Raw genomic sequence first — 72,089 nt, forward strand, 5'->3', positions numbered from 1 at the left:
AAGTGCAAAAGTGGTTTCCTGCACCAACACAAGTGCGAAAAGTGGTTTTTCAACACTAACACAAGTGCGAAAAGTGGTTTTTCAACACTAACACAAGTGCGAAAAGTGGTTTTTCAACACTAATACAAGTGCAAAAGTGGTTTCCTGCACCAACACAAGTGCAAAAAGTGGTTTTTCAACACTAACACAAGTGCGAAAAGTGGTTTTTCCACACTAATACAAGTGCAAAAGTGGTTTCCTGCACCAACACAAGTGCGAAAAGTGGTTTTTCAACACTAACACAAGTGCGAAAAGTGGTTTTTCAACACTAACACAAGTGCGAAAAGTGGTTTTTCAACACTAACACAAGTGCGAAAAGTGGTTTTTCCACACTAATACAAGTGCAAAAGTGGTTTCCTGCACCAACACAAGTGCGAAAAGTGGTTTTTCAACACTAACACAAGTGCGAAAAGTGGTTTTTCAACACTAATACAAGTGCAAAAGTGGTTTCCTGCACCAACACAAGTGCAAAAAGTGGTTTTTCAACACTAACACAAGTGCGAAAAGTGGTTTTTCAACACTATCACAAGTGCAAAAAGTGTTTTTTCCACACTAACACAAGTGCGAAAAGTGGTTTTTCAACACTAACACAAGGGCGAAAAGTGGTTTTTCAACACTATCACAAGTGCAAAAAGTATTTTTTCCACACTAATACAATTGCAAAAGTGGTTTACTGCACCAACACAAGTGCGAAAAGTGGTTTTTCAACACTAACTCAAGTGCGAAAAGTGGTTTTTCAACACTAACATAAGTGCGAAAAGTGGTTTTTCAACACTAACACAAGTGCGAAAAGTGGTTTTTCAACACTAACACAAGTGCGAAAAGTGGTTTTTCAACACTAATACAAGTGCAAAAGTGGTTTCCTGCACCAACACAAGTGCGATAAGTGGTTTTTCAACACTAACACAAGTGCGAAAAGTGGTTTTTCAACACTAACACAAGTGCGAAAAGTGGTTTTTCAACACTAACTCAAGTGCGAAAAGTGGTTTTTCAACACTAACACAAGTGCGAAAAGTGGTTTTTCAACACTATCACAAGTGCAAAAAGTGGTTTTTCAACACTAACACAAGTGCGAAAAGTGGTTTTTCAACACTATCACAAGTGCAAAAAGTGTTTTTTCCACACTAATACAAGTGCAAAAGTGGTTTCCTGCACCAACACAAGTGCGATAAGTGGTTTTTCAACACTAACACAAGTGCGAAAAGTGGTTTTTCAACACTAACACAAGGGCGAAAAGTGGTTTTTCAACACTATCACAAGTGCAAAAAGTGTTTTTTCCACACTAATACAAGTGCAAAAGTGGTTTCCTGCACCAACATAAGTGCGAAAAGTGGTTTTTCAACACTAACATAAGTGCGAAAAGTGGTTTTTCAACACTAACACAAGTGCGAAAAGTAGTTTTTCAACACTAACACAAGGGCGAAAAGTGGTTTTTCAACACTATCACAAGTGCAAAAAGTGTTTTTTCCACACTAATACAAGTGCAAAAGTGGTTTCCTGCACCAACATAAGTGCGAAAAGTGGTTTTTCAACACTAACATAAGTGCGAAAAGTGGTTTCCTGCACCAACACAAGTGCGAAAAGTGGTTTTTCAACACTAACACAAGTGCAAAAAGTGGTTTTTCAACACTAACACAAGTGCGAAAAGTGGTTTTTCAACACTAACACAAGTGCGAAAAGTGGTTTTTCAACACTATCACAAGTGCAAAAAGTGTTTTTTTCCCACTAATACAAAGGCAAAAGTGGTTTCCTGCACCAACACAAGTGCGAAAAGTGGTTTTTCAACACTAACACAAGTGCGAAAAGTTGTTTTTCAACACTAACACAAGTGCGAAAAGTGGTTTTTCAACACTAACACAAGTGCGAAAAGTGGTTTTTCAACACTATCACAAGTGCAAAAAGTGGTTTTTCAACACTAACACAAGTGCGAAAAGTGGTTTTTGAACACTAACACAAGTGCGAAAAGTGGTTTTTCCACACTAACGCAAGTGCGAAAAGTGGTTTTTCAACACTAACACAAGTGCGAAAAGTGTTTTTTCCACACTAATACAAGTGCAAAAGTGGTTTCCTGCACCAACACAAGTGCGAAAAGTGGTTTTTCAACACTAACACAAGTGCGAAAGTGGTTTTTCAACACCAACACAAGTGCGAAAAGTGGTTGTTCAACACTATCACAAGTGCAAAAAGTGTTTTTTCCACACAATTCACAAGTTTTTTTTACAAATTCCACAAGTTTTCACCTGTTTGTTTGTTTGTTACCTGCAAAATTGAAGATTTTTCAAGTATGTTGGTTGGTCTTGTGCATTATTCTGTCTGTTTGTCTGTCTGTCAATTGCCTACAGGTCACAATTTTAAACCGATCTTCACGAAACTTCCCCAGATGGTAGAGTTGGTCATACGGAAGAAGCCTATTGATTTTGAGGTCAAAGGTCATCTTGGTCAAATTTCTAAAATTGTCATTTTTCATCCAATTGACCTGAAAATTAAACAGCAATTGTTTTGCTGTTTAAGTACCTCACTGAATTGGGAAACCAACTATTTTAAGGTCAAAGGTCAAATCAAAGTCAAACTTCTAAAATCAATTTTCATTTGAAAATCATCTATTTTTATCCTATCAAATTGAAAATTAAACAGAAATTACATAGTGCATCACTGAATTGCAAAAGCAACTATTTTAAGGTAAAAAGGTCAAAGGTCAACGCAAGGTCAAACTTCTAAAATCAATTTTCATTTGAAAATCATCAATTTTTATCCTATCAAATTGAAAATTAAACAGAAATTACATAGTGCATCACTGAATTGTAAAAGCAACTATTTTAAGGTAAAAAGGTCAAAGGTCAACGCAAGGTCAAACTTCTAAAATCAATTTTCATTTGAAAATCATCAATTTTTATTCTATTAACTTGAAATTAAACAGCAATTACATAGTTCGTAATTGAATTGGGAACCCAACTATTTTTGAGGTCAAATGTCAAAGTACAACTCAAGGTCAAACTTCTAATATCAATTTTCATCTGAAAAATCATCAATTTTAATCTGATTGAACAGATCTATGATCAAGATGGTCAATTTTAATCTTAATGAAATGGACAATTTGATGTAACTATGGCAACTTTTTTTGGGGGGTGGAGGTGGATTTTGCAAGTAGTGCTCTGCATGGCATCTTCCTGTTTGTTTGTTTGTGAGCATGATATTTCTGGTTATCTCCCTTTGTAAATTGCTATTTAAACATGCGACTAGCTGTGCTCGTACAATGATGTTTTTTCAGCGTTTAAGGGTTACGTGTGTGTGAGCAAGACTTTCCCTAAACGCCTTTCATATATTTGGCCCTTAGTGTTTGTCTAAAACCGAGTACAAAACGTCCCTCAGACCTTTCATTGTGTAATAGGTCATCTTGTTTAAGTCATTTAAATTTTGTTTATTATTTTCACGTCATTTTGTTTCTTTTTTTGAAAGAAGAACATCAAATATGACCAGACTTTCTTCTCGATATTCAATAGAAATCGTGAGCAAGCTTTAATACCACACCTTACTACTGGCATCAGAGATTAAGTTGGGATTCTGTACCAGCAATGTTATAACTGATTGTCATTTGTGTCATGCGTATTGATTATGCAAAATGTTAGATATTTCATGTCATGGCAAGAAGGAAATCACAAAACAATATTTATCCATGCCAAACAAACAACTTTCCATCTTTGACAACAAGCAGATATGAAAAGAATCCATCCTAAATTGATTTTCTCGACTATGTATACAAAAACTAGAGGTTCCAGGGAACCTGAACAAAACTGGTCTATGGTTAGAATATGCATAATAGAACCACAAACTATATAGTTTATATGTGCTAAAAATATATGACAAAAATTGATTTTTCAATATGGCCGTCCTGCCGCGCCCATTTTTGGGCGTGTAACGCCCAAATGCAATCCCAAATTAGTTTATGTCTTAAAGATGCTGCATAACAAGTTTCATCAAATTTCATCAATATTTGTGTCTTTCAGAGCGTAGACGTCAAATTGTTTACAGACGACAGACAGACAGACAGACAGACGGACGACGGACACTGGGTGTCGACAAAAACTCAGCTGGACATAGTCCAGTTGAGTTTTTTAAAAGTACAACTACAAAACCACACCACCACAACCACCACCCTGAAAAATTTGGTTGGTATGCGGCAAATGTCAATTATATTGTCTCACCGACAGCACAAATACGTTTAATTACAGCTAGAACAGCGCTCGGTAGAACACATAGCTCGGATCTGGATCTGGACCTGAACAAAAATCGAATCGGCTTGTTCTGGACACCTACCCAACTCATTGACCTAGTTTTGTCACAACTCGTCAATAACTTTATGGTATATCGTGCTATTTATCGTTTTACACTCAATGGTGTCGATTAATTTACAAAATTTAAAACATCTCTTATGCAGAGCAGGTTTGGATCTTCATGAAAATCAAATCGATTCCTCTCTGTCACACATCCTGTTCGTCCGAATCGTCCATAACTTTTTGAGATATTATGCTACATATTATTATTGGCCCGAACTCAAAATGGTGAAGAATCACTTGTAAATTCTAGTATCCAGATCTGGATCTTCACCAAAATCTAATGAATTTGTCCTCACATACCAAACCTTTCGACCAAATTTCGTACGAATCCGTCCACAACTCTTTGAGATATCCTGCTCACAGACAGACAGGGGTGAAAACATAACCTCCGTCCATCCACCTTAGGTGGTGGAGGTAATAACAATATGGTCATAATGATACAATTTTATACTGAAATTCAATCAAAAATCAAGTTGATATTAAACCCTAAGATTTGAGTGAGTGAAATCCTCATTAACCTACTTCCTATACAAGTACATACACCACACTTCAAACAGGCAAACGTGTTCTCACCCTGATAACATTCACTTTGGGTAGGAGAGTGCAGTCTGCCAGTGTGAGATGGTTTCCATCTAGAAACGAACGTTTTGATGGACTTTCACCAGGTCTCCGGGCAGTGGACTCGTCAGGTACAAATCAAGGATCTCCAAGGTATGCATGAGTGCCCGCTGCTGTGCTATAGCCATAGAACCGGAAAGAAAACACAAAACCAAAATGGACAATGTGAAAATGAATGTTTGACTGAAATTATCATCTCTGAAAAAATTCTCTGAAAACAGATGTGTTTCTGGGTCACTGGTCATCATCAGTGTAGAGTTTATTTACCAGAAATTGAGCTACTAACCTGTCCCTCTTAAGATTATATCTATAGATGACACATTAAATGTTGAGAGCATTGACTCTGTGCCACACCAACACTTGACTCCAAACATCATGACCAGTGGGACATCTGCCACCCGTCCATCCTGTTTGCGCATCAATTATATAGTTAAGCGGCTTTCTGAATTTCAAGCGGGAAAGCAGATATTAAAGATGAAAAATCGGTCAGAGACCGAGGACTTGCCGGGATGTACTTTTTTATCGACCATTTAGGACAAATATGGCGGCCGAACTACGTGATACATGACGTCATCATTAACATATTCAATGTTAATTTTTGTTAATGTTAATGTCAATGTTAATTCAATTTTTTCCATTCTGCACTTTTGGAAATATAGTGGTGCAAAGTTTTTGCCGTTTTTCCAAGATGGCGGCCGAACCACGTGACCAATGGCATCATCATTAACATATTTTATTCCCCATTGAGAGTTCTTTACAATGAGCCATGTCTCAATTTTTTCTATTCAGAGATATGGAGGTGCAAAATGTTTCGGTTTTTCCAAGATGGCGGCCGACCACGTGACATATGACATCATCATTAACATATTTTATTCCCCATGGAGAGTTCTTTACAATGAGCCATTTCTCAATTTTTTCTGTTCAGCACTTTTGGAGATTTTGTGGTGCAAAGTTTTGCCGTTTTTCCAAGATGGCGGCCGACCACGTGACTGCTGACGTCATCATTAACATATTTTATTCCCCATGGAGAGTTCTTTACAATGAGCCATGTCTCAATTTTTTCTGTTCAGCACTTTTGGAGATAAAGTGGTGCAAAGTTTTGCCGTTTTTCCAAGATGGCGGGCGACCACGTGACATATGACGTCATCATTAACATATTTTATTCCCCATGGAGAGTTCTTTACAATGAGCCATGTCTCAATTTTTTCTGTTCAGCACTTTTGGAGATAAAGTGGCGCAACGTTTTGCCGTTTTTCCAAGATGGCGACCGAACCACGTGACCGATGACGTCATCATTAACATATTTTATTCCACATGGAGAGTTCTTGACAATGAGCCATGTCTCAATTTTTTCTGTTCAGTACTTTTGGAGATATGGAGGTGCAAATTTTTTCGGTTTTTCTAAGATGGCGGCCGAACCACGTGACCGATGACGTCATCATTTGGGCACAGTATATTAGAGGGCAAGACCAATATGTGTGCCAAGTTTGGCGATTCTACGTGCAACGGTGTAGACGCAGTGCTGCAAACAGACAAACAGACAGACAAACAGACAAACAGACAAACAAATGAAAAATCGGTCAGAGACCGAGGACTTGCCGGAATGTACTTTTTTATTGGCCATTTAGGACAAATATGGCGGCCGAACCACGTGACCGATGACGTCATCATTAACATATTTTATTCCCCATTGAGAGTTCTTTGCAATGAGCCATGTCTCAATTTTTTCCATTCTGCACTTTTGGAGATATAGTGGTGCAAAGTTTTCCCATTTTTCCAAGATGGCGGCCGAACCACGTGACCGATGCCGTCATCATTAACATATTTTATTCCCCATGGAGAGTTCTTTACAATGAGCCATGTCTCAATTTTTTCTGTTCAGCACTTTTGGAGATTTTGTGGTGCAAAGTTTTGCCGTTTTTCCAAGATGGCGGCCGACCACGTGACTGATGACGTCATCATTAACATATTTTATTCCCCATGGAGAGTTCTTTACAATGAGCCATGTCTCAATTATTTCTGTTCAGCACTTTTGGAGATATAGTGGTGCAAAGTTTTGCCGTTTTTCCAAGATGACGGCCGACCACGTGACATATGACGTCATCATTAACATATTTTATTCCCCATGGAGAGTTCTTTCCAATGAGCCATGTCTCAATTTTTTCTGTTCAGCACTTTTGGAGATATAGTGGCGCAACGATTTGCCGTTTTTCCAAGATGGCGACCGAACCACGTGACTGATGACGTCATCATTTACATATTTTATTCCCCGTGGAGAGTTCTTTACAATGAGCCATGTCTCAATTTTTTCTGTTCAGTACTTTCGGAGATATAGAGGTGCAAATTTATTCGGTTTTTCCAAGATGGCGGCCGAACCACGTCACCGATGACGTCATCATTGGGGCACAGTATATTAGAGGGCAAGACCATTATGTGTGCAAAGTTTGGCGATTCTCCGTGCAACGGTGTAGACGCAGTGCTGCAAACAGACAAACAGCCAAACAGACAAACAGACAAACAGACAAATGAAAAATCGGTCAGAGACCGAGGACTTGCCGGAAAGTACTTTTTTATCGGCCATTTAGGACAAATATGACGGCTGAACCACGTGACCGATGACGTCATCATGAACATATTTTATTCCCCATGGAGAGTTCGTTGCAATGAGCCATGTCTCAATTTTTTCTGTTCAGTACTTTCGGAGATATGGAGGTGCAAAGTTTTTCCAAGATGGCGGCCGAACCACGTGACCTATGACGTCATCATTAATATGTTTTATTCCCAAAGGAGAGTTCTTTACAATGAGCCATGTCTCAACTTTTTCTGTTCAGCACTTTTGGAGATTTCGTGGTGCAAAGTTTTGCCGTTTTTCCAAGATGGCGGCCGACCACGTGACTGATGACGTCATCATTAACACATTTTATTCCCCATGGAGAGTTCTTTACAATGAGCCATGTCTCAATTTTTTCTATTCAGCACTTTCGGAGGTATGGAGGTGCTAGTTTTGCCATTTTCCAAGATGGCGGCTGAACCACGTGACTGATGACGTCATCATTAACATATTTTATTCCCCATGGAGAGTTCTTTCCAATGAGCCATGTCGCAATTCTTTCTATTCAGCACTTTTGGAGATGCAAATTTTTTCGGTTTTTCCAAGATGGCGGCCGATCCACGTGACTGATGACGTCATCATTAACATATTTCATTCCACATGGAGAGTTCTTTACAATGAGCCATGTCTCAATTTTTTCTATTCAGCACTTTCGGAGATATGGAGGTGCAAAAAAAATATTCTGCACCATTGGGAGATGGGGCCAAAAACGATGCACAGCAGGATATCTCATAAAGTTGTGGACAGATTCGGACGAAACTTGGTGGACAGGTTGGGTGTGACAAGGCAGAATCGATGTGATTTTGGTGAAGATGTGGACATGGATTCGGCTACAAGAATTATTTAATTTCCTCAGTGATTCTTCACCATTGAGAGATCAAACCAAAAGCGATATATAACATGATATTAAAAAAATTATGGATGAGTTATGACTAAACTAGGTGGATGAGTTGGTTCGGTGACAGGAACAAGCCGATTCGATTTTGGTTCAGGTCCGAATCCAGATCTGGTCTATCGGTGCATACAAACATAAACTGCTTAGCCTGGCGGGGGCGTTGTTCCAAGTGCCGTTCTCGTTCATCATATTTTGGATAACGCAGCCTCGGGCTCTGGCATTATACATGGAAAAGCAAATCGATTACACCCCGCCCCGGACGAGGCAAAACGCTGGTGCACGTGACCGTGACGCCGGAAATGACGTTGCTGACACCACCCAGTCGTAGCTATGGTGACGCCGGAAAGGACGTTACTGAGACACTCGGTCTTAACCCTGGTGGAGCTCCGTACTAAAGCACGCGAGGAAATTGTGAGACTGAGATTTTATATACACATTCACTTCATTCAGAAGTTCAAAAAGATGCGATTACAAATCTTCCCTCACCCTCCCCACAACCCCTCCACCCTCTCCCCCCCCCCCTCCCCCACACGCCGCTTGGTCACTTGCATGATATTTAGCCATATTTACCCATATTTACTGGCATAACATTCACTCATAATTCATATTTACCCATAAATTATATTCACCCATAAATCATATTTACCCCTGCTATCGAAGGTGGGTGAAGGATGTGTTATGTGTCTGTGTCTGTGTTACCCATGTCTGTTTGTCTGTTTGTCTGTGAACAAGATATCTCAAAAAGTTGTGGGCGGATTTGGACGGAATCTGTCGGAGAGGTAGCATATGTCATATATGACAAGGACGAAATGATTCGATTTTGGTGAAGATCCGGACCCGGCTGCTATCATTTTTTAAGTGATTCTTCACCATTGGGAGATAGGGCCAAAAACGATACATAGCGGGATATCTCAAAATGTTGTGGACAGATTTGGACGAAACTTGGTGGACTGGTTGGGTGTCTGACAAGAAAGAAGTGATTCAATTTTGATGACGTTTCGAATCCGGATCCGGATCAGATAATTTTAAAGTGATTTTTCACCATTGAGTTGTCGGGCTAAAATCGATATATAACACGATATCTCATTGCCCGCCGATGTCACTCGATCCGAAGTATTATTTGTGCACATTTACCTCAGAAGTGCATTTGTACACAATGCACGCGGTGCAGCATCAGCGGACGCCAAAGGATATGTTGTCCATCGCCCCCTCCCAATACAGTGTCTATGAGCTGCACGGCGGTATTGCCGGGCGTCGAAGGCCGAAGGTGCCCCGGCAATGCCGCGCTGGAGGATATTTATTTATTTGAAGTGGGGGCGATGTACTTTGAATGTGTCTATGCTTGTATGTTATATTTTTAGTTCCCCTGTGGTATAAATATACCTATGAAATAGCTAATTAATATCTCAAAAGTTACATCTGCGATTTGCAAATAAATACAGTTGTGTAAATAATATTCAAGCGGTTGGAACTGCTCGAATGATTAGTTCAATTGTTTCAATGTTGATCTTAATGGAAAATATTGTTTTTTGGTGATGAGAATATTCACTTTTTCTTTGCAGGTGCAGTTTTGTACTTGTTTGCCGAACAGTTGTTTGCCGAACGCTTGACATCACCTGCTGACTTTGGTGAGAGTTTTTAGATCTGCTGTGGTGATAGTCAGCAGAGCTTTTCCGATACTCATTCGTCCGGCATCGTCTGTCATCTGTCTGCCGGTGTCTTATCAACTTTTTTCAAAGTGTATCTTCTCAAAGAGCTCATTGTGGATTCTTTCAATACTTGTTACACTGATTGTATGGGCTCCTCCCCTCAAAGTAGTAGATAATTTTTGGAATTTGTATGTTTTTGAATTTTCTGAAACTTCAAATTGGACTTTATCATTGGAATTTCAAACTCTATCATTTCTCGAAGATCATCTTTTCTAATCATGCATGTAGCAGGTTTAGGACCTTACTAGGTACCCAAGCAGTATGGGTGCTGTTGAATCATCCAAAGGGACAGAACATGGTACGAATGCTACACATTCGTACAGATCCAAAGGGCCAATTTTAGGGCGGTTTATATGATCTAAAATGACAGTTTTGGGGGCGAAGTTACCATTACTTCTGCAGGCTTAATTATTAGGTATAACATGTTTGTGGTATAGGGCAATGAAAGAAATCATATCTGATTTTCCTATAAACCGGATACAGCAGACTAACTGCAGGGCCGTGTGTTCAAACTCAGGCCCGGCATGAAGCAAGTTTTGTTTTTCATCCTGGTTGAAAAATTGAGGTTTTCCCTACTGAACCATGTTTACTGAATTCTGAATTCACAATTGTGTCACCCGATGCAAGGGCGTTAGATGACGGGTAGAATTGCCTTCGTCCAAACGTCGTAAAATAAATACCAATTCAGAAATTAATATAAACTTACAAATATTCTTATTTGTGTTTTTTTTCTCTTTTCAGGTGCTGTTCCTGGTATCATTCTTCATATCGTTATCACGCGTGGTCCTGCCATTATCAAACTCCATCGCACCTCATCAAAAAGAGAAAAGTCACCAAAATCCATAGCAAATTTCACATCATCTTTGTCCTAAACAAAAGGTTTAAAGAAAAACGAAAAGTTACGAAAAAAACCGACTTTAAATAAAGTCTGATTTTGTTGATTTACTGCACAAATTACATTTTAAGCACACATCGATATAAATATCTTCCAATTTTTTTGTAAATTCGGAAGTTTATCATGGGTAAACCAAAAGGCAAAAGCACTGCTCAAAGAAGAGAAGAGTCTAAGTTAAGAATGAGAAAATCGCGTGAGAATGAAACACCAGAGAAGAGAAAACTGAGGCAGAACACAGATCAAGAGAAACACACAGAATCAAGGGAAAATGAAACAACAGAGAAGAGAGTTAAAAGACAGAGAACAGTGAAAAGTTCAATGCAACACATTCGTGAGGTTGAAACACCAGAGAAGAGAAAACTGAGGCAGAACACAGATCAAGAGAAACACACAGAATCAAGGGAAAACGAAACAACAGAGAAGAGAAAACTGAGGCAGAACACAGATCAAGAGAAACACACAGAATCAAGGGAAAATGAAACAACAGAGAAGAGAGTTAAAAGACAGAGAACAGTGAAAAGTTCAATGCAACACATTCGTGAGGTTGAAACACCAGAGAAGAGAAAACTGAGGCAGAACACAGATCAAGAGAAACACACAGAATCAAGGGAAAACGAAACAACAGAGAAGAGAAAACTGAGGCAGAACACAGATCAAGAGAAACACACAGAATCAAGGGAAAATGAAACAACAGAGAAGAGAGTTAAAAGACAGAGAACAGTGAAAAGTTCAATGCAACACATTCGTGAGGTTGAAACACCAGAGAAGAGAAAACTGAGGCAGAACACAGATCAAGAGAAACACACAGAATCAAGGGAAAACGAAACAACAGAGAAGAGAAAACTGAGGCAGAACACAGATCAAGAGAAACACACAGAATCAAGGGAAAACGAAACAACAGAGAAGAGAAAACTGAGGCAGAACACAGATCAAGAGAAACATACAGAATCAAGGGAAAATGAAACAACAGAGAAGAGAGTTAAAAGACAGAGAACAGTGAAAAGTTCAATGCAACACATTCGTGAGAATGAAACACCAGAGAAGAGAAAACTGAGACAGGAAAATGTGAAAAAATCAATGAGAATCATTAGAGAAGTGAAGATTAACATAATCCCAGAAAATGAAACAGTGATTTCAGAGTTTTTGAAAAATGTTAAGGATTCTGCAAATTATATATGTTGTTCATGTCACCGTTTAATGTACAGAATGACAGTTATACACTTGAATGAAGATAGATACAAGAAGTGTTCCAGCAGTTTGTTCAATGATGTACTTTCATATAGATTAAAGTCGCATGATGGCCAAGAGTGGATATGTAGAACATGTGATTTGACTCTGAAGACAGGAAAAATGCCTGCACAATCAAAGGCTAATAACTTGTCGCTACAACAACAGCCACGTGAACTGAAAGACCTAAATGCGCTGGAACTAAGATTGATATCGCAAAGAATCCCATTCATGAAAATGGTTGGTTTACCAAGAGGAAAACAACATGGTATACATGGTCCTGCAGTTAACGTGCCATCAAAATTAGATGCTGTTTGTAAACTGTTCCCACGATTGCCATCTGAATCACAGATAGTGCCCATGAAGTTGAAACGGAGTCTGAAACATTCCTCTCATTATATGTATGATTATGTACATGCTGATAGAGTTTTGAATGCTTTGCGCAGGTTAAAGTTAGACAACCCTCATTACACAAATATTGAAATCAATGAAAACTGGGCCTGTGATGCTGCACATGATGACATTGAGCTTTGGCAAGCAATTAGCTGTGATGATCCTAGCTTGAAGAAACGAAAACAAAGTTCGTGTGAAACACAATCAACACCTGGCTCTACTGACCATAGTTCAGAAAGTGTAGCACAGGGCTGTTCAGAAGAAAAACAACCAACATTTGTGATTGATGTATCAATGTCAGATCTGCCACAACATTGTCAGACAGACTATGCAAAGTTGAATGTCTTAGCTAGGAAAAACAGGATGAATATTGTTGACGTTCCACGTGATGGCAATTGTATGTTCTATTCTGTTTGTTACCACCTTGACAGGCTAGGAGTGACTACATGTAACCCAGTTTTGTTGCGTGAACAAGTTGCTGATTTCATGACCACAAATGCTGAGAATTATCGTGACTTTATATCAGCCAGGATAGCAACAGAAAATTTGTCTAATGCTGATACTGAGCAACCAACGGAACATGATAGAGCTATCAGGGAAATACAGGATATCGAAACACAAAGAGAGTTGCAATGGATAAGGTACATTGATGAAGTTCAATATGGAAATCAATGGGGAGACCACGTAACACTACAGGCACTGGCAGATATGTTTTCATTCACTGTTTATGTTCATGCAACGTCAAGCTCTACCATGCACACTGTATGTTCCAGATATCACAGTGATAAGGAATTTCATCTTGGATTGATTGGTCAATCTCACTATGTTGTGTTTGAGCCATACTCTGTATGCGATGGTACAAGTGTATCCTTGTCAAATGACGAAGTGCTTGAAAAACATGTTAATATGTCTGACACGAGTAGAGTGGCATCATCTTTGGAGACTGAAACGTGTGATGGAAAGACAACTGTGACTAAGGAAAACACATTAAGTGATGACTCTGATGAGGAACTAGTTGCTGAAGATGAGCATGCTTTTGAAGAAGCTTCTAAAGTTTGCGGCTTGCCATATGAAACCAGCATGATGAATGAAAATCCAGAATTAGTAAACAAATTGATAAGTGTTGCACCAGGAGATAACGAGAAGCCAATGCCACTTCTGAGTGATCCTAATTTTGAGGAATTGTCACATCCAGATAAATATCCAGATGGATCAAATGCACTGACAACTGATCGACCAATTCATTTAACTCCACGAAAATACTTCAACCAAAGACTACTTGATGTAGATGGACGATTTGCGAAATCAATTGAATATCTCCTTAGTGCACAATATGCTACTGAAAGCAAACAAGTTCAGAGTGATATCAATCACTTCATGTTTCGTAGAGCTAGTGGCAAACACTTTCGTGGCAAAAGACTCACAGCTGGTATGGTGAAAAGTGTTGAACACATGAGTAGACTTATACAATCTGACCATGCATATAGAATCCTGAAGAATGTTAGAGGGACACAGGCCTACTTTCAAACTGTATTTTATGATGTACTCGCCATGGTTCGACAAGTAGGTAATCCTACATGGTTTTTCACAGTATCTGCTGCCGACATGCAATGGCCTGATGTAATTCAACCAATAGCTCGACAGTATGGTACAATACTGAGTGACGATGATGTGAAAATTATGTCATTTGCAGATAGATCAATGTGGTTGAGATCAAACCCTGTCACTGCTGCACGCCAGTTTCAATACAGATTAGAGCTTTTGTTCAGAGATGTACTGAAATCGAATGCTCATCCGCTAGGTGAGATTGTTGACTATGTGATCCGTATAGAATTTCAAGCTCGTGGATCTCCTCATGCTCACACATTACTTTGGGTAAAAAATGCACCAAAATTAGATGTTGCATCTGATGAAGCTGTTGCATCTTTCATGGACAAACATGTATCTTGTGCTCTGCCAGATGATGATCCTGTGCTACACACATTAGTTGAAAGGTTGCAAGTCCATAGTCACTCGTCTTACTGTAGAAAAAAGGGTTGTTGTCGATTCAAATACCCAAAACCACCGAGTTCAAGAACTATCATTGCCAGAGAACCAGATGAACAAAATTCAAAACTGGTCAAGGAAAGTGCCAAGTGTGTTCTCAGCAAAGTGAAAGAGGTATTGTCCGATGAAAGTACCCCAAAGAATGTTAGTATGAAAAAACTGTTGGATATGGCGAATGTACCAGAAGAACTTTATGCAAATGCGTTGCCAGTTTCTGAGAAAGGCAAACATATACTGCTGAGGAGAAACCCTTCTGAAGTTAATGTTAATCCATACAATCCTACTGTATTGAAAGCATGGCAAGCAAACATTGATATCCAGTTCATTGTTGATGCATATGCATGTGTTATGTATGTAGCTGCTTACATGACCAAGAATGAAAAAGGTGTAGGAGAGCTATTGAAACAAGTGTGCAAAGAATACAAAGATCAGGACATCAAAACAATGTTGAGACGTGTGGGATCAGTATTCTTGAACCATCGTGAAGTAAGTGCACAAGAAGCTGTGTATCGAATTTTGTCAATGCCAATGAAGAAATTCAGTAGACAGGTGTTGTTTGTCAATACTGATGCAAAAACAGAACGATCAGCTGTGCTGAAACCACAAAAAGAGCTTGATGATCTGGATGATGGAGATGAGGATATATTCCAAAGTAACATCATCATAAGATATGCTTCAAGGCCTAACATATTGGAAAACCTGTGCCTTGCTGATTTTGCTGCCAATTATACGGTTAGTCATTGTGACAGAGGTGAAGAGATAGATGACAGTGTTCCTGTAGTATTAGAAATGGATCAAGAACAGGCAGGATTAGCTGACAGAGATAGACTCCCGAAGTACATCAAGTTGAAAGATGGCAAAGGAACAATGCATAAACGTCGATGTGAAGCAGTAATTCGATTTAGAAAGTTTAGTTTTGAAAAAGACTCCAGTAACTTCTATCGAGCAAAACTGATGCTATATTTACCATGGAGAAATGAGGATGTTGATCTGACTGCAGGCTTTCCTGATTATGCTTCTCATTATTTTGCCGTTGCCGATGCCATATGTGAAAATGAGGCAAAATTCACACAAAATTTGGAACTAATCGATCAAGCTATGCATGATCATGCAGAATATGGACCACCGGAACATGCATGGGCAAACATTGCACCCGGTGCTGAGCATAACAATTTGCAAGATATAAATGAAGACATTGATGTGGAGAGGGATATTGACCAGGAAGATCTTGATGCAAATGCCAACATGATTGAATGGCCAAAATGTATCCAGACATCAGAACTTGTAGCACGTTATCAAGCTGAAGCTGACCGAGAGCTTATGTCACCCTCAGAATATCGAAAAATGATTCGTAGACTCAATGTGAAACAGGCAGAGATCGTTTTTTATCACAGACAGTGGTGCAAAGCTGCCGTAATAGCAATGAAACAGGGTAAAGCTGTAAAACCATACAGACTTTTCTTGAGTGGTCCTGGTGGTGTTGGAAAAAGTCATGTGATAAAACTGATACATTCAGACACTAGAAAGTTGTTAGCACTGTCAGGTGGGATAAAACCAACAGATGTCACGGTGTTGTTGACTGCTCCTACAGGAGTTGCTGCATTTAATATTGGAGGAATGACCATTCACTCAGCGCTGCTTCTCCGAACAACTAAGTATGGGAAAGAAGGTGACCATCTGTCATTTGAGAAACTGAATTCTCTACGATCCAAGCTGGAACATCTGCACTTGGTTATCATTGATGAAATTTCCATGGTTGGATCAGATATGTTGTTGAACATCCACAAGCGTCTAGAGGAAATTAAAGGAGTTACTGGAGATTCAATATATTTTGGTAATGTGTGTATTCTTGCAGTTGGAGATTTGTATCAACTTCCTCCAGTGAGACAGTCACAAATATATCAACCTGTACGTGATCCAGTCGAAAGGTTGAATGGTTGTCTCTGGAAAGAAGAGTTCAAAATACATGAGTTGGATGAAGTTATGCGTCAGAAAGATGACTGTGCATTTGCAGAATTGCTTTGCCGTGTTAGAGTTGGGAAATGTACAAATAGAGATCTGGATGTATTGAAATCTAGAGAAATCAGTTTAGATGATCCAAATTACCCACACGATGTACTCCACGTATTTGCATTCAACTGTGATGTTGATGACAGGAATATGGCAAAATTGGAGAAACTTGCACCAAGTCCTAAACAGCGTATTTACATTCATGCATCAGATGACAAAACGGACAGCACAGGACAACTAAATTTGGAAAGAATACCAACTTCACAGAAACGTTCTGAAACTGCTGGTCTTCATACGACTCTCATTTTGGCAATTGGTGCACGAGTGATGCTCACATATAATGTGGATACTGGAGATGGACTTGTTAATGGTGTAATTGGAACTGTTGAAAGTATCATAGAAAATACAAACAAAGGAGTTGCTATAGTTCTGGTGAAATTTGACAACGAAAATGTAGGTACAAGTGCTATTTCTGGAAGTCAGTGGAAAGACCGATATCCCAATGCAGTTCCAATCAAAAGACACGAAGGGAAATTTGAAAAAGGAAACAGGAAGGCAGCGCAAATCTCCAGAAGACAATTCCCGCTTACACTGGCTTGGGCAGTAACAATTCATAAGTGTCAGGGTCTCACAGTGGATGAAATTGTTGTCAGCATGAAGGGTGCAAAACGATTTGGAAAAGGACAAGCATATGTGGCATTCAGTCGAGTGAAGACTCTGCTTGGTTTGCATATACTTGACTTCGATTCAGCTGGAATAAAAGCTAATGATAAATTGGAACATGAAATTAATGAAATGTGTGTTAATACATTATCAATGGAAGAGTTAAATCTTTTGACCTTGCACAAACCTGACTGGATAACAGTGGGTCACTTAAATATCCATTATTTCCTGGAGAAATTAGCAGACCTGATGAGTCATAGAGAAAATCAAATTTTAGCTGAAACAGATGTTATGTGTTTCACTGAAACCTATCTGACAGATGATCATAATGTTGATGAATTTGCTGAGAAATATGGATATACAGTTTTCAGACAAAATATTCCAAGCATGCATGATCATGGTAATTTGCACGGAGTGATGATATGTGCTCTGACTGATCTGCAACCTAAAGAACTAGAACTGATATCTGTGAAAGGATTGGAGTCAAAAGCGATAGTTTTAGAAACGCAGAAATCACGTTTTGTTGTTACTGTAGTTTATAGGAAACCATCATTCCCAATGAAAACCTTCTTGCTACAACTAAGTAGTCTTCTTGATTTGATGCCATTACATGTGCCAACAATCATACTTGGTGACTTCAATGATGATTTGACAAACCAAAGACAAACAGAGTTGACAAAGCTCATGCAATGCTATGGATTCAAACAATGTATTAACCAGGCAACAACAGATAGAGGTACAATGATAGATCACATATATTTCAATAAAAATGAACCGGAACAAGTTCACATGGACGTGCATGATACGTACTATTCTGATCATGACATGACTTTTGTCACCACAGAGTGTACATGAATGGTTCATGAGACATAATTGATGTCGTTGTAAGTTGTTATAGCAGATATTCTCCGCAAGCATGACATATATGACAGCATACTATGATTTCAAATAGTACATTACATATCTTAGCCCAGACAGAGCTACATTATCAAATATTTACCTGATTGTAATTAACATCAGTAATTAAATATTGATACATGTGAACTTCCTCCAGTGAGACAGTCACAAGTCTATCAACCTGTATGTGAACCAATAAAGGTTGAATGGTTGTCTCTGGAAAGATGAGTTCAAAATACATGAACAGCAACACTTCAAATTGGATACACTTCTTCATCAGAAGCTATATCAAATTATCTAGAACTGCTAAACCCAATGGTGTCAATCATGACCAGTGAATGATCTCGTCATCTGAATCTTGTAACACCAATGACCTCTGGTGTGATACTATACTGTATGTGACTTGATTAGTGTTGTACAATGTTGACTACCCTTTGTTAAAATACCTGAAAATGAGTTTGTGATTTTACATCATTTGTGATTTTATATCATGTGATTTACATTTTACACGTCCAGCATGGTGATTTTAGTTCGGTGGGAATCAGAATATGGTTTTGACATACACTCAATATCTTGGTTCACATTTCTGGTACAGAGTAGTATGTTGTGCACATGTGTTCTGAGCATCTGTATTAAAGATAGTATCTCATCTTGCATATAATGCACTTGTGTGATCTTACTCTTCACAACCTTTGATTTTCTCCTCAGTGCTAGTGGACACAGCCTTCATAACATTCAATCGACTCAGTTGAAAGTTCAATGACATTCTAGAATGGCTGAAACTGGTCAGAAAGTATCTCTAGTATTGTTCTTTGTCAGGTCGATCTTGATTCCTGGATGTGACTTGTTTTTAGTTAAATACCAAAATGAGTGGTGTTTGGATCAACGATTACAAAGAAATTACGACTGATGAAGCTGAGAACATCTGTTATATTGCAGACAGAGTTAAATGCAATTATGACGTCATAAGGGAGGCACCTATGACGTCATCATTAACATATTTTATTCCCCATGGAGAGTTCTTTACAATGAGCCATGTCTCAATTTTTTCTATTCAGCACTTTTGGAGATATCGAGGTGCAAGGTTTTTTGGTTTTTCAAAGATGGCGGCTGAACCACGTGACCGATGACGTCATCATGAACATATTTTATTCCCCATGGAGAGTTCTTTACAAGGAGCCATGTCTCAATTTTTTCTATTCAGCACTTTTGGAGATATGGAGGTGCAAAGTTTTTCGGATTTTCCAAGCTGGCGGCAGAAGCACTTGACCGATGACGTCATCATTAACATGTTTTATTCCCCATGGAGAGTTCTTTACAATGAGCCATGTCTCAATTTTATCTGTTCAGCACTTTTGGAGATACAGTGGAACAAAGTTTTGCCGTTTTTCCAAGATGGCGGCCGACCACGTGACATATGACGTCATCATTAACATATTTTATTCCCCATGGAGAGTTCTTTACAATGAGCCATGTCTCAATTTTTTCATTTCAGCACTTTCGGAGATGTTGAGGTGCAAAGTTTTCCCATTTTTCCAAGATGGCGGCCGAACCACGTGACCGATGGCGTCATCATTAACATATTTTATTCCCCATGGAGAGTTCTTTACAATGAGCCATGTCTCAATTTTTTCTGTTCAGCACTTTTGGAGATTTTGTGGTGCAAAGTTTTGCCGTTTTTCCAAGATGGCGGCCGACCACGTGACTGATGACGTCATCATTAACATATTTTATTCCCCATGGAGAGTTCTTTACAATGAGCCATGTCTCAATTATTCTGTTCAGCACTTTTGGAGATATAGTGGTGCAAAGTTTTGCCGTTTTTCCAAGATGGCGGCCGACCACGTGACATATGACGTCATCATTAACATATTTTATTCCCCATGGAGAGTTCTTTCCAATGAGCCATGTCTCAATTTTTTCTGTTCAGCACTTTTGGAGATATAGTGGCGCAACGATTTGCCGTTTTTCCAAGATGGCGACCGAACCACGTGACTGATGACGTCATCATTTACATATTTTATTCCCCATGGAGAGTTCTTTACAATGAGCCATGTCTCAATTTTTTCTGTTCAGCACTTTTGGAGATATAGTGGTGCAAATTTTTGCCGTTTTTCCAAGATGGCGGCCGACCACGTGACATATGACGTCATCATTAACATATTTTATTCCCCATGGAGAGTTCTTTACAATGAGCCATGTCTCAATTTTTTCTGTTCAGTACTTTCGGAGATATAGAGGTGCAAATTTATTCGGTTTATCCAAGATGGCGGCCGAACCACGTCACTGATGACGTCATCATTGAGGCACAGTATATTAGAGGGCAAGACCATTATGTGTGCAAAGTTTGGCGATTCTCCGTGCAACGGTGTAGACGCAGTGCTGCAAACAGACAAACAGACAGACAAACAGACAGACAAACAGACAGACAGACAAATGAAAAATCGGTCAGAGACCGAGGACTTGCCGGAATGTACTTTTTTATCGGCCATTTAGGACAAATAGGGCGGCCGAACCACGTGACCGATGACGTCATAATTAACATATTTTATTCCCCATGGAGAGTTCTTTACAATGAGCCATACCTCAATTTTTTCTATTCAGGACTTTTGGAGATGTGGAGGTGCAGAGTTTTTCGGTTTTTACAAGATGGCGGCCGAACCACGTGACCGATGACATCATCATTAACATATTTTGTTCCCCATGGAGAGTTCTTTACAATGAGCCATGTCTCAATTTTTTCTATTCAGCACTTTCGGAGATATGGAGGTGCTAAGTTTTTCGGTTTTTCCAAGATGGCGGCCGACCACGTGACTGATGACGTCATCATTAACATATTTTATGCCCCATGGAGAGTTCTTTACAATGAGCCATGTCTCAATTTTTTCTGTTCAGCACTTTTGGAGATATAGTGGTGCAAATTTTTGCCGTTTTTCCAAGATGGCGGCCGACCACGTGACATATGACGTCATCATTAACATATTTTATTCCCCATGGAGAGTTCTTTACAATGAGCCATGTCTCAATTTTTTCTGTTCAGTACTTTCGGAGATATAGAGGTGCAAATTTATTCGGTTTTTCCAAGATGGCGGCCGAACCACGTCACCGATGACGTCATCATTGAGGCACAGTATATTAGAGGGCAAGACCATTATGTGTGCAAAGTTTGGCGATTCTCCGTGCAACGGTGTAGACGCAGTGCTGCAAACAGACAAACAGACAAACAGACAAACAGACAAACAGACAAATGAAAAATCGGTCAGAGACCGAGGACTTGCCGGAATTTACTTTTTTGTCGGCCATTTAGGACAAATATGGCGGCCGAACCATGTGACCGATGACATCATCATTAACATATTTTATTCCCCACGGAGAGTTCTTTACAATGAGCCACGTCTCAATTTTTTCTATTCAGCACTTCCGGAGATATATCGAGGTGCAAAGTTTTTCGGTTTTTCCAAGATGGCGGCCGGACCACGTGACCAATGACGTCATCATTAACATGTTTTATTCCGCATGGAGAGTTCTTTACAATGAGCCATGTCTCAATTTTTTCTATTCAGCACTTTCAGAGATGTGGAGGTGCAAAAATTTTCGGCTTTTCCAAGATGGCGGCCGAACCACGTGACATATGACGTCATCATTAACATATTTTATTCCCCATGGAGAGTTCTTTACAATGAGCCATGTCTCAATTTTTTCTGTTCAGCACTTTTGGAGATATGGTGGTGCAAAGTTTTGCCGTTTTTCCAAGATGGCGGCCGACCACGTGACTGATGACGTCATCATTAACATGTTTTATTCCCCATGGAGAGTTCTTTACAATGAGCCATGTCTCTGTTTTTTCTGTTCAGTACTTTCGGAGATATAGAGGTGCAAAGTTTTTCGGTTTTTCCAAGATGGCGGCCGAACCACGTCACCGATGACGTCATCAATTGGGCACAGCCCATTCCAGGGCAAGACCAATAAGTGTGCAAAGTTTGGCGATTCTACGTCCAACGGTGTAGACGCAGTGCTGCAAACAGACAGACAGACAGATGAAAAATCGGTCAGAGACCGAGGACTTGCCGGAATGTACTTTTTTTATCGGCCATTTAGGACAAATAGGGCGGCCGAACCACGTGACCGATGACGTCATAATTAACATATTTTATTCCCCATGGAGAGATCTTTACAATGAGCCATGTCTCAATTCTTTCTGTTCAGAACTTTTGGAGATGTGGAGGTGCAGAGTTTTTCGGTTTTTCCAAGATGGCGGCCGAACCACGTGACCGATGACATCATCATTAACATATTTTGTTCCCCATGGAGAGTTCTTTACAATGAGCCATGTCTCAATTTTTTCTATTCAGCACTTTCGGAGATATGGAGGTGCTAAGTTTTTCGGTTTTTCCAAGATGGCGGCCGACCACGTGACTGATGACGTCATCATTAACATATTTTATTCCCCATGGAGAGTTCTTTACAATGAGCCATGTCTCAATTTTTTCTGTTCAGCACTTTTGGAGATATAGAGGTGCAAATTTATTCGGTTTTTCCAAGATGGCGGCCGAACCACGTCACCGATGACGTCATCATTGAGGCACAGTATATTAGAGGGCAAGACCATTATGTGTGCAAAGTTTGGCGATTCTCCGTGCAACGGTGTAGACGCAGTGCTGCAAACAGACAAACAGACAGACAAACAGACAGACAAACAGACAGACAAACAGATGAAAAATCGGTCAGAGACCGAGGACTTGCCGGAATGTACTCTTTTATCGGCCATTTAAGACAAATATGGCGTCCGAACCACGTGATAGATGACGTCATCATTAACATATATTATTCCCCATGGAGAGTTCTTTACAAAGAGCCATGTCTCAACTTTTTCTATTCAGCACTTTTGGAGATATGGAGGTGCTACGTTTTTCGGTTTTTCCAAGATGGCAGCCGAACCACGTGACCTATGATGTCATCATTAACATATTTTATTCCCCATGGAGAGTTCTTTACAATGAGCCATGTCTCAATTTTTTCTATTCAGCACTTTCAGAGATATGGAGGTGCACAATTTTTCGGTTTTTCCAAGATGGCGGCCGAACCACGTGACATATGACGTCATCATTAACATATTTTATTCCCCATTGAGAGTTCTTTACAATGAGCCATGTCGCAATTTTTTCCATTCTGCACTTTTGGAGATATAGTGGTGCAAAGTTTTCCCATTTTTCCAAGATGGCGGCCGAACCACGTGACCGATGTCGTCATCATTAACATATTTTATTCCCCATGGAGAGTTCTTTACAATGAGCCATGTCTCAATTTTTTCTGTTCAGCACTTTTGGAGATTTTGTGGTGCAAAGTTTTGCCGTTTTTCCAAGATGGCGGCCGACCACGTGACTGATGACGTCATCATTAACATATTTTATTCCCCATGGAGAGTTCTTTACAATGAGCCATGTCTCAATTATTTCTGTTCAGCACTTTTGGAGATATAGTGGTGCAAAGTTTTGCCGTTTTTCCAAGATGGCGGCCGACCACGTGACATATGATGGCATCATTAACATATTTTATTCCCCATGGAGAGTTCTTTCCAATGAGCCATGTCTCAATTTTTTCTGTTCAGCACTTTTGGAGATATAGTGGCGCAACGTTTTGCCGTTTTTCCAAGATGGCGACCGAACCACGTGACTGATGACGTCATCATTTACATATTTTATTCCCCATGGAGAGTTCTTTCCAATGAGCCATGTCTCAATTTTTTCTGTTCAGCACTTTTGGAGATATAGTGGCGCAACCTTTTTGCCGTTTTTCCAAGATGGCGACCGAACCACGTGACTGATGACGTCATCATTTACATATTTTATTCCGCATGGAGAGTTCTTTCCAATGAGCCATGTCTCAATTTTTTCTGTTAAGTACTTTCGGAGATATAGAGGTGCAAATTTATTCGGTTTTTCCAAGATGGCGGCCGAACCACGTCACCGATGACGTCATCATTGAGGCACAGTATATTAGAGGGCAAGACCATTATGTGTGCAAAGTTTGGCGATTCTCCGTGCAACGGTGTAGACGCAGTGCTGCAAACAGACAAACAGACAGACAAACAGACAGATGAAAAATCGGTCAGAGACCGAGGACTTGCCGGAATGTACTTTTTTATTGGCCATTGAGGACAAATATGGCGTCCGAACCACGTGATAGATGACGTCATCATTAACATATATTATTCCCCATGGAGAGTTCTTCACAAAGAGCCATGTCTCAACTTTTTCTATTCAGCACTTTTGGAGATATGGAGGTGCTACGTTTTTCGGTTTTTCCAAGATGGCAGCCGAACCACGTGACCTATGATGTCATCATTAACATATTTTATTCCCCATGGAGAGTTCTTTACAATGAGCCATATCTCAATTTTTTCTATTCAGCACTTTCAGAGATATGGAGGTGCACAATTTTTCGATTTTTCCAAGATGGCGGCCGAACCACGTGACATATGACGTCATCATTAACATATTTTATTCCCCATTGAGAGTTCTTTACAATGAGCCATGTCTCAATTTTTTCCATTCTGCACTTTTGGAGATATAGTGGTGCAAAGTTTTCCCATTTTTCCAAGATGGCGGCCGAACCACGTGACCGATGGCGTCATCATTAACAAATTTTATTCCCCATGGAGAGTTCTTTACAATGAGCCATGTCTCAATTTTTTCTGTTCAGCACTTTTGGAGATTTTGTGGTGCAAAGTTTTGCCGTTTTTCCAAGATGGCGGCCGACCACGTGACTGATGACGTCATCATTAACATATTTTATTCCCCATGGAGAGTTCTTTACAATGAGCCATGTCTCAATTATTCTGTTCAGCACTTTTGGAGATATAGTGGTGCAAAGTTTTGCCGTTTTTCCAAGATGGCGGCCGACCACGTGACATATGACGTCATCATTAACATATTTTATTCCCCATGGAGAGTTCTTTCCAATGAGCCATGTCTCAATTTTTTCTGTTCAGCACTTTTGGAGATATAGTGGCGCAACGATTTGCCGTTTTTCCAAGATGGCGACCGAACCACGTGACTGATGACGTCATCATTTACATATTTTATTCCCCATGGAGAGTTCTTTACAATGAGCCATGTCTCAATTTTTTCTGTTCAGCACTTTTGGAGATATAGTGGTGCAAATTTTTGCCGTTTTTCCAAGATGGCGGCCGACCACGTGACATATGACGTCATCATTAACATATTTTATTCCCCATGGAGAGTTCTTTACAATGAGCCATGTCTCAATTTTTTCTGTTCAGTACTTTCGGAGATATAGAGGTGCAAATTTATTCGGTTTTTCCAAGATGGCGGCCGAACCACGTCACTGATGACGTCATCATTGAGGCACAGTATATTAGAGGGCAAGACCATTATGTGTGCAAAGTTTGGCGATTCTCCGTGCAACGGTGTAGACGCAGTGCTGCAAACAGACAAACAGACAGACAAACAGACAGACAAACAGACAGACAGACAAACAAACGAACAGATCAACATACTTGCCGGAAAATTTTTCCGGCAAGTAACAAACGAACAGATCAACATACTTGCCGGAAAATTTTTCCGGCAAGTAACAAACGAACAGATCAACATACTTGCCGGAAAATTTTTCCGGCAAGTAACGAACAGATCAACATACTTGCCGGAATCTTTTCCGGCAAGTAATGAAAAATCGGTCAGAGACTGAGGACTTGCCGGAATGTACTTTTTTATCGGCCATTTAGGACAAATATGGTGGCCGAACCACGTGACCGATGACGTCATCATTAACATATTTTATTCCCCATGGAGAGTTCTTTACAATGAGCCATGCCTCAATTTTTTCTATTCAGGACTTTTGGAGATGTGGAGGTGCAGTTTTTCGGTTTTTCCAAGATGGCGGCCGACCACGTGACATATGACCTCATCATTAACATATTTTATTCCCCATGGAGAGTTCTTTACAATGAGCCATGCCTCAATTTTTTCTATTCAGGACTTTTGGAGATTTCGTGGTGCAAAGTTTTGCCGTTTTTCCAAGATGGCGGCCTACCACGTGACTGATGACGTCATCATTAACAAATTTTATTCCCCATGGAGAGTTCTTTACAATGAGCCATGTCTCAATTTTTTCTGTTCAGTACTTTCGGAGATATAGAGGTGCAAAGTTTTTCGGTTTTTCCAAGATGGCGGCCGAACCACGTCACCGATGACGTCATCAATTGGGCACAGTCTATTCCAGGGCAAGACCAATATGTGTGCAAAGTTTGGCGATTCTACGTGCAACGGTGTAGACGCAGTGCTGCAAACAGACAGACAGACAGACAGACAGACAAACAGACAGACAGATGAAAAATCGGTCAGAGACCGAGGACTTGCCGGAATGTACTCTTTTATCGGCCATTTAAGACAAATATGGCGTCCGAACCACGTGATAGATGACGTCATCATTAACATATATTATTCCCCATGGAGAGTTCTTCACAAAGAGCCATGTCTCAACTTTTTCTATTCAGCACTTTTGGAGATATGGAGGTGCTACGTTTTTCGGTTTTTCCAAGATGGCAGCCGAACCACGTGACCTATGATGTCATCATTAACATATTTTATTCCCCATGGAGAGTTCTTTACAATGAGCCATGTCTCAATTTTTTCTATTCAGCACTTTCAGAGATATGGAGGTGCACAATTTTTCGGTTTTTCCAAGATGGCGGCCGAACCACGTGACATATGACGTCATCATTAACATATTTTATTCCCCATTGAGAGTTCTTTACAATGAGCCATCTCTCAATTTTTTCCATTCTGCACTTTTGGAGATATAGTGGTGCAAAGTTTTCCCATTTTTCCAAGATGGCGGCCGACCACGTGACTGATGACGTCATCATTAACATATTTTATTCCCCATGGAGAGTTCTTTACAATGAGCCATGTCTCAATTATTCTGTTCAGCACTTTTGGAGATATAGTGGTGCAAAGTTTTGCCGTTTTTCCAAGATGGCGGCCGACCACGTGACATATGACGTCATCATTAACATATTTTATTCCCCATGGAGAGTTCTTTCCAATGAGCCATGTCTCAATTTTTTCTGTTCAGCACTTTTGGAGATATAGTGGCGCAACGATTTGCCGTTTTTCCAAGATGGCGACCGAACCACGTGACTGATGACGTCATCATTTACATATTTTATTCCCCATGGAGAGTTCTTTACAATGAGCCATGTCTCAATTTTTTCTGTTCAGCACTTTTGGAGATATAGTGGTGCAAATTTTTGCCGTTTTTCCAAGATGGCGGCCGACCACGTGACATATGACGTCATCATTAACATATTTTATTCCCCATGGAGAGTTCTTTACAATGAGCCATGTCTCAATTTTTTCTGTTCAGTACTTTCGGAGATATAGAGGTGCAAATTTATTCGGTTTATCCAAGATGGCGGCCGAACCACGTCACTGATGACGTCATCATTGAGGCACAGTATATTAGAGGGCAAGACCATTATGTGTGCAAAGTTTGGCGATTCTCCGTGCAACGGTGTAGACGCAGTGCTGCAAACAGACAAACAGACAGACAAACAGACAGACAAACAGACAGACAGACAAACAAATGAAAAATCGGTCAGAGACCGAGGACTTGCCGGAATGTACTCTTTTATCGGCCATTTAAGACAAATATGGCGTCCGAACCACGTGATAGATGACGTCATCATTAACATATATTATTCCCCATGGAGAGTTCTTCACAAAGAGCCATGTCTCAACTTTTTCTATTCAGCACTTTTGGAGATATGGAGGTGCTACGTTTTTCGGTTTTTCCAAGATGGCAGCCGAACCACGTGACCTATGATGTCATCATTAACATATTTTATTCCCCATGGAGAGTTCTTTACAATGAGCCATGTCTCAATTTTTTCTATTCAGCACTTTCAGAGATATGGAGGTGCACAATTTTTCGGTTTTTCCAAGATGGCGGCCGAACCACGTGACATATGACGTCATCATTAACATATTTTATTCCCCATTGAGAGTTCTTTACAATGAGCCATGTCTCAATTTTTTCCATTCTGCACTTTTGGAGATATAGTGGTGCAAAGTTTTCCCATTTTTCCAAGATGGCGGCCGAACCACGTGACCGATGGCGTCATCATTAACATATTTTATTCCCCATGGAGAGTTCTTTACAATGAGCCATGTCTCAATTTTTTCTGTTCAGCACTTTTGGAGATTTTGTGGTGCAAAGTTTTGCCGTTTTTCCAAGATGGCGGCCGACCACGTGACTGATGACGTCATCATTAACATATTTTATTCCCCATGGAGAGTTCTTTACAATGAGCCATGTCTCAATTATTCTGTTCAGCACTTTTGGAGATATAGTGGTGCAAAGTTTTGCCGTTTTTCCAAGATGGCGGCCGACCACGTGACATATGACGTCATCATTAACATATTTTATTCCCCATGGAGAGTTCTTTCCAATGAGCCATGTCTCAATTTTTTCTGTTCAGCACTTTTGGAGATATAGTGGCGCAACGATTTGCCGTTTTTCCAAGATGGCGACCGAACCACGTGACTGATGACGTCATCATTTACATATTTTATTCCCCATGGAGAGTTCTTTACAATGAGCCATGTCTCAATTTTTTCTGTTCAGCACTTTTGGAGATATAGTGGTGCAAATTTTTGCCGTTTTTCCAAGATGGCGGCCGACCACGTGACATATGACGTCATCATTAACATATTTTATTCCCCATGGAGAGTTCTTTACAATGAGCCATGTCTCAATTTTTTCTGTTCAGTACTTTCGGAGATATAGAGGTGCAAATTTATTCGGTTTATCCAAGATGGCGGCCGAACCACGTCACTGATGACGTCATCATTGAGGCACAGTATATTAGAGGGCAAGACCATTATGTGTGCAAAGTTTGGCGATTCTCCGTGCAACGGTGTAGACGCAGTGCTGCAAACAGACAAACAGACAGACAAACAGACAGACAAACAGACAGACAGACAAACAAACGAACAGATCAACATACTTGCCGGAAAATTTTTCCGGCAAGTAACAAACGAACAGATCAACATACTTGCCGGAAAATTTTTCCGGCAAGTAACAAGTGTGCAAAGAATACAAAGATCAGGACATCAAAACAATGTTGAGACGTGTGGGATCAGTATTCTTGAACCATCGTGAAGTAAGTGCACAAGAAGCTGTGTATCGAATTTTGTCAATGCCAATGAAGAAATTCAGTAGACAGGTGTTGTTTGTCAATACTGATGCAAAAACAGAACGATCAGCTGTGCTGAAACCACAAAAAGAGCTTGATGATCTGGATGATGGAGATGAGGATATATTCCAAAGTAACATCATCATAAGATATGCTTCAAGGCCTAACATATTGGAAAACCTGTGCCTTGCTGATTTTGCTGCCAATTATACGGTTAGTCATTGTGACAGAGGTGAAGAGATAGATGACAGTGTTCCTGTAGTATTAGAAATGGATCAAGAACAGGCAGGATTAGCTGACAGAGATAGACTCCCGAAGTACATCAAGTTGAAAGATGGCAAAGGAACAATGCATAAACGTCGATGTGAAGCAGTAATTCGATTTAGAAAGTTTAGTTTTGAAAAAGACTCCAGTAACTTCTATCGAGCAAAACTGATGCTATATTTACCATGGAGAAATGAGGATGTTGATCTGACTGCAGGCTTTCCTGATTATGCTTCTCATTATTTTGCCGTTGCCGATGCCATATGTGAAAATGAGGCAAAATTCACACAAAATTTGGAACTAATCGATCAAGCTATGCATGATCATGCAGAATATGGACCACCGGAACATGCATGGGCAAACATTGCACCCGGTGCTGAGCATAACAATTTGCAAGATATAAATGAAGACATTGATGTGGAGAGGGATATTGACCAGGAAGATCTTGATGCAAATGCCAACATGATTGAATGGCCAAAATGTATCCAGACATCAGAACTTGTAGCACGTTATCAAGCTGAAGCTGACCGAGAGCTTATGTCACCCTCAGAATATCGAAAAATGATTCGTAGACTCAATGTGAAACAGGCAGAGATCGTTTTTTATCACAGACAGTGGTGCAAAGCTGCCGTAATAGCAATGAAACAGGGTAAAGCTGTAAAACCATACAGACTTTTCTTGAGTGGTCCTGGTGGTGTTGGAAAAAGTCATGTGATAAAACTGATACATTCAGACACTAGAAAGTTGTTAGCACTGTCAGGTGGGATAAAACCAACAGATGTCACGGTGTTGTTGACTGCTCCTACAGGAGTTGCTGCATTTAATATTGGAGGAATGACCATTCACTCAGCGCTGCTTCTCCGAACAACTAAGTATGGGAAAGAAGGTGACCATCTGTCATTTGAGAAACTGAATTCTCTACGATCCAAGCTGGAACATCTGCACTTGGTTATCATTGATGAAATTTCCATGGTTGGATCAGATATGTTGTTGAACATCCACAAGCGTCTAGAGGAAATTAAAGGAGTTACTGGAGATTCAATATATTTTGGTAATGTGTGTATTCTTGCAGTTGGAGATTTGTATCAACTTCCTCCAGTGAGACAGTCACAAATATATCAACCTGTACGTGATCCAGTCGAAAGGTTGAATGGTTGTCTCTGGAAAGAAGAGTTCAAAATACATGAGTTGGATGAAGTTATGCGTCAGAAAGATGACTGTGCATTTGCAGAATTGCTTTGCCGTGTTAGAGTTGGGAAATGTACAAATAGAGATCTGGAGGTATTGAAATCTAGAGAAATCAGTTTAGATGATCCAAATTACCCACACGATGTACTCCACGTATTTGCATTCAACTGTGATGTTGATGACAGGAATATGGCAAAATTGGAGAAACTTGCACCAAGTCCTAAACAGCGTATTTACATTCATGCATCAGATGACAAAACGGACAGCACAGGACAACTAAATTTGGAAAGAATACCAACTTCACAGAAACGTTCTGAAACTGCTGGTCTTCATACGACTCTCATTTTGGCAATTGGTGCACGAGTGATGCTCACATATAATGTGGATACTGGAGATGGACTTGTTAATGGTGTAATTGGAACTGTTGAAAGTATCATAGAAAATACAAACAAAGGAGTTGCTATAGTTCTGGTGAAATTTGACAACGAAAATGTAGGTACAAGTGCTATTTCTGGAAGTCAGTGGAAAGACCGATATCCCAATGCAGTTCCAATCAAAAGACACGAAGGGAAATTTGAAAAAGGAAACAGGAAGGCAGCGCAAATCTCCAGAAGACAATTCCCGCTTACACTGGCTTGGGCAGTAACAATTCATAAGTGTCAGGGTCTCACAGTGGATGAAATTGTTGTCAGCATGAAGGGTGCAAAACGATTTGGAAAAGGACAAGCATATGTGGCATTCAGTCGAGTGAAGACTCTGCTTGGTTTGCATATACTTGACTTCGATTCAGCTGGAATAAAAGCTAATGATAAATTGGAACATGAAATTAATGAAATGTGTGTTAATACATTATCAATGGAAGAGTTAAATCTTTTGACCTTGCACAAACCTGACTGGATAACAGTGGGTCACTTAAATATCCATTATTTCCTGGAGAAATTAGCAGACCTGATGAGTCATAGAGAAAATCAAATTTTAGCTGAAACAGATGTTATGTGTTTCACTGAAACCTATCTGACAGATGATCATAATGTTGATGAATTTGCTGAGAAATATGGATATACAGTTTTCAGACAAAATATTCCAAGCATGCATGATCATGGTAATTTGCACGGAGTGATGATATGTGCTCTGACTGATCTGCAACCTAAAGAACTAGAACTGATATCTGTGAAAGGATTGGAGTCAAAAGCGATAGTTTTAGAAACGCAGAAATCACGTTTTGTTGTTGCTGTAGTTTATAGGAAACCATCATTCCCAATGAAAACCTTCTTGCTACAACTAAGTAGTCTTCTTGATTTGATGCCATTACATGTGCCAACAATCATACTTGGTGACTTCAATGATGATTTGACAAACCAAAGACAAACAGAGTTGACAAAGCTCATGCAATGCTATGGATTCAAACAATGTATTAACCAGGCAACAACAGATAGAGGTACAATGATAGATCACATATATTTCAATAAAAATGAACCGGAACAAGTTCACATGGACGTGCATGATACGTACTATTCTGATCATGACATGACTTTTGTCACCACAGAGTGTACATGAATGGTTCATGAGACATAATTGATGTCGTTGTAAGTTGTTATAGCAGATATTCTCCGCAAGCATGACATATATGACAGCATACTATGATTTCAAATAGTACATTACATATCTTAGCCCAGACAGAGCTACATTATCAAATATTTACCTGATTGTAATTAACATCAGTAATTAAATATTGATACATGTGAACTTCCTCCAGTGAGACAGTCACAAGTCTATCAACCTGTATGTGAACCAATAAAGGTTGAATGGTTGTCTCTGGAAAGATGAGTTCAAAATACATGAACAGCAACACTTCAAATTGGATACACTTCTTCATCAGAAGCTATATCAAATTCTCTAGAACTGCTAAACCCAATGGTGTCAATCATGACCAGTGAATGATCTCGTCATCTGAATCTTGTAACACCAATGACCTCTGGTGTGATACTATACTGTATGTGACTTGATTAGTGTTGTACAATGTTGACTACCCTTTGTTAAAATACCTGAAAATGAGTTTGTGATTTTACATCATTTGTGATTTTATATCATGTGATTTACATTTTACACGTCCAGCATGGTGATTTTAGTTCGGTGGGAATCAGAATATGGTTTTGACATACACTCAATATCTTGGTTCACATTTCTGGTACAGAGTAGTATGTTGTGCACATGTGTTCTGAGCATCTGTATTAAAGATAGTATCTCATCTTGCATATAATGCACTTGTGTGATCTTACTCTTCACAACCTTTGATTTTCTCCTCAGTGCTAGTGGACACAGCCTTCATAACATTCAATCGACTCAGTTGAAAGTTCAATGACATTCTAGAATGGCTGAAACTGGTCAGAAAGTATCTCTAGTATTGTTCTTTGTCAGGTCGATCTTGATTCCTGGATGTGACTTGTTTTTAGTTAAATACCAAAATGAGTGGTGTTTGGATCAACGATTACAAAGAAATTACGACTGATGAAGCTGAGAACATCTGTTATATTGCAGACAGAGTTAAATGCAATTATGACGTCATAAGGGAGGCACCTATGACGTCATCATTAACATATTTTATTCCCCATGGAGAGTTCTTTACAATGAGCCATGTCTCAATTTTTTCTATTCAGCACTTTTGGAGATATCGAGGTGCAAGGTTTTTTGGTTTTTCAAAGATGGCGGCTGAACCACGTGACCGATGACGTCATCATGAACATATTTTATTCCCCATGGAGAGTTCTTTACAAGGAGCCATGTCTCAATTTTTTCTATTCAGCACTTTTGGAGATATGGAGGTGCAAAGTTTTTCGGATTTTCCAAGCTGGCGGCAGAAGCACTTGACCGATGACGTCATCATTAACATGTTTTATTCCCCATGGAGAGTTCTTTACAATGAGCCATGTCTCAATTTTATCTGTTCAGCACTTTTGGAGATACAGTGGAACAAAGTTTTGCCGTTTTTCCAAGATGGCGGCCGACCACGTGACATATGACGTCATCATTAACATATTTTATTCCCCATGGAGAGTTCTTTACAATGAGCCATGTCTCAATTTTTTCATTTCAGCACTTTCGGAGATGTTGAGGTGCAAAGTTTTCCCATTTTTCCAAGATGGCGGCCGAACCACGTGACCGATGGCGTCATCATTAACATATTTTATTCCCCATGGAGAGTTCTTTACAATGAGCCATGTCTCAATTTTTTCTGTTCAGCACTTTTGGAGATTTTGTGGTGCAAAGTTTTGCCGTTTTTCCAAGATGGCGGCCGACCACGTGACTGATGACGTCATCATTAACATATTTTATTCCCCATGGAGAGTTCTTTACAATGAGCCATGTCTCAATTATTCTGTTCAGCACTTTTGGAGATATAGTGGTGCAAAGTTTTGCCGTTTTTCCAAGATGGCGGCCGACCACGTGACATATGACGTCATCATTAACATATTTTATTCCCCATGGAGAGTTCTTTCCAATGAGCCATGTCTCAATTTTTTCTGTTCAGCACTTTTGGAGATATAGTGGCGCAACGATTTGCCGTTTTTCCAAGATGGCGACCGAACCACGTGACTGATGACGTCATCATTTACATATTTTATTCCCCATGGAGAGTTCTTTACAATGAGCCATGTCTCAATTTTTTCTGTTCAGCACTTTTGGAGATATAGTGGTGCAAATTTTTGCCGTTTTTCCAAGATGGCGGCCGACCACGTGACATATGACGTCATCATTAACATATTTTATTCCCCATGGAGAGTTCTTTACAATGAGCCATGTCTCAATTTTTTCTGTTCAGTACTTTCGGAGATATAGAGGTGCAAATTTATTCGGTTTATCCAAGATGGCGGCCGAACCACGTCACTGATGACGTCATCATTGAGGCACAGTATATTAGAGGGCAAGACCATTATGTGTGCAAAGTTTGGCGATTCTCCGTGCAACGGTGTAGACGCAGTGCTGCAAACAGACAAACAGACAGATGAAAAATCGGTCAGAGACCGAGGACTTGCCGGAATGTACTTTTTTATCGGCCATTTAGGACAAATATGGCGGCCGAAGCACGTAACCGATAACGTCATCATTAACATTTTTATTCCCCATGAAGAGTTCTTTACAATGAGCCATGTCGCAATTTTTTCTATTCAGCACTTTCGGAGATGTGGAGGTGCAAAGTTTTTCGGTTTTTCCAAGATGGCGGCCAAATCACGTGACCGATGACGTCATCGTTTGGGCACAGTATATTAGAGGGCAAGACAAATACGTGTGCAAGGTTTGGCGATTCTACGTGCAACGGTGTGGACGTAGTGCTGCAAACAGACAAACAGACAGACAGACAGACGACCGAGGACTTGCCGGAATGTACTTTTTTATCCGCCATTTAGGACAAATATGGCGGCCGAACCACGTGACCGATGACGTCATCATTAACATATTTTATTCCCCATGGAGAGTTCTTTACAATGAGGCATGTCTCAATTTTTTCTATTCAGCACTTTTGGACACATAGAGGTGCTAAGTTTTTCGGTTTTTCCAAGATGGCGGCCGAACCACGTTACATATGACGTCATCATTAACAAATTTTATTCCCCATGGAGAGTTCTTTACAATGAGCCATGTCTCAATTTTTTCTGTTCAGCACTTTTGGAGATATAGTGGTGCAAAGTTTTGCCGTTTTTCCAAGATGGCGGCCGACCACGTGACATATGACATCATCATTAACATATTTTATTCCCCATGGAGAGTTCTTTACAATGAGCCATGTCTCAATTTTTTCTGTTCAGCACTTTTGGAGATTTCGTGGTGCAAAGTTTTGCCATTTTTCCAAGATGGCGGCCGACCACGTGACTGATGACGTCATCATTAACATATTTTATTCCCCATGGAGAGTTCTTTACAATGAGCCATGTCTCAATTTTTTCTGTTCAGTACTTTCAGAGATATAGAGGTGCAAATTTTTTTCTGTTTTTCCAAGATGGCCGCCGAACCACGTGACTGATGACGTCGTCATTAACATATTTTATTCCCCATGGACAGTTCTTTACAATGAGCCATGTCTCAATTTTCTCTATTCAGCACTTTCGGAGATATGGAGGTGCAAATTTTTTCCAAGATGGCGGCCGAACCACGTGACCGATGACGTCATCATTTGGGCACAGTATATTAGAGGGCAAGACAAATAAGTGTGCAAAGTTTGGCTATTCTACGTATAGAAAGATTCTACATATAGAAAGTTTTCGGGTTTTTCCAAGATGGCGGCCGAACCACGTGACCAATGACGTCATCATTAACATATTTTATTCCCCATCTAGAGTTCTTTAAAATGAGCCATGTCTCAATTTTTTCTGTTCAGTACTTTCGGAGATATAGAAGTACAAAGTTTTTCGGTTTTTCCAAGATGGCGGCCGAACCACGTCACCGATGACATCATCAATTGGGCACAGTCTATTCCAGGGCAAGACCAATATGTGTGCAAAGTTTGGCGATTCTACGTGCAACGGTGTAGACGCAGTGCTGCAAACAGACAGACAGACAAACAGACAGACAAACAGATGAAAAATCGGTCAGAGACCGAGGACTTGCCGGAATGTACTTTTTTATCGGCCATTTAGGACAAATAGGGCGGCCGAACCACGTGACCGATGACGTCATAATTAACATATTTTATTCCCCATGGAGAGTTCTTTACAATGAGCCATATCTCAATTTTTTCTATTCAGGACTTTTGGAGATGTGGAGGTGCAGAGTTTTTCGGTTTTTCCAAGATGGCGGCCGAACCACGTGACCGATGACATCATCATTAACATATTTTGTTCCCCATGGAGAGTTCTTTACAATGAGCCATGTCTCAATTTTTTCTATTCAGCAATTTCGGAGATATGGAGGTGCTAAGTTTTTCGGTTTTTCCAAGATGGCGGCCGACCACGTGACTGATGACGTCATCATTAACATATTTTATTCCCCATGGAGAGTTCTTTACAATGAGCCATGTCTCAATTTTTTCTGTTCAGCACTTTTGGAGATATAGTGGTGCAAATTTTTGCCGTTTTTCCAAGATGGCGACCGACCACGTGACATATGACGTCATCATTAACATATTTTATTCCCCATGGAGAGTTCTTTACAATGAGCCATGTCTCAATTTTTTCTGTTCAGTACTTTCAGAGATATAGAGGTGCAAATTTATTCGGTTTTTCCAAGATGGCGGCCGAACCACGTCACCGATGACGTCATCATTGAGGCACAGTATATTAGAGGGCAAGACCATTATGTGTGCAAAGTTTGGCGATTCTCCGTGCAACGGTGTAGACGCAGTGCTGCAAACAGACAAACAGACAGACAAACAGACAGACAGACAAACAAACGAACAGATCAACATACTTGCCGGAAAATTTTTCCGGCAAGTAACGAACAGATCAACATACTTGCCGGAAAATTTTTCCGGCAAGTAACAAACGAACAGATCAACATACTTGCCGGAATCTTTTCCGGCAAGTAATGAAAAATCGGTCAGAGACCGAGGACTTGCCGGAATGTACTTTTTTATCGGCCATTTAGGACAAATAGGGCGGCCGAACCACGTGACCGATGACGTCATAATTAACATATTTTATTCCCCATGGAGAGTTCTTTACAATGAGCCATATCTCAATTTTTTCTATTCAGGACTTTTGGAGATGTGGAGGTGCAGAGTTTTTCGGTTTTTCCAAGATGGCGGCCGAACCACGTGACCGATGACATCATCATTAACATATTTTGTTCCCCATGGAGAGTTCTTTACAATGAGCCATGTCTCAATTTTTTCTATTCAGCACTTTCGGAGATATGGAGGTGCTAAGTTTTTCGGTTTTTCCAAGATGGCGGCCGACCACGTGACTGATGACGTCATCATTAACATATTTTATTCCCCATGGAGAGTTCTTTACAATGAGCCATGTCTCAATTTTTTCTGTTCAGCACTTTTGGAGATATAGTGGTGCAAATTTTTGCCGTTTTTCCAAGATGGCGGCCGACCACGTGACATATGACGTCATCATTAACATATTTTATTCCCCATGGAGAGTTCTTTACAATGAGCCATGTCTCAATTTTTTCTGTTCAGTACTTTCGGAGATATAGAGGTGCAAATTTATTCGGTTTTTCCAAGATGGCGGCCGAACCACGTCACCGATGACGTCATCATTGAGGCACAGTATATTAGAGGGCAAGACCATTATGTGTGCAAAGTTTGGCGATTCTCCGTGCAACGGTGTAGACGCAGTGCTGCAAACAGACAAACAGACAGACAAACAGACAGACAGACAAACAAACGAACAGATCAACATACTTGCCGGAAAATTTTTCCGGCAAGTAACAAACAGACAGACAAACAGACAGACAGACAAACAAACGAACAGATCAACATACTTGCCGGAAAATTTTTCCGGCAAGTAATGAAATGAAAAATCGGTCAGAGACCGGGGACTTGCCGGAATGTACTTTTTTATCGGCCATTTTGGACAAATATGGCGGCCAAACCACGTGACCGATGACGTCATCATTATTTGTTTTCTAAACTAATTTATTCCTTGATGATGCTCAAGAAATTTCATCTTGATCGGATGAAGTTTTGTACTTGTCGAATTATGACGTCATAATGGAGGCACCTTTGACATCATCAATAACATATTATATTCCCTATGGAGAGTTCTTTACAATGAGCCATGTCTCAATTTTTTCCATTCAGCACTTTCAGAGAAATGGAGGTGCAAAGTTTTTCGGTTTTTCCAAGATGGCGGCCGAACCACGTGACCGATGACATCATCATTATTTTTTTCTCCACCAGTTTATGCCGTCATGTTGCTCAAGAAATTTCATCTTGATTGGATGAAGTTTTGTACTTGTCGAATTATCAAATTATGACGTCATAATGGAGGCCTTGGGTCGAGAGAGTTAAAAATTGGGCACAGTCTATTCCAGGGCAAGACAAATAAGTGTGTAAAGTTTGGCGATTATACGTGCAACGGTGGAGATGTAGCACTGCAAACAAACAGATAGACAAACAGATGAAAAATCAGTAAGAGACCGAGGACTTGTCGGAATATACTTTTTTATCAGTCATTTAGGACAAATATGGCGGCCGAACCACGTGACCGATGACGTCATCATTAACATATTTTATTCCCTATGGAAAGTTCTTTACAATGAGCCATGTCTCAATTTTTTCTATTCAGCACTTTCGGAGAAATGGAGGTGTAAATTCTTTCGGTTTTTCCAAGATGGCGACCGAACCACGTGACCAATGACATCATCATTATTTTTTTCTCCACCAGTTTATGCCGTCATGTTGCTCAAGAAATTTCATCTTGATTGGATGAAGTTTTGTACTTGTCGAATTATCAAATTATGACATCATAATGGAGGCCATGGGTCGAGAGAGTTAAAAATTGGGCACAGTCTATTCCAGGGCAAGACAAATATGTGTGTAAAGTTTGGCGATTCCATGTGCAACGGTGTAGACGTAAGACTGCAAACAAACAGATAGACAAACAGATGAGAAATCGGTCAGAGACCGAGGACTTGCCGGAATGTACTTTTTTATCAGTCATTTAGGACAAATATGGTGGCCGAACCACGTGACCGATGACGTCATCATTAACATATTTTATTCCCCATGGAGAGTTCTTTACAATGAGCCATGTCTCAATTTGTTCTATTCAGGACTTTTGGAGATGTGGAGGTGCAAAGTTTTTCGGTTTTTCCAAGATGGCGGCCGAAGCACGTGACTGATGACGTCATCATTAACATATTTTATTCCCCATGGAGATTTCTTTACAATGAGCCATGTCTCAATTTTTTCTATTGAGCACTTTCGGAGAAATGGAGGTGCTAGGTTTTTCGGTTTTTCCAAGATGGCGGCCGAACCACGTGACCTATGACGTCATCATTAACATATTTTATTCCCGATGGAGAATTCTTTACAATGAGCCATGTCTCAATTTTTTTCTATTCAGCACTTTCAGAGATATGGAGGTGCAACGTTTTTCTGTTTTTCCAAGATGGCGGCCGAACCACGTGACCGATGACGTCATCATTAACATATTTTATTCCCCATCGAGATTTCTTTACAATGAGCCATGTATCAATTTTTTCTGTTCAGCACTTTCGGAGATATGGAGGTGCAAATTTTTTGGTTTTTCCAACATGGCGGCCAAACCACGTGACCTTGGACGTCATCATTTGGGCACAGTATATTAGAGGGCAAGACAAATACGTGTGCAATGTTTGGCGATTCTACGTGCAACGGTGTAGACGTAGTGCTACCAATAGACAAACAGACAAACAGACAAACAGACAGATGAAAAATCGGTCAGAGACCGAGGACTTGCCGGAATTTACTTTTTTTATCGGCCATTTAGGACAAATATGACGGCCGAACCACGTGACCGATGACGTCATCATTAACATATTTTATTCCCCATGGAAAGTTCTTTACAATGAGCCATGTCTCAATTTTTTCTATTCAGCACTTTTGGAGAAATGGAGGTGCAAAGTTTTTCGGTTTTTCCAAGATGGCGGCCGAACCACGTGACCGATGACATCATCATTAACATATTTTATTCCGCATGGAAAGTTCTTTACAATGAGCCATGTCTCAATTTTTTCTATTCAGCACTTTTGGAGAAATGGAGGTGCTAAGTTTTTCGGTTTTTCCAAGATGGCGGGCGAACCACGTGACCGATGACGTCATCACTTTTTTTTTTTCTCCATCAGTTTATGCCGACATGATGCTCAAGAAATTTCATCTTGATCGGATGAAGTTTTGTACTTGTCGAATTATGACGTCATAATGGAGGCACCTTTGACATCATCAATAACATATTATATTCCCTATGGAGAGTTCTTTACAATGAGCCATGTCTCAATTTTTTCCATTCAGCACTTTCAGAGATATAGAGGTGCAAATTTTTTCGGTTTTTCCAAGATGGCGGCCGAACCACGTGACCGATGACATCATCATTATTTTTTTCTCCACCAGTTTATGCCGTCATGTTGCTGAAGAAATTTCATCTTGATTGGATGACGTTTTGTACTTGTCGAATTATCAAATTATGACGTCATAATGGAGGCCTTGGGTCGAGAGAGTTAAAAATTGGGCACAGTCTATTCCAGGGCAAGACAAATAAGTGTGTAAAGTTTGGCGATTCTATGTGCAACGGTGGAGACGTAGCACTGCAAACAAACAGATAGACAAACAGATGAAAAATCAGTCAGAGACCGAGGACTTGTCGGAATATACTTTTTTATCAGCCATTTAGGACAAATATGGCGGCCGAACCACGTGACCGATGACATCATCATTAACATATTTTATTCCCCATGGAGAGTTCTTTGCAATGAGCCATGTCTCAATTTTTTCTATTCAGCACTTTCGGAGAAATGGAGGTGTAAATTTTTTCGGTTTTTCCAAGATGGCGGCCGAACCACATGACCGATGACATCATCGTTATTTTTTTCTCCACCCGTTTATGCCGTCATGTTGCTCAAGAAGTTTCATCTTGATTGGATGAAGTTTTGTACTTGTCGAATTATCAAATTATGACGTCATAATGGAGGCCATGGGTCGAGAGAGTTAAAAATTGGGCACAGTCTATTCCAGGGCAAGACAAATATGTGTGTAAAGTTTGGCGATTCCATGTGCAACGGTGTAGACGTAGCACTGCAAACAAACAGATAGACAAACAGATGAAAAAATCGGTCAGAGACCGAGGACTTGCCGGATTGTACTTTTTTATCGGCCATTTAGGACAAATATGGCGGCCGAACCACGTGACCGATGACGTCATCATTAACATATTTTATTCCCCATGGAGAGTTCTTTACAATGAGCCATACCTCAATTTTTTCTATACAGGACTTTTGGAGATGTGGAGGTGCAGAGTTTTTCGGTTTTTCCAAGATGGCGGCCGACCACGTGACCGATGACGTCATCATTAACATATTTTATTCCCCATGGAGAGTTCTTTACAATGAGCCATGTCTCAATTTTTTCTGTTCAGTACTTTTGGAGATATAGTGGCGCAACGTTTTGCCGTTTTTCCAAGATGGCGACCGAACCACGTGACTGATGACGTCATCATTTACATATTTTATTCCCCATGGAGAGTTCTTTACAATGAGCCATGTCTCAATTTTTTCTGTTCAGCACTTTTGGAGATATAGTGGCGCAACGTTTTGCCGTTTTTCCAAGATGGCGACCGAAGCACATGACTGATGACGTCATCATTTACATATTTTATTCCCCATGGAGAGTTCTTTACAATGAGCCATGTCTCAATTTTTTCTGTTCAGTACTTTCGGAGATATAGAGGTGCAAAGTTTTTCGGTTTTTCCAAGATGGCGGCCGAACCACGTCACCGATGACGTCATCAATTGGGCACAGTCTATTCCAGGGCAAGACCAATATGTGTGCAAAGTTTGGCGATTCTACGTGCAACGGTGTAGACGCAGTGCTGCAAACAGACAGACAGACAGACAGACAGACAGACAGACAGACAAACAGACAGACAAACGAACAGATCAACATACTTGCCGGAAAATTTTTTCCGGCAAGTAACAAACACAGCTTTTGCGTCGCTTTTGTCTTTTCCCTCATTGAGCAAATATGGAGGTGCAAATTTCGTCCCTGGTCGGTGTGCAACTCCTGTGGAATCCCATGCCGGCACACAAATCCTTCCACGAAGGCCTACGCCCTCCCCAACCAAGAAGCAGGGGTGGTAGCGCAGGCCTTCGTGGAAGGATTTGTGTGCCGGCATGGGATTCCACAGGAGTTGCACACCGACCAGGGACGAAATTTTGAGAGCAAATTGCTAAAAGATGTGTGCAGTCTCCTGTCAATTCGAAAAACCAGGACAACGCCTTTAAGACCTCAATCTGACGGGATGGTGGAAAGATTCAACCGAACTTTAATCCCACTCCTGACACCAATTGTTACAGACACGACTTTGATGTTAAGGTGGGCCGAGCGGAATGGCCGCCGTGTCCGCACAAATTACCCGATTGTACTCCCCGCCGGATATACGCAGCCGCTTGCCGGACGTGACGAGAGATATGGAGGTTCTGCCTCGCAGGTTCTGCCTCCATGAAAAATCGGTCAGAGACCGAGGACTTGCCGGAATGTACTTTTTCATCAGCCATTTAGAACAAATATGGCGGCTGAACCACGTGATAGATGACGTCATCATTAATATATTTTATTCCCCATGGAGAGTTCTTTACAATGAGCCATGTCTCAATTTTTCCCATTATGCACTTTTGGAGATATAGTGGTGCAAAGTTTTCCCGTTTTTCCAAGATGGCGGCCGAACCACGTGACCGATGGCATCATCATTAACATATTTTATTCCCCATGGAGAGTTCTTTACAATGAGCCATGTCTCAATTTTTTCTATTCAGCACTTTCAGAGATATGGAGGTGCAAAATTTTTCGGTTTTTCCAAGATGGCGGCCGAACCACGTGACATATGACATCATCATTAACATATTTTATTCCCCATGGAGTTCTTTACAATGAGCCATGTCTGATTTTTTCCTGTTCAGCACTTTCGGAGATATGGAGGTGCAAAGTTTTTCGGATTTTCCAAGATGGCGGCCGAATCACGTGACCGATGACATCATCATTAACATATTTTATTCCCCATGGAGAGTTCTTTACAATGAGCCATGTCTCAATTTTTTCTGTTCAGCACTTTTGGAGATATAGTGGTGCAAAGTTTTGCCGTTTTTCCAAGATGGCGGCCGACCACGCGACTGATGACGTCATCATTAACATATTTTATTCCCCATGGAGAGTTCTTTACAATGAGCCATGTCTCAATTTTTTCTGTTCAGCACTTTTGGAGATATAGTGGTGCAAAGTTTTGCCGTTTTTCCAAGATGGCGGCCGACCACGTGATATATGACGTCATCATTAACATATTTTATTCCCCATGGAGAGTTCTTTACAATGAGCCATGTCTCAATTTTTTCTGTTCAGCACTTTTGGAGATATAGTGGCGCAACGTTTTGCCGTTTTTCCAAGATGGCGACCGAACCACGTGACTGATGACGTCATCATTTACATATTTTATTCCCCATGGAGAGTTCTTTACAATGAGCCATGTCTCAATTTTTTCTGTTCAGTACTTTCGGAGATATAGAGGTGCAAGGTTTTTCAGTTTTTCCAAGATGGCGGCCGAACCACGTCACCGATGACGTCATCAATTGGGCACAGTCTATTCCAGGGCAAGACCAATATGTGTGCAAAGTTTGGCGATTCGCCGTGCAACGGTGTAGACGCAGTGCTGCAAACAGACAGACAGACAGACAGACAGACAGACAGACAGACAAACAGACAGACAAACGAACAGATCAACATACTTGCCGGAAAATTTTTTCCGGCAAGTAATAAAGTGCACTTTTGGCTTAGTTGCTGTCAGTTAAAGACACAGAGACATCCATTGCACATAATCTACATAAAAGTGGCTTTTGCTTGAATTATTCAATAAATAAATCAATTAATTGAAGAATGCGTGAGCAGTACTCGTACTCTTTAAAAACTGTGTGTACAATCCAAGTCCCACTCTCCCTCCCCCCAAACTCCTTTCTCCCGGCTGAGGTACGCACAACTCGCACAGTCCCAGGTCCACCACTCTCCCAGCCGAGGGAGCGAAGCTCGACTGGCCAATTTGTATTTACGGATATTTTCATTTATGGAGTTTTGTGATTTTTTCTCCTGGAATTGTGTTTTGGAGTTACATCAGTATGTGAAATTTATACTTTCTAGCCCATCTAGAAGGCACTAAACATTTATATCAGTGAGTGAGTGGTTATGTCATGGAGCTTTATCTATAAGATACACATCTATAAATGGATTGAGGTGTTTGCTGGAATGTTTGTACCAGCATTGCTCGCCAGGCTGGTGTTCCGAATGTATGCCGAAAATCTTGAGAAGATGTCACGACCTGCAGAGTTTGATCGTGGGTACTGCACCGCCAGCTTGGGATACCTTGAAGGAAAACAGGGTTGTGAAAGGCAGAGACATGTGCAGTTAATTTGAGTGTTTTTGAAAATGCTAAATAAAAACGAAAGGTAATTTTTTTATAGCAGGGCTGTTTGGGGGGGTGGGGGGGGGGGGGAAATATAGATATGATAAATAAATAAACTAAAACAATTAAAATATAATAGATATTTAAAATAGGAGAGAACAGAAAGGAGAAATGTGAAGGGGAGAGAGAGAGAGAGAGAGAGAGAGAGAGAGAGAGAGAGAGAGAGAGAGAGAGAGAGAGAGAGGAAAATGAGGAGGAAAGATATATATAAAAGAAAAGTGGAAAAACAGAGTGGGGAAAAAGATTTTTCACGACAGCGGATCTAACTTTCCACCATCAACTTTTCCATCCTCACCAAAGAATCATGCACTTAAATCTATCTGGAAATGGGAGAATGCCATCAAACAGGGGACGAAGGCACTCCAGTGGTAGAGTGGCAACAATATTCAATATCTACCCGACATAATCAAGGATACCCATCACATCAACCTGGACTTATTCAATCTCTTCCCCACATAATCAAGGATACCCATCACGTAAACCTGGACTTATTCACTATCTACCCGACATAATCAAGGATACCCATCACGTAAACCTGGACTTATTCAATATCTTCCCAACATAATCAAGGATACCCATCACATCAACCTGGACTTATTCAATCTCTTCCCAACATAATAAAGGATACCCATCACATAAACCTGGACTTACTCAATCTCTTCCCCACATAATCAAGGATACCCATCACGTAAACCTGGACTTATTCAATATATACCCGACATAATCAAGGATACCCATCACATAAACCTGGACTTACTCAATCTCTTCCCCACATAATCAAGGATACCCATCACGCACCCAGGATCTTATTCAATCTCTTCCCAACATCATCAAGGATACCCATCATGTAAACCTGGACTTATTCAATATCTACCCGACATAATCAAGGATACCCATCACGTAAACCTGGACTTATTCAATATCTACCCGACATAATCAAGGATACCCATCACATAAACCTGGACTTACTCAATCTCTTCCCCACATAATCAAGGATACCCATCATGCACCCAGGATCTTATTCAATCTCTTCCCAACATCATCAAGGATACCCATCACGCACCCAGGATCTTATTCAATCTCTTCCCAACATCATCAAGGATACTCATCACGCACCCAGGCTCTGATTCAATCCTCTACCCTACATAATGAAGGATACCCATCACGTAAACCTGGACTTATTCAATCTCTACCCTACATAATCAAGGATACCCATCACGCACCCAGGATCTTATTCAATCTCTACCCTACATAATCGAGGATACTCATCACGTACCCAGGATCTTATTCAATCTCTACCCTACATAATGAAGGATACCCATCACGTACCCAGGATCTTATTCAATCTCTACCCTACATAATCAAGGATACCCATCATGCACCCAGGATCTTATTCAATCGCTTCCCTACATCATGAAGGATACCCATCACGTCCCCAGGATCTTATTCAATCTTTACCCTACATAATCAAGGATACCCATCACGCACCCAGGATCTTATTCAATCTCTACCTTACATAATGAAGGATACACATCACGTACCCAGGATCTTATTCAATCTCTTCCCTACATAATCAAGGATACCCATCATGCACCCAGGATCTTATTCAATCTCTACCCTACATAATGAAGGATACCCATCATGTACCCAGGATCTTATTCAATCTCTACCCTACATAATGAAGGATACCCATCACGTACCCAGGATCTTATTCAATCTCTACCCTACATAATCAAGGATACCCATCATGCACCCAGGATCTTATTCAATCGCTTCCCTACATCATGAAGGATACCCATCACGCACCCAGGATCTTATTCAATCTCTACCCTACATAATGAAGGATACACATCACGTACCCAGGATCTTATTCAATCTCTTCCCTACATAATCAAGGATACCCATCATGCACCCAGGATCTTATTCAATCTCTACCCTACATAATGAAGGATACCCATCATGTACCCAGGATCTTATTCAATCTCTCCCCTACATAATGAAGGATACCCATCACGCACCCAGGATCTTATTCAATCTCTACCCAACATATTCAAGGATACCCACCATGCACCCAGGATCTTATTCAATATGTAACCTCCATATTGCTTTCATTGCAAAAATAAATTTTGAGTGCTTTATCATTCAGAAACCGTTGTGGCCTGTTTCAAGTTCCATTGCATTGCTGCACGGACCGAACAGCAAGAAAAAGGCAAGCCACAAAGTATACCAAAACAACAACCACAAAGGTTTATCTCTCGAGTTCTTTAAAAGTGAAATTCAAGTGGGAAATTGGTGAATTAAATTCAAATATTTATCAAGCCACAGAGCTCACAAAATGTGTTCACAGCTAGAACCAACATGGCAGAGTTCCGAACATGAGGTTTGATTCGATGTTGGGCATTTTGGGGTTTTTTAAAATCGGTATCTATATATAATGAAAGCAGATCGCACAAAAAGATGAAAAAAATGTTTATTAAATAAATTTAATTAAAGAATACCAAATGCGCCCAACCAGTTCCACCAGGCATGAAAAAAGGCCTGCAACAAAATGGCGGCTTAAGACTCCTGCGAGGTGACAGTAGACTGACCAAGATGGCGCACCGCAATCCTGGTAAGGATTTCTTTTGTATTTTGATGATGATCATCTCGCTGATTATCTTCAAAAGGTGTGTTTAAATTCACCCATACATCCGATTTTCATTCCTGCACTCCCGTGGAGGTCCGTTCATATGCATGCAAAGCTTGGGGCCGCTAGGTTTCATGGTTTTGGAGTTATGGAGGAGACACACTGATACACATGCACACTTTATCTTTTATTATTATAGAGATGGTTGGGAGACAGTGGCCATAATTATATAATAATATGATCCCTGACAAAAGGAACTTCATTGCAGGAGAAGGCCATCAGCACCTGCACAAGGGTTGCCAACCGATGGCTGTTTGTCCATGATATATCCTTTTTAAATGCTGAGCATCAAGCAAGTAAGCAACAAGTAGCATTTTCAAATCCATTGGTAAACTAGAACGCCACTCAGTAGAGCGCATATTCCCGCCGTGGGTTTAGTTGGAATAATACTGTTGTGGTTTTTAGAACCCTCCACTTTGTAAATATTGTAATATCCCTTATAAATAATCCCCTGTAAATATTCCCATTTTTGTGTAAAGGTCAGAGGTCGCACCCTAGCTCGGTCATATTGCAACACGTAGGACACCATAGGCTTCTTCTTTAGTTATCTCATTAGTGTGTGTTCTAGTTAAGGATCTGTTCCCAATAGTTGAATCTGCGTTGCATTAATCAAATACGATAGGCCCATTTCGCTCATTATGCACTCTCTCTCTCTCTCCAAATTATCATGTGGCTGGGTTAGCAGCATTCGCTGCATTGAGCCATCATCGCTGCCTCAGCGCTGGCTCCAAACGCCATTGAACACGAGGTCAGGCTTGGAGAAGAAAGGGGCGGAGCGGCAAGAACGAGGTGTGGCCACGTCAACTCACCACCAGGGCGTGGCAGGTAAGCCCCCACCAGCCAACCAGGGCTGAGGTGAGCTCGTTAGTGGGCGTAGCCCTATGAAGGCGGCTTGATTTCAACGTGCGATCATATAAGCACAAGCGCCAAGCCCTTTGACGGACTGCGCGAGGGGAGGTCATTGTGAACGAACTGCGCGGGGAGCGCTCAATTGATTGTCACTGCATTGAGCGATCTGCGCGAGGGTACCCTCTGAGACGAACGTTGGGCGAGAGAGAGTTGGCCCGAAGATTATGTACGCAGCATCCCAGTCCCTCGCATAATTATAAGGTCCGGTCGTGCGCCAACGACACGCGAAGCTGCCTGCCATTCTTTGCGGCGGATCCGGAGCCTGGACCGGACCCCATCACCTGGACCTTTCGTCTTTCATCCCTGCTATACCCATTCGTGTAAGTGTGTTTGTACTGTCCTGGGCATGTGATAAAATAAGAGTGTTTAAGGATTGCCCTGTGTATCTGCTTCTTCCTCTTCCTGTACAGTCTTACCTTTCGTTTCTTCCTTGGTTTTGGTTTTGTACATAATTAATAAACCTGTGTTCTTCCTTCTTATTCTTTTGGGTTTCCTCTCATCCGGTCGCTTTAGTGATTTCTCCATTGATATACGTGGCACGATTTGGCCAACGCTCAGGAACGGGTTTGTTTTATTGCTAACGGCTCGAGCCTCGGATTGCTAAACCGCTCGGCAATCTTCCATCTTGTCTGTGGCTCGAGCAGAAGTATCGCCCTGCTTTGCAGAGAGTTTGGTAAAGGTATCTGGGAACCCGTTGACCAGTCACCCTGGTCAACCTCAACCCCGCAAAGGAGCGCGATATCTTCTAGGACTCGGACGGCCAGCTTAAAAGACGAGGGGATTAAACATCCCTCGGTAAGGGGGGCGCCGTAATCCGAGATCCGCAACAATTGGTGTCGGGGAGTGGGATTGGACCCGAACCACAGTTTTTAATTCATCTAAAAAATTTGGTCGAAAAAATTAGGAGAGGCCAAAATTATTTTTAAAACCCAAATTAAGGTCGTGCCATGGATAATCAAGGCGATTGGATGCCGGTAGGGGAGAATGAGGAGGTAGAATCGACACAGGACCCCAGGGAAGAGGTGGGAGTAATGCAGGAGGAAAGCAAAGAAGGTGCGGTAGCGGGGGTTGCAGGTGCACAAGATGGCGGCGCCTCACACGTGGCAACGAGGGCCGCGCCCGCTGCACAAATCGGGGGGATGAATGTGCAGGACCTCATGGCGCAGATTCATGCAGCCATACAAATGGGGAATATGGGATTGAGAAATGAATTGAGGAATGATATGGCAGACCAAATTGGCAGACTAAAAAATGATTTGGGAAGCAAATTGGGGGGATTAGGAAGCAAATTGGGGGGATTAGGAAGCAGATTGGGGGGATTAGGAAACTAAATTGAGGGGTTTGGAAACAGAATGAGTGACCGCATACAAAAATGTGGGGAGAACCGAGACCACATGGCAGGCGGGAGAGGCGCATCGGTACGCAGCGAGGTAACGCGACTCGAGGAGCGCGGGGTTGAGCGAGGCAGAGCAGAGCGCAGTTAAAATGACCGGGATAGAGATCGCGACCTGGGGTATGGGGAAGCCGGCGACCGCCGAAGTAGAAAAAATTGTAAGCGCGCCAGCGGTCGTCGGGCTTCACAAGGAAAAATAATTAATTCAAATTGGAAAAGAAATAGTGGAAATTGGGTTAGAAAAGACGCCGGACGTAGAAAAGCACTCGCGACAGGGAGAAATGGAATGTGCCCAAGGTCCATGTTCGCATCATGATGCCGTGCTTATTAACCCCAATGAAAGTTTGCAGGTGGTGGAGGAACAAAGAAGAGGAAGCGCCCAGGTGAGTCGGGTTGTGTTTGGTGCAAAAAGAATTTTCGCGTGCTTGGGGTGCAGGCGTAACCCGGGAGCTCGTAAAAGGTCTGTGGTGCGCGTTATGAATGGCAATGGCGCGCGTGTGCGAACGGCGCCGAAGCGCAAGTGTGATACCGAGTGCGAGGGAGAATGCACGGCAGAGTGTGATAGTGGGAGTGATTGTGATACAGAGGGTGCGTTGGTTGTGGCGGGTGTGCGAGAACGCACACCTGAGTTGGTTGTGGCGCATGTGCGGGAGGGCACATCAGAGCGCGTGAGTGGGTATGTGCAAGAGTAAGAGTGCACACCGTGAGTGTGGTAAGAGTGCACACCCACGAGTGAGTGGTAAGAGTGCACACCCACGAGTGTTACGGAGGACGTAACGGAGGAGAGGTGTGGAATGGAGTCTGTGAGCGGAATGAGTGTGCCTGGGTGGTGTGCACGGAGAGAGAGGGCGGTGACGAAATGTACGGAGTGTATGGAGACACCTGGATGTGTGAGTGTAAAAGGGGTCGCGTATGCATGTGAGCATGCAAGTCAAGCATCGACGTTGACCGGGACAGCGATTAGGCCGACGTATAGCCGACGCGAGCCCTCGGTGCACGGTGTTCGTTGTGTACTGGGGGAACCGGCGAGGGTCGTAATCACGGCGGTTTCAAAAGAACCGCCGTGCGCGATCCGCGCCGGGCCCCGCCCTGCACGGTCGGTTCCGCGCTTTGCCAGGCAAAGCGGGCGGCCCGATTTGAGGGGAGGTAGGAGGGGCCGGCGCGGCGCCCCCTTGTGGTGGTGGCGCTCCACCCGGGGAAGGCTGGGCCATCGCGCGTGGCAGCACAAAGCCTTGCACCGGGATGGTGCCTTGAGCCTTGGCCCGACGAAACCTCCTCCCCTGAATCGAATGCCGGACGGACTCAACCTACAGTAGACCCAAACCACCCGCATGCATTGCTCAGCTTTGCGAAGCCGAGCTGTAAAGAATGCATGGACATACCGAGGAGGCTCAGATATAGCGGACTGTGATGATGATGGTGTTATTGTTTGGAATTGATAGGGAATTGGCTTGAAATTACTAGTGATTCGAAATTCGGAATAGTGATGGTTGGAAATTGATACCCAGTGTCGGGGGGTGATATCCCTACCATCCCTCACACGCCTGGGGCAAAGGAGCTATATTTTTATGGGGATTGGCTGTGTAAACTAGCCCGGGAGGGTTAGGTTAATGATTCGGGAAATAGCTGACAATAGGTAACTGTAGCTTTAAGTAGCGACATTTATACCTGTAGTGGGGACGCAGAATAGCTTAGTTTGGATGATAACGATGAGGGAGTGATTAGTATAAGGGAAGATGGGGAGCACGAGTTTCAGAAGGGAGTAGTCAGCTTAGATGATGCTGTGTGTTTGTGGTGAGGGTGATGAAGTGAGGCAATGCTCGTGAGAGATGTGTGTCATTGCTTGGATTGAGTGAATGTGCCTGGAGGAAAGGAGGGTGCAAGTGCCACCAGGTGTGTGTGCACAAGGTGTGCAAGTGAAAGTACAGGTGTATGGAGAATGGTTGTATGGAATAGATGGTATGGAATAAATGGAGTATGGAATCGATGGTGTGGAGTGAGTAGTGTGGAATATGTGGAGTGGAGTGCATGGTGCGGAAGAGTGGATGTGGGAAGATGGACCCCTTCACGAATACCCGGGGAGGGTAGTTTAAAAGTAGGTAGAGGGAGTAGGTAAATTGTGGTTGGATATTGACATCTGTGGTGCGAGAGAAGCAGAGTACTGCTTTGAGGGGTGCATTAGTGGAGTAAATTGGCTGGGCGTGTGGCCTGTTAGTACGTATGGTTAAATGGGCACTCCGCCACTGTTAGTCTGTCGGCCAGGTGAGGCCGCAGGTAGGCTCTGGGAGCCAGTAGAGTTCAATGGGGCCTGAGGATCCGGAGGACGGACCCGGGTAGCCCGACGCCAGAGAGGGCGGTAGTGGGGTGAGAGTGCCAGAGGGCCTTCCCCATGTAGGTTAGGGTAAGGAGCAGGTAAGCTCGGGAGACAACTACAGTGGCGGAGGTGTGCAGGTGAGCAGACCTGCTGGGAGCGCCACACGACCCAGCCCTGAAATTGTGTGAGGGCACAGGGAGTAGGATCGGGGGAGTGAGACCCCAAATTGGTGAGCACCACAGTTTGGTCAATGGGAGTTCGGTTCTTAGAACCACATAGTGTAAAATGGCCAATGGTTTTGCAGGGAAAGTACCCGGCTAGAGTAAAAGTTTTAAAGTCATTTAGAAGGTAGTTAGGATTGGAAGTCTCTTGGCACCATCTGCATCCACTCACCAGGGTGACAGGACTCCCCACCACCGGTTTGTGCAAATGTCTGGTATGTAAGACGCATCATGACGTGGGTGTGACATTGCTCATTGTTCCATCTCTTCCTCCTTATGAGAGATTGATGGTAAATTTGGAATAGAGGGATTAATGAGAAATTGGGATTGATGACGAATTTGGTATAGAGGGGAGATATGGGGAAGACAAGACGTAGCGACGAATTTGTAAATTGTGTAAATACGGGGTAAGGGCAAGGGTAGATTAGGTGACAGGGGGGGAACGTATGGTAGGGACGAGCTTTCTCGGCTCGCTCTCCTGCGCACCTCACCTCTGCATTACCTTGTGTTGATGTGTGCTCTTGCGCCCTTGCACCCCGCTAACCCTGCTCTGTCGTCTTTCCTCACTCATGGACCGTGGTCTTTGTGTGCAGAGGGGAAAGTGTGCAGGTGTCACAGTTGTGTGCCCGCGCCCTCACTGCTGCCTGCCTGGACCGGTACCACACGTATGGACCGCACGTTGTTGTGGCCAAGCACCACCATATGGACCACAGGTCTGTGGCCAAGTACCACATTCATGGACCCCACATTTTGGGGCCTGGCACCTCTGCTGGGGACCGGCTATTGTGGCCAGGGAGAGCTTGCTTGCGGACCACGGTAAAGGTGGCACCTAAGCCATGCAGGTGGACCACCTTAGTTGGCCCCTGCTGGCCATAATTAAAGAAATGGACATGTTTTGTGCCTTCTTTTTAGTACCAACTAGGCAGCAAGCAAGAAGTCGTCCAGGAACATCGGCCCAGCAGCCAAAAACATCGGCCCAGCAGAGAAGACATCGCACGTCATCTGCTGATTATTATTTGAACTGTGATGACTGTGCACCGGATGGTGCTTTTTGGCATTTTGGTGCTTTGGTGCTTATTGGTGCTGGTGGTATCGGTGCAGTGCGGTGTATGCCTTTCCTCTTCTCAAAAGATCTTCTTTTTGTTTCCAAAAACACAGGTCCTGGGTTCGCGTGTAAATACCAACTAGTGTCTTTGTAAATAATGCTCCCCACCGTCAATGTGTAGTTTGAAAATTAATTCCGTGATTCTGTTATTCTGTGGGCATGAGTCTGATAGACAGAATGCAATGCAGCAGGCGGGACATACTTAGTTGTTTTTAAAAATGTCGCACTCAGGGTGAAGTTAATAGTAGAGGGTTACCACACCTGAGTGTCACACTAAGTTAAAGTTCTGTCGGGCCGGGACGGCCCTGGAGGTAATGAGGGTGCAGTGTTGTGGTTTTTAGAACCCTCCACTTTGTAAATATTGTAATATCCCTTATAAATAATCCCCTGTAAATATTCCCATTTTTGTGTAAAGGTCAAAGGTCGCACCCTAGTTAGGTCATATTGCAACACGAAGGACACCATAGGCTTCTTCTTTAGTTATCTCATTAGTATTTGTTCTAGTTAAGGATCTGTTCCCAATAGTTGAATCTGCATTGCATTAATCAAATAAGATAGGCCCCATTTCGCTCATTATGCACTCTCTCTCTCTCTCTCCAAATTATCACGTGGCTGGGTTAGCAGCGTTCGCTGCATTGAGCCGTCATCGCTGCCTTAGCGCTGGCTCCAAACGCCATTGAACATGAGGTCAGGCTTGGAGAAGAAGGGGGCGGAGCGGCAAGAACGAGGTGTGGCCACGTCAACTCACCACCAGGGTGTGGCCGGTAAGCCCCCACCAGCCAACCAGGGCTGAGGTGAGCTCGTTAGTGGGCATAGCCCTATGAGGGCAGCTTGATTTCAACGCGCGATCATATAAGTGCGAGCGCCAAGCCCTTTGATGGACTGCGCGAGGGGAGGTAATTGTGAACTAACTGCGTGGGGAGCACTCGATTGATTGTCACTGCATTGAGCGATCTGCGCGAGGGTACCCTCTGAGATGAGCGTTGGGCGAGAGAGAGTTGGCACGAAGATTATGTACGTGGCGTCCCAGTCCCTCGCATAATTATAAGGTCCAGTCGCGCGCCAACGACACGCGAAGCTGCCTGCCATTCTTTGCAGCGGATCCGGAGCCTGGACCGGACCCCATCGCCTGGAACTTTCATCCCTGCTATTCCCCATTCGTGTAAGTGTGTTTGTACTGTACTGGGCGTGTGATAAAATAAGAGTGTTTAAGGATTGCCCTGTGTATCTGCTTCTTCCTCTTCCTGTACAGTCTTACCTTTTGTTTCTTCCTTGGTTTTGTACATAATTAATAAACCTGTGTTCTTCCTTCTTATTCTTTTGGGTTTCCTCTCATCCAGTCGCTTTAGTGATTTCTCCATTGATATACATGGCACGATTTGGCCAACGCTCAGGATCGGGTTAATTTTATTGCTAACGGCTCGAGCTTCGGATTGCTAAACCACTCGGCAATCTTCCATCTTGTCTGTGGCTCGAGCAGAAGTATCGCCCTGCTTTGCAAAGAGGTTGGCAAAGGTATCTGGGAACCCGTTGACCAGTCACCCTGATCAACCTCAACCCCGCAAAGGAGCGCGATATCTTCTAGGACTCGGACGGCCAGCTTAATAGACGAGGGGATTAAACCCCCCTCGGTAAGGGGAGCGCCGTAATCCGAGATCTGCAACAATACGTTTTGTCTAACATCCCCTCTCCCCAAAACAATAAATGAAAAAGAAAGTAAGCCCTAACGGTCAGAGAATTTGTTTTGATATATCTCGGGATTAGAGGAGAAAAACATCATTTAAGAATAAGAATAAAAGCTTTAATGCAGTAAAACAGAAAAAAATCTTTCCCAAAAAAATTCCTGGATCCGGAATAATATCCTGAGCTTCACCAAAAACTAATCAATTCTTCCTTATCCCAAGGGCAATCATCCCACCAACTTTCATCCAAATCCGTTCAGAACTTTTCCAGATATCTTGTTCACAAACACACAAACACACACACACACGGACGGACAGGATCGAATGCGTTACTCCCTGGCAGGAGTAATAAACCCGAAAACCGCAGAGCCAGAACCAGAATGATTTCTTTGGCCTGGGAAGGCCATGCGAGGTTCCTTCTTCTTCAGCCTCTAACAACCCTGGGTGAATATGCGATCTTTTAAAAAAAAGTTGGAATTTTGCCAAATCTGTTTTATTCGTTTGTTAATATACCTCAGCCATTGACAAATCTGGAACTAAGTCTTTATAAGTTCATCAAATACTGACACCGTGAATGAAATTCGCTGAGATAAATGTTGATATCTCTTCTGAGGTTAAAAAAAACAGTTTTAAAGCATTATACGTATCAAACAATACATTTTATGAAACGGGGAAACCTAATACACACTTTGGTGGTTTTAAAATGACAGAATATGTCTTTATTAGAAAAGAAAAAAAAAGAACCTTGAAGACGACGCTGCTAACAAAATACACCGCTCTAATGCGTAACCACGAGTTTAAACGACATTTACAACAAATATGAAAACTATTTTCATATCACAATGTTAAATATAGAATATATAGAAGATAATGTTAAAAAAAAATGAGCCCCGTCTTCCAATGGTAAAAAATCCTTCAAAAAATTCCTGGATCCGGAATAATATCCTGAGCTTCACCAAAAACTAATCAATTCTTTCTTATCCCAAGGGCAATCATCCCACCAACTTTCATCCAAATCAGTTCAGAACCTTTGCAGATATCTTGTTCACAAACACACGAACACACACACGCACACACACACACACACGGACACGGACACGATCGAATGCATTACTCCCTGGCGGGAGTAATAATAACATTGATATTACAATGAATAAATTCATGTTACATGTTGTGTAGTCTTTGTATCTCGACTTTGAAGTGTTATCATAACTAGGATGCTAAAGTTACGTATTGCTCAAATTACTTCATACGATGCCAGGCATGTATGACTGACTGCTGTCATATATGCTCGACATAACTGCTTCCATTGCATTGTTTATGAAAGTTGTTGCATTCTCCATAAAGGAATACACCATGGTAGCCAAACATTCAAGCAGGTATGTTACAGAGAGAGAGAGACAGAGACAGAGACAGAGACAAACAAACCTTGGAGGGCAAAGGATATCTTCAAGGAACTCTTCAATCTTGAGTGTGTCTGTTTTCACTCCACCATTGAAGGTCAGGAAAGGTGGCTGGGTACCAGGTGCTAAGTTGGCAAGATTAGCAGATTTTCTGGAAGAGTAATTAAAAAAACAGTTTTGAAATCTCTAGAGCAATTATTTATTTATTTTTTTGCTTTGTCCCCACACACATCCCTTCTTCCCTTGATGACAAATTTCAATGGGTAAGGCTCAAAACTGAATTGGTCGTTCAATAACAAAGTGGAACATTAAAGTTGAGATGTGCTCGTCATGTTCAGAAAATACACACATCCATGCTGTGAGACACACCATGCAGAAAAACACCTCACCACCACATAATTAAAAACACCTCACCACCACGTAATTATAAATACCTCACCACCACGTAATTCAAAACACCTCACCACCACATAATTAAAAACACCTCACCACCACATAATTAAAAAACACCTCATCACCACGGAATTATAAATACCTCACCACCACGTAATTCAAAACACCTCACCACCACATAATTAAAAAACACCTCACCATCACGTAATTAAAAACACCTCACCACCACATAATTATAAACACCTCACCACCACGTAATTCAAAACACCTCACCACCACGTAATTATAAATACCTCACCACCACATAATTAAAAACACCTCACCACCACGTAATTAAAAACACCTCACCACCACATAATTATAAACACCTCACCACCACGTAATTAAAAACACCTCACCACCACATAATTAAAAACACCTCACCACCACATAATTATAAACACCTCACCACCACATAATTATAAACACCTCACCACCACATAATTCAAAACACCTCACCACCACGTAATTATAAATACCTCACCACCACGTAATTCAAAACACCTCACCACCATGTGATTTAAAAACACCTCACCACCATGTGATTTAAAAACACCTCACCACCATGTGATTATAAACTCCTCACCACCACATAATTCAAAACACCTCACCACCCCATAATTATAAATACCTCACCACCACATAATTCAAAACACCTCACCACCACGTAATTCAAAACACCTCACCACCACGTAATTATAAATACCTCACCACCACATAATTAAAAACACCTCACCACCATGTAATTATAAATACCTCACCACCACGTAATTCAAAACACCTCACCACCACATAATTAAAAACACTTCACCACCACATAATTAAAAACACCTCACCACCACATAATTAAAAACACCTCACCACCACATAATTCAAAACACCTCACCACCACATAATTAAAAACACCTCACCACCACATAATTATAAACACCTCACCACCACATAATTCAAAACACCTCACCACCACGTAATTATAAATACCTCACCACCACATAATTCAAAACACCTCACCACCATGTGATTTAAAAACACCTCACCACCACGTGATTATAAACACCTCACCACCACATAATTCAAAACAACTCACCACCTCGTAATTATAAATACCTCACCACCACGTAATTCAAAACACCTCACCACCATGTGATTTAAAAACACCTCACCACCATGTGATTTAATAACACCTCACCACCACGTCATTTAAAAACACCTCACCACCACATAATTCAAAATACCTCACCACCACGTGATTCAAAACCACCACAACGTTATTAAAAACACTTCACAACCACGGAAACAAAAGTTTTAGGGCGTCGTTAAGTGAGAACACAGACACTGCCCAGGTGTGTAGATATACAGACAAATGACTGTACCCGAGTTGCCGTTTTGTCATGGTTTAAACCAATCATAATTCAAACAATAATTCAAAATATTCAATATTAAAATGTATTTGTAATATACGTGATATCACATTTTATAAACAATTGAAGTTCAAAACTTAAGTTGAAAAAAAAGATTTTCCCCCAAAAAATAAAATAATAAATCCCAGCCAATCGGTCCTCGGCTTCCTTCTCAGCCTTCCTTCCACCAATCAGAGGGAAGCTTCTTGCCCCACCCTCTACCAATCGGCGGGCTTCATCCTGCCTCGTCTCCCTATTAGTGGTGTCTCGTCCAATAGCTGCCCTCTGGGCATGTCTATTGCCTGCTTGCTCAATGTTTTATCGCCATGTTGGCGCAATGCGTGGGCGCTTCCTGCCTGCACTTCCGGTGAGTTTTATTGTGGGGGGAATTTTATTAGTGTGTGTGCTGCTATTGGGCATACCTAGTGTCTGTTGGTGTAGTGCCATAAGGGACAATGGATAAATCACAAGGTCTCACACACAGGGGAATTAGCATAATCCCTACTCGAGTGAACATGAGGCCATCCTTGTATGACCACAAATGTACGAGCTTAATCCGACATCCGGGCTAGACAAGTCCTCTACTTATGTACATCAAAATGCTTGTTCTTCTTCACAACAATCGGGAGCATGATATCGACACAGATCTACCTGATCTATATATTACTCTACCCCAAAATTCACAACAGTATTGTATTTTTAAAAGTCCATTCTCCTGCAGAAGAAAACACTTATGCCAAAACAAAAATACTGACAATAAACATAATAATACAGGATGAATTACATATAATGACCACTCAACTGCCACACGCCACAGTGTGCAACAAAATTATGATGTCACTTAAAAATACACTCTTATGGTTTAGTTTTGGAAGAATAAAGTGCACTGTGCAGAATTATAGCTTATAAACAGGGAGGAACAACTGACAATAATCGCAAAGGTCTAACTAGAGTGGCCTCAAAATGAATATCGCTGGTTAGATTTCTACCTCCAGGGTGATGTCGTGGAAGTGGTTTGGGACTCAAGACCAATGACTGGAAAACAGGTTTACAAAGATCCAGACTTTATTAACTAGTTGTTCACTTCATTCAAATACTAATAACTACCGTTAACTCAATGGACCAGATAGCTCTATCCGCATAGTCCCTCTTTCTCAGCCGATGTTTCTCCGTAGCGCCGTACTCGTTGGTATTCGTTCGTTCGTCGGGCAGGGCTTCTGAGGACAAGTGCTCCTGAATCAAAGTCTGTTCTGGTTTATATCGGCACACTTGAGTTAATCCCTTCTCCGCTGAAAGGTTGCTCCGTCATCCCGCTCGCCTTACTGGCACCAACTCGCTCCCCTCCTGCTGTGAGTTATATTTGCCTTACAATAGGAGAGTGCTCTAGCCTGGGGCTGTGACCAGGTGAACAAGTCATTACTACTTTCGTGCACATTCCTGACATTAATTTCAAGTCGTTGGTTCTTCCTCGTTACCAGTTCCAATCAATGAGTTACCAGTTCTAATCAATGAGTTACATTTCCACAATTCCCTCATCTTTTTGTTTTTGTTTATATTAACCATTAATCTAAACATCAATATAAGTAAACAATCAATCACTCCATGTAAACATCAATACAAGTATAAGTAAATAATCAATCACTACAGGTAAATATCAATACAAGTATTCAAACCATAACTTTGGTAATCCACTTCCCTTAGGCATACACCGTCCTCCTGCAAGAATCACAAAACATTTCGTTGGTCATTGACTCCTTCCATATTGTTCGATCTATTGCATTTGCATCACAAATATCTTTTCAAAACAACACTTCACCATCACCAAGATACAACAATTTCACTTCATCTTCAAGTTTTGTAAAGCATCTGCAACATCTGGCAAAAATGTTTGCCTCTACACAAATGTTGACTCTTTGTTTGAAAGGAAGGGCTGATCACTTGTGTTTGAATCCAGGTATGAAACATTTTCTCCTAATGTCTTCATAGCACCTGCACTACTTCGTGTAGGGTCTTGCTGTTGTAATAACTGCACGGAGTCATAGACTGACCCTGCTCTCCATGTAGCATTCTTGCCACTCTTGCTGTAGCATAGTAATTTCCTGAACAAGGCCTTTGCCCAGTTGTAGTCGACTTGCCTCCTCCCTCATTGTGAGTGGGCAGCAAGTATTGGTGTGACGTTGATTGGCCAGCAAGATGTGGAACAGGGATGCCGGATGCATCCACAATGATGTTGGGACTATGGTGTTCAGGTCATTCATGGTCCATACCAGGAGCAACCAGCAGAATCGCGCACAGCTGTTGTGACAAGGGCACAGCCGTTTGTTTGCAGCTCCATGCTGGTTCCCCGGAAGTTGGTGAAGTAATAACATATGTCCCCGCATTTCACAGAGGTTGCAGGTAAAATGTCGTTGTCCTGCAACTTCTGATGTGATGAATGTTCGAAGCCTTCAAACAAGAGTAAGTGATCGCCTTCCTTTCATATGTTGCAGTGTGATCCAGGCAAATGGTCACATAAATTTCCTTGGTGAAGGTAAGCATCCATCTCCAAGTTACACGGGAGAATGTCTTCATCATTCTTTGAGAAAGAGGGTGTATGCCGCGATTAACTTCATTTTAGCCACAAATTTTCTTTCTCGAACTTCTTCCCACTTCCGTTAGCACTCCCTTCAAAATGTGATCTCGTCTTATCCTTATGCTCAGTCACATCTGAATCTGCTTTCCACACAAACTGAATCAGATAGGGTACATCTTACCATGAAATCAGCATAATCATGTATGTCTTCCGACAGTTTCACATTCAACAATTTGTTGTTTTTCCTTAAAACATTTAAAAGTTATATTCATTTATATGCGTCACACAAATAATATTCAATCAGGTATGTATTTCACTACTAAACTAAGAATAGCATCCACAAATGCTTTCAGGTTAATATAGTTCAAAAATTAACTCATGCAGGTATTTTAGCACTACTCTAAGAAAATAAATTGTATATGATTACAATCACAAACGGGAATATCTAATTCCCAACAACAATTTTCCCAAACCAACAAATTAAGCATAATGTATTATTACCATAATTCCTCTCCACTTTTTCTTTTCCCTTTTTTTTCTTTTCTTTTCTAACAGTGTGTCAGTCGTGGTGATATGAGTTCACTGGTCTTGTAATTGACACAACTCATAACATTGTCGTTATGCCATTATCTTAATTCTACTGTATTCATTTGCAACATCACTTGATTTAATCTTTTAATCTCAGTATTTATGTCGCCATAAAAGTCTTCCTTTTCTGGTTCCACATTTCTTTCCTCATTTGTAACTTCATGCGTTATCATCGTGTTGTTGGTTACCTTATTCAAACACACCGTCACTCAGGCTTTCAAGCAAGCCACCACTAAAACAATTGCCAATATAACTACTAAACCCACAAACAAGTCTGCTACTCCTTGTATATATTCATACCTATGACATAATTATATGTCGATGACATTCAACATTATATACCAAACTAACAAGCTTCCTAAAAGGTAAATAAAGAAAATCCCTTAATATGTAACATAAATCAGATTATTTGTCTTACCCTGATCCCCCTATCTCCCGTGGTCGAACTAAATCCCCTAATCATGAGTGTAGTTGTGATACATTATCCCTCATGTTGCGCTAATATCAGTAGATAATGGTATGTCATGTAGGCAAATAAATGTCACTATCTTCCCTAATTCAAGTCGGAATATTAAATGTTGAAAATGTAATGTTTATCAATGCAAGAGGTGTTAAAATGTAATTCAAATGAATGTAAATCACGACTATCATTTATCCGCCACTGAATGTTCTGCTGGGCTGCTAGGTGCAGCCTCATTTTCTGTGGGATCGTCCATATTAGCCCCATGTGCTTGCTTGCAATGAGAGGCATGAATCCAACTTTCTATTTTGGGTCCATATTTGTTCCTATTCTTATCAATCTCCTATGGTTTATCAATTTGTTCCAAGATACCGCAACCAAAGGTTTTAACCAAAGCTCTACCAAACTATTTCCAATGTGAACAAAAATGCCAGTGAAACAATGATTCGAAGAATTATCTTCAAGGGGTCAATAAATTTATTCTATAACCAGATCTAATTTTCCCATCCAATAGTTTGCCTTGCCACATGCCATATTATAACACTTTAATAAACCTTCGAAAAATGTTTCCCATCTCAACAAATTTCCTTTTTACAAATAGCCATGTGTAACTTACGTATTTAACTACAATATCCTCTCAATTTGTTTGGCCTAACTGGCCGCAAAAGTGGCTGCCGGCATGCAGTACCGTTTTTTATCTACCAAGGAAGTGCTCGTCCACACAAGACCTCTACCAAAATGTTGTTTGTAAAAACAAATCTGGGATTTCTGATTACATGGATGCACTCAGGACATTTTCAGGCTGCTGTTAACAATCCACTATGATAAATTAATTCCTTTACCCACAATCAAATAATTAGTACAAATTGAGGATATTATCCCTATCACATTCATTTATAGATTCATTATGTTGGATCTAAATTTTCAATAATTTCCCACTGCTGCAAGGAAGAACAATAGCTCTCATAAGTCTTAGTAATATCGTACTTAATTTACCCAGCATCGAATAATTTATTTACTATCCTTTCTCATCTGTTAACCAGTGACTTTGTTTGAACTCCAGAACTCAAAACTCACAATAGTTCAAAAGCAAAATTTTCTTTACTATTTTCCCATATCATCTATGCCTAATACACATCCATACATACAGCACAATTTATATGCTGATAAAATTCAAGTTTATATATATAAAAATCCATGAGCAGAGTACTCTGGGAAGTCAGTGTAAGACCTCTCCCAAATTTGGCTAATTGTGTACTCCCACATTTTTATGAAGCTCATATCCATAAATAGCTTTGATTCTCATATAAATTCTATCAAAATGGAATCTCAAGATTACTCCCAATTTTTACTATCAATGAATTTACTATCAATGAATGGCTGCTCATAACTCAGCAAATCAAATTCTTTTATATTCCATCTCCCTTGACAAAAATGATAATGTTCATAATCAAATTATATTTCTATTTTATTTTACGAATTCTCTCGATATGTGATCCCATCCACATGGAACTATCTATTTTCAGACAAGGCACACTGTCGGTGTCAACAATCTTGTAAGATTGATACACAAAAACACACACACACATGCATTATGCATATTTGTTTGCGTTGGAACCATTATTTACAGATCAAGATGGGTGTCAATTTTATTTCAATTTCATAAAATTTGTCCATCAAATTTAAAATGCTAATACACAAATAGACTAAAAGTCTATTCTTAGAAAACCCCTATGATGTCACATTGAAATTACCCTTTCAGTTTCCACAATAATTTATCCAAATTTGACTACCCACCCATTTGTATGTCAGTCGACCACTGACCTATCAATCGTGCGGAACAATAGTCCGAAATTCCCACCTGATCATCATGTGACTCTTGTCACTTGGTTTGCCAAAAAAAAATTGCAAAGCAATTGTTCCAAACTTTGTAAATTTAAAATTTTGTGCCCAACATAAAAGATCCAATTTCAGCATTTGATCAATTAATTATCAATTTGCTTACAAGCAAAAGAAAAAATGAATAATTCTTGCTCCGAAAACTTTTCAGACACAAGAATCATCGACAGTTATTCATGTTTGTCCAGTAATCTAATTTGTTGAGGCCAATCGTCATTTGGGATTTGTCACAATGAAGGCCTAATCGTTGTCTGAGGTATCGGTCAGCACTGGTACCCTTGATCTTGGTTTACCCTATGAACTTGTCTTCCTTTTGGAATACGGACATCCTCTTTTCCAATGTCCCATCCGTCCACACTTGAAACACCGGTTTCTGTCGTTGCCTGGTCTGTGCACCTGTGCACTTGTATTGCTGGGCTGCATCTCTACATCCCTGAGTTGCCACTGCAATCTCTCGTTATCTCCTGAAACACGAAAAAATTATCTGTATCGTCCTTTTTGGGGAGACAACTGGAAATCAGATGGGACAACTGTCATTTTCATTCCTAATTTCGAGGGCAGTTGTGCATTTGTCTCCTCCACTGTATCCTGTATCCTTTTTATTTTAAATTCTAGATCCGTTATCCGTTCTTGCTGTTCCCGTTGTCTGGATTCACCATCCCAAAGATGGAATGCAAGCCAGTCTACCGTTAGATTCTGTCTCTCCCTGGCTTTCAATCTTTGTCCCAATCTTTCCAATCGACTTCGCTCAAATGTACCATCTCTTGGAAACTCCTCAGCATTTCCCTTTGTCCACAAATACCAATTCTCGACCTGCCTTATAGCTTCGGCACCATAACGGTCGTACATATGATATGTACAAGTACCTTTTTGTGGAATCTCTGGTTGTCCTTGTGTATTCTTGCAGGTTCCATTTCCCATTCTGCCTTTTATCAAAGTAGCGTTGGATGTGTTGTAGCTTGTTCCTCTAAAGCTTCACTCGTACCTCCAGGAAGGATCTCTCCACCTGTTCAAACGGTGATTTCCAGAGAATCTCTCTCACCTGTGGCTTTTGCACAATCCAATCTCACAGATCAGTATTTGCAGATGAGCCAGAGGGTCAGTATGAAATGGGTGAATCCTCAGGTGTCCGCTCTGTTGAAGGGGAAATCACACAATGGTAACCGCACATATATATCTATATATAAACTCACCACCTTGCTCAATTTTCCAAGGTTGTCTTCACATTGATAATATCTCACAAAGATATCAAAACTTCTTTCTTGAGGCCGCATTTTCATCAATCAAACAATCAATATATTCTATTCAATTTATTCAGTTCAATTTATTCAATTAAATTCATTCAATTAAATTTATTCAGTTCAATTTATTCAGTTAAATTTATTCAATTAAATTTATTCAGTTTAATTCAATTATTCAATTTCAATTAATTTATCAATATTCATCAATAAATCAAATTAATCATTTTGGATGACTCCTTGCATAAGCCCTTTCCCCAATGATGTCAGGACAGGTCCATCTATTGACTGAGATTGAAGATCATCGGTCGTCACCTCTAGTTCATACCTCATGTCAATTGACGAATCACTGTTCTGTCCTAGGGTCATATCTGACATATTTTCCCATTTTGTCTGGTCTCCACAAATTTTCTTTGCAACCACTAAAGGCAACTCATCCTTCATTCGTGAGACAGCCAAAATGGATGGCAGATATTAAAGTTCTTTGGGAAAAATATCTCATCATTTTTCTTTTAATAGTACCCAAAATCTCTTGGCAATATAAATTTCGTAAAACTCCTGAAATGGGACTGTCAAATTCCTTCAATCATGCTAAATTTTGAAACTCCATCACTTGTAATACCCAATTTATCCCATAGGGCTTGAAAGTTCTTTCCCAAGTTCGTGCAATCATTCTGCATCGGAACCCTATGATATCATTCATAATAATCATCATGATTTTATAATCATGGTCATATCATAATCATCTATTTGAAAAACAAACATTTCCTTTATCACCACAGCTATGTGGTATACTCAACAATAAATAAACTGTACATAGCAAAAGGCTACCTCCTGACCACGTAGTATTCCTATTGACAATAAGTCATAACAATATCGAATAATCATTAAACAATTAAAAGAAAAATCGCTTCTACTGCTCCAGCCGCAGCATTCGTCATTTTGTCTGCTCATTCGCGTGACCAAAACGAAATAAAGGGAGCTCAACCATTACACGGCGCTTTTAATGGCGCATGCCATAGGAACTCAACGCAATTTCGATTCGGCCAGAAAAACGAGCAAATTTTGGAGGATGTTAACTGGAATTTGTCGTGAAAATATATACAAAATATACAAAAATATATACCCACAAAAATAAACAAACCCAAACAAACCCAAGGTCGACCATATTACACAATATTACACCATTTCAGGTAACATGAGAAAATCGTCATGATTGCTGAAATGTTCCAGGGTTTATGCACAGCTTAAAAGAGGTATGCTTTGTGGTGTTGCCCACCTACCACATTGAATTAAATTACCACATTTAATTAAATTACACCATTTTAGCATCGTATTGATTGCTGGAATGTTCCAGGGTTTATACACACCTTAAAAGAGGTATGCTTTGTGGTGTTGCCCACCTACCACATTGAATTAAATTACCCATAAACATTTCTTCCGTTCAACAGAACAAACATTTCCTATATCATGACATGTGCATGTCTTCAAAAAATTGTTTGACCACAACAACAATGAACAGAAAGAGTGAAAGGTAAAAGTAAAACGAATTAAAACTGCGGGCAGTGATGATCCGGGGACCATACCGCTCCATCCTGATTGGACGGGTGCATGCCAGAGTCGTTAACAACGACAGTGCAGATCCGATTGTTCAAAATTTCAACTCAATTGATCGGAAAATGAACGCAGGGATGCATTTTAAAGGTTTTCAAGAAATCCACCATGGCCGCCATGTCACGTGACTTATGATGTCATAATTAATATATGCATCCAATCAAGTGACTTACGATGATTGGTCAAGGTATCAAGCTCATCTGACCAACGGTTTGGCCTGCAGGTCGACACCAAGTTCATGGTCAGAAGAGAAAAAATGTAATTAATTAAATAAGTACTTCATTAATTTCTAATAATTAAATAACTCGTGAATTCTCATCCGATTCACTTAACATTTGAGTGTTCCCAAAACGTTGCAACAACGAAAGTGAAACGTTGTAGCGACGTTGTGGAAACGTTAGCAGAACCCAACATTTGAATGTTCCCAAAACGTTGGAGCAAAACGTTGCAACAACGAAAGTGAAATGTTGTAGCGACGTTGTGGAAACGTTAGCAAAACCCAACATTTGAATGTTCCCAAAACATTGGAGCAAAACGTTGCAACAACGAAAGTGAAACGTTGTAGCGACGTTGTGGAAACGTTAGCAAAACCCAACATTTGAATGTTCCCAAAACGTTGGAGCAAAACGTTGCAACAACGAAAGTGAAACGTTGTAGCGACGTTGTGGAAACGTTAGCAAAACCCAACATTTGAATGTTCCCAAAACGTTGGAGCAAAACGTTGCAACAACGAAAGTGAAACGTTGTAGCGACGTTGTGGAAACGTTAGCAAAACCCAACTTTGAATGTTCCCAAAACGTTCCAACAACAAGTTCCAACAACAAGTTCCAACAACAAGTTCCAACAGCAAGTTCCAACAGCAAGTTCCAACAACAAGTTCCAACGGCATGTTCCAACAACAAGTTCCAACAACAAGTTCCAACAACAAGTTCCAACAGCAAGTTCCAACAACAATTTCCAACAAGAAGTTCCAACAACAAGTTCCAACAACAAGTTCCAACAACAAGTTCCAACAACAAGTTCCAACAACAAGTTCCAACAACAAGTTCCAACGGCATGTTCCAACAACAAGTTCCAACAACAAGTTCCAACAACAAGTTCCAACAACAAGTTCCAACAACAAGTTCCAATGGCATGTTCCAACAACAAGTTCCAACAACAAGTTCCAACAACAAGTTCCAACAACAAGTTCCAACAGCAAGTTCCAACAACAAGTTCCAACAACAAGTTCCAACAACAAGTTCCAACAACAAGTTCCAGCAACAAGTTCCAACAGCAAGTTCCAACAACAAGTTCCAACAACAAGTTCCAACAACAAGTTCCAACAACAAGTTCCAACAGCAAGTTCCAACAGCAAGTTCCAACAACAAGTTCCAACAACAAGTTCCAACAACAAGTTCCAACGGCATGTTCCAACAACAAGTTCCAACAACAAGTTCCAACAACAAGTTCCAACAACAAGTTCCAACAACAAGTTCCAACAGCAAGTTCCAACAACAAGTTCCAACAGCAAGTTCCAACAACAAGTTCCAACAACAAGTTCCAACAACAAGTTCCAACAACAAGTTCCAACAGCAAGTTCCAACAACAAGTTCCAACAACAAGTTCCAACAACAAGTTCCAACAGCAAGTTCCAACAACAAGTTCCAACAACAAGTTCCAACAACAAGTTCCAACAACAAGTTCCAACAACAAGTTCCAATGGCATGTTCCAACAACAAGTTCCAACAACAAGTTCCAACAACAAGTTCCAACAACAAGTTCCAACAGCAAGTTCCAACAACAAGTTCCAACAGCAAGTTCCAACAACAAGTTCCAACAGCAAGTTCCAACAACAAGTTCCAACAACAAGTTCCAACGGCATGTTCCAACAACAAGTTCCAACAACAAGTTCCAACAGCAAGTTCCAACAACAAGTTCCAACAACAAGTTCCAACAACAAGTTCCAACGGCATGTTCCAACAACAAGTTCCAACAAGTTCCAACAACAAGTTCCAACAACAAGTTCCAACAGCAAGTTCCAACAACAAGTTCCAACAACAAGTTCCAACAGCAAGTTCCAACAACAAGTTCCAACAGCAAGTTCCAACAACAAGTTCCAACAACAAGTTCCAACAACAAGTTCCAACAACAAGTTCCAACAACAAGTTCCAACAGCAAGTTCAAAAATCCTCAATTTTCATCCGATTCACCATTTAATTTGTTCAAAGAACGTTCATTTCGTAAAATCGACCCAACCACAACAACCCATGCTATCTGTCTGACAAATTTCATCAAAAAACAACAGCACTGGTTTTGCTTCCTGGAAGCTTCCTGCAAAACGCTTTGCTTCTCGCAAAACGTCCGCCAATGGGAACTAGAGGGAGGGGGAAGGAGCGGGAGCAAGAGACAGGTAGCCGGAATGGACATGAGGGACAATGAGGGACAGTGAGGGAGTGTCAGTATGCAATTTTCATCCAATCGCCATCTTTCAAAATAATTCTGGACCGGCATGAGATGGCGTTGTCTGTCATTAATTTATATGTTGATCGAACGATTTTTAGGTGTTATAAAATGGTGGGAAAAAATTGGCGAAAATTTTCCCTCTCCTCCACCCCCCCATTTTTTTTTTTTTTTTTTTTTTTTTTTACTTTGGACCCTCGGCTTTCGTCCGACACAATTCCGTTTAATTTGTCTACATCCGACCAGCCGTTCCAAAGATATAAGCCGTTTTGTTGCAATACCATAAATTGGAATGAGGGAAAATATATATATATATAAATATAACTCCATTTCCCTGCTCCCTGTCGCACGCCGAGCAAGTCGCGTGCTTTGAGCAAGTGCAAACAAACAAGTGTAAACTACTTTACACGTGTACGGGTATGTAAACGAGTGTACCGGCCTTACACGACCTGGAAGCAAATGGTCGCATGGTGCACTCATGCCCCGTTTGCTCCCAGGTCACAGTAAGGCCCTTAATGACCAGCGCCGACCTGGCGCATTTTATTTAGACAGCGCAAAAAATACGTATTTACAGAAATCATTTAGAAAAACACGAATAATAGCTACAATCGTTTGTCGATGTTCCATCCGTGACTTCGTTACACCACCTATATCGCGGCATCGGTGCGCAAGGAAGCCCCACACCACGTCCTCCACCATGTATGTACAAAAACTATTCCCAGGTTCGGAAATCATACTGGACAAAAACAAGACACACTTACCTTTTAAAGATCTTGTTTGTGTCCAATTGATGCCAGCGGTGCCTCCATATTGTCGTGGAAGTGGTTTGGGACTCAAGACCAATGACCGGAAAACAGGTTTACAAAGATCCAGACTTTATTAACTAGTTGTTCACTTCATTCAAATACTAATAACTACCGTTAACTCAATGGACCAGATAGCTCTATCCGCATAGTCCCTCTTTCTCAGACGATGTTTCTCCGTAGCACCGTACTCATTGGTATTCGTTCGTTCGTCGGGCAGGGCTTCTGAGGACAAGTGCTCCTGAATCAAAGTCTGTTCTGGTTTATATCGGCACACTTGAGTTAATCCCTTCTCCGCTGAAAGGTTGCTCTGTCATCCCGCTCGCCTTACTGGCACCAACTCGCTCCCCTCCTGCTGTGAGTTATATTTGCCTTACAATAGGAGAGTGCTCTAGCCTGGGGCTGTGACCAGGTGAACAAGTCATTACTACTTTCGTGCACATTCCTGACATTCATTTCAAGTCGTTGGTTCTTCCTCGTTACCAGTTCCAATCAATGATTTACCAGTTCTAATCAATGAGTTACATTTCCACAGTGACCATCCTCACGAAGGCTACCATCCCCACAAGAGCAACGTACAAAACGGCCATGCAGACTTCACCGTGCTGTTTAACCCTCCGGGGATCTTTGGATGGCCAAGGGTTAACCATGACCATCACCGCCGTGCCTCGGCACAATGTACCATTTCCTGTGTGTTTTATATTTCACGGCGATGGCCCCGCTTCACACAGGGGTGACAAAGGCTTCATTGGCTTGATATGGGTGAGAGAGAGAGAGAGAGAGTGAGAGTGAGAGTGAGAGTGTGAGAGTGAGAGTGTGAGAGTGAGAGTGAGAGTGAGAGAGAGAGAGAGAGAGAGAGAGAGAGAGAGAGAGAGAGAGAGATAAAGAGGGAAGGAGGGGTGGGACAGAGACAGAGACAGAGAGGTGGGAGAGAGGGAGAGAAGGAGATAGAGGGGTGGGAGAGAGGGAGAGAGGAGTGAGAGAGAGAGAGAGAGAGAGAGAGAGAGAGAGAATGAGAGAGAGAGAGAGAGAGAGAGAGAGAGAGATGAGAGAGAGGTGGGAGAGAGGGAGAGAGGAGAGAGAGGGGTGGGAGAGAGGAGAGAGGAGTGAGAGAGAGAGAGAGAGAGAGAGAGAGAGAGAGAGAGAGAGAGAGAATGAGAGAATGAGAGAATGAGAGAATGAGAGAATGAGAGAATGAGAGAATGAGAGAATGAGAGAGAGAGAGAGAAAGAGAAAGAGAAAGAGAAAGAGAAAGAGAAAGAGAAAGAGAGAGATAGAGAGAGAGAGAAAGAGAAAGAGAAAGAGAGAGAGAGAGAGAGAAAGAGAAAGAGAAAGAGAAAGAGAGAGAGAGAGAGAGAGAGAGAGAGAGAGAGAGAGAGAGAAAGAGAAAGAGAAAGAGAGAGAGAGAGAGAGACTTTTGTATCTTTTTATTATAAAAATAGAAAAAGAAAACCCCCAAATAGGGGTCACATTCTCATTTCAAGCAGAGAAACAAACAAAAAATATTAATACAGTAAAATTATGCACAAAACATTTCACAAAACAATAAACGTTTCTCCAGGATTTTACAAATGACTTCTTTCACGCACCGTTTGGTCTCAAACTGTGGCAGCCTTCCTGTTATGGAGAAAAAGGCAAAGTCTAACTTTACACGGCTCGTCACAAGATTTTTAAACAAGAACAAGGCATTTTCCTCATTAGCTCCAAGATCATCAACTTTTCTTTTTCTTGATTTATACACTGCCATTTTTGCCTGTGCAAGCAGGAAATTACC

The 72,089-nt window shown here is 41.2% G+C and overlaps 1 pseudogene; it reads right to left on the minus strand.

Annotated features, from left to right (window-relative positions):
* Positions 1-4,802: 4,802 nt before the first annotated feature.
* Positions 4,803-59,331, minus strand: LOC144889031 (chloride intracellular channel protein 4-like; annotated as a pseudogene).
* Positions 59,332-72,089: the final 12,758 nt, after the last annotated feature.

Source organism: Myxine glutinosa, unplaced genomic scaffold (genome assembly GCF_964187855.1).
Source record: "Myxine glutinosa unplaced genomic scaffold, kmMyxGlut1.1 SCAFFOLD_597, whole genome shotgun sequence".
Classification (NCBI taxonomy): domain Eukaryota; kingdom Metazoa; phylum Chordata; class Myxini; order Myxiniformes; family Myxinidae; genus Myxine; species Myxine glutinosa.